Raw genomic sequence first — 72,089 nt, 5'->3', positions numbered from 1 at the left:
ATTTGTGTTTTTAATACTGTAAAAACAAGTTTATGAAAGTTTTGATTAACGTACCTAGTTTTGAAAAAAAAATATCGATGATTCTAAAAGTATAATTATCTGGCACCACTTTCATAAGATATTCAGCCAAGAAATCTTTAAAAAAATTAAAGATGTTTCCAAGTGTGGTAATGGTAAATTTAAGAGAAAAGATCAGATGTCTCTTAGAATCACCTTTTTGTACATTATTTAATGATAGGTAAGATGACAACTCTGTCTTATAATTTAAAAAATCAGGGTCAATTTATTCTGCAATTTTTGTTCATTTTATTTTCAGCTAGAAAATTGAACTATGTAACAAATCAATGCCAACATATCAAACCCGTTCTGCTATTAAATTTTAATAACACTCTGCAGCATAGGGTGTTAATTTATGGCGACACCGTCCAGCTTCATAATCGAATTTGGTTGTGCGTTCTTGTGCATTCCAAACCCGTCCAACTTCCAAGTTGCCCAAGTCCCAAGGTGGCAAAAGAAACTTAACCCTCTACTGCCCAAATTTTTTTTTCGAAAATATTTATTTTTCCCGTGTTCAGGAGGTAATTTTGAGCAACTTTTGTTCTACGAAAAACTTTACTTCTCTTGTTTTATGTTTTTCTTGTTTCATTTTTAGTATTTTAATTGGCATTTATCTTGTTTAGTTTATGTTTGTTTTTGGTAGTATTTGGCCTACTCTAGCACCTAATATAATTACATTTCGCCTATCTAATTTTTTCACGTTTTTACAGTCACTTTTTCAATTTTTTGCATGTTTTTCACATTTTCTGCTATAGAATCGCTCCATCATCATTTAAATTGCAAAAAAATGCGTAGAGGCATAGTCTGGGACACTACAAAAATTACTGCATACTTCTTTTTACTGAAAATATAGGAAATGTTAGTAAAAAACACAACCAAAGTTGACCCCTTAAAAAATGACATTTTTAAAAACATTGGCAAAGTCACATAAAACAAGTTAAACTTCCAACCCTGAAATTTTCTAAAATTTTAAGAGTTCTTCTTTCCAATGCTTTTTAAGGATCAAAAATCGGTTGGGAAATTGATTTTTGGCGATTTTTTAGATCGAAGCCCGTCTAAAGGCGGGGTTAGGTTGTAGAGGGTTAAAGAGAGTCTTCACAGTGAATTCTTTCACACGTTCACACTAACACGGTTAGTCACACTGTGTCTCTGTAATATATGATATTTTATTGCAGCAGCTGTAAATTATTCCCGATTCTTATCAGGTATCCTTAAAAATTATGTTCAATATAGCACGTACACACCAGTGTCCTTCTTGGAGCGACCAGACAGTCCCCCATGGGGAAGACGGGGGGGGCATCCCTCTTGCAGTGTTGCCAGTTTAACTGTTTGGGTGTTGTTACGAGATGTTTAGTTCTTTTTTGGGGAAATTTTTAAAACAGATTTTTACAAGATTTTTTTTGTAGATAAACTTCAATTATATTCCTCAAAAAAAGCAAATAAAAAACGAAGTTGACTTTATAGCTGTCGGCCACCATTGCTAGTACCAACCACTAGTGTCTTACTTTTAATCTACAAGGACTTCGCCGCCCTGGGCTCCTAAGTGTATGAAGTATGGCACGGAGCGACGGCGCCGAATACCCATATTTACACAAAGAATTTTAGAGCGCCCGCCGCGGGATTCGAACCGCCGACCTCTGGATTGTGAGTCCAGTGCGCGGTCCGATTGATCCACACGGGCGGGACGTAAATATCCAAACTAAAATACTAGCAACGCTGCCGGCAAACTCACCTACCGGAAGTAACTTTTATGGCTCCCGGAGACAGAGGCGAGAACGGGCAAGTTTATGGCACTTTGGCCAAACATCCACCGGACTGGCCCGCCGGCAATCTTCTCTGCGTCCGGCTGCTGGCAGTTGAAAGTTGGAAGTAAACGGCGTGTGTTGTATGTTATATTTGCGAAAGAGAAATTAATTTTCCTGCTGCCGGGGCACACGCAGTTAAGGGCAAACGCATTAGAGTGGTTCAATTATGATGTTTTAACTTAAATTTTCTATAAATGATTTTTTGGAAAAAAATCTTAATTTCAAAGAAATTTGGTAACGGAGATATCCATAACAAAAACGGATTTCAATCAAATTAAAAAAAATGTACAGCCAATAAGTATCACTCTAAGCAAGTAGTAAAAGATAAACTAAACCGATTGGTTGCTGGTCACAGGCTAGAATGCATGTCTGCAGTTAGTCCGGCAGTTAGTTAGTTTTTGGGCTCTGCTGTATGAACATGTTCTTCGGAAAATCGAATGTCCACTGCAGCAGTCTAGTGATTACTGCGGCGAACAAGTTGCTTTAGGATTTTGAGAGCATAAAGCAATTGTGTTTTAATTGAGTTTCAGATTGGAGGTCGATTGGACTATTTATAAACTTTTTGTGTAATGATATGGTAAAATGTTATATTGAAAACAATTGAGACAACGTAAGAAAATTGGGAACGCTGAGACAATTATAGTGATACACTGAGACACTAATGTTACAATGTTGAATAAAAATGTAAGACATTGAGACTCCTTCTCAACAGAGCTCACCAAGAAATTGTAAACAGTTGAGACAACTGAGACATTGTTGAAACAAGTTTTGCACAGATTTTGTTGAGACAACAAGACAACTGCAAAAATGAAGACTGTTTGACGATTGAGGCATCGTTGATTGAGACAATTGAGACGAAGTGAATCAAACTGAGACAGTTCAGACAATCTGAGACAATTGGGACAACGTCTAAAAACATTTCCACAGCTGAGACAACTATTGTTATAAATTGAGACACTATTGTTAAAATGACGAATACAAAATTTAAGACAGTTGAGACAACTGAGACATTGAGGACATTGAGACACCTTTGGTAGATTTGAGATGCATTTTAAGACAAATAAGACAATTTAGATTGTTTGACGATTGAAGCATGCGTTGATCGACGTTGATTGAGACAACACAAAAAACTCAAACAGTTGAGACATTTTTTGTAAAAATTGAGACACCTGTTAACATAGTAGAGACAACTCAAACAGATGAGACAAAGCAAAATGAGACAGTTTATCGAGACAAGTTTTGTACAGAGTTTGTTGAGACAATTGAAACAACTGAGACAGTTTAGACCGTCCGAGAGACAATGGAGACAATTTGGACAAATGAGACAACGAAAAAGGAAATTGTGGTAATTGAGACAACTGAGACAAGATGTATTCGTAAGACTGTTCGACACTAGAAGCATGTATTATAAAGCGTTGACTGAGACAATGCGACGTAGTGAGATAAACGAACAACGACAAAGGAAATTCAAACAACTGAGACATTTTTCGTTAAGATTGAGACACTTGTTGTACAGAATGAATCAAGAAGTTAAAGTCAGCTGAGACAACCAAAAACACAAATTAAGACAGTTTAATGAGACAAGTTTGTTGAGACAACGTACAAAAATTGGGACAGCTGAGACAATTATAGTGATACACTGGCACACTAATGTTACAATGTTGAATAAAAATTTAAGACAGTTGAGACAACTGATATATTATTGAGACAGTGTTGATTCAGTGTTGATTATCGATAATTGATACAGTTGAGACAAAGTGTGACAAACGGAACAACGAGGAATTTGAATAATTGAGACAATTTTCGAATACTTTTAGTGAAAAGTTGAGTAAGAAATGTGAGACAGCTGAGACAGTTGTGACACTTAATTGAGACACGTTTTGTACAGAGTTAGTTTAGACAGTTGAGACAGCTGAGACAGTTTAGGCTATTCGACAATTTAGGCATGTATTTATCCACGTTAACTGAGACAGTTGAGACAAAGTCAGATAGGTGGGACAACCACAACAAATATTTGAATACCTGAAATATTTGTTGTGATGGTTGAGACTTTTTTTGCAGATGGTTGATCAGGTTGTTTAAGACAGTTGAGACAACTCGGTCAACCGAGACAACCCAATCTGGGACAGTTTTTTGAGAAAAGTTTAGAACTGAATCTGTTGAAGCAATTAAGACAGTTCAGACAGTTCAGACTATTCGACGATTAAAGCATGCGCAGAACAGCTTTGATTGCGACAATTCAGACAACTCAGAACATAATGACAATTGAGACAACTGATATAAAATAAATTGTAACCATTGTTTGAGACAAGTTCTGAACCGAGAATGCTGAGACAACAAAGTCAACACAAAGCAAATGTGTTTGAGTTGAGTGTCAGATTGGAGGTTTATTGGTTAAAATTTTGGCATAGAAACAATTCAAAATTCTTTATTCTTTAAAAATAAAAATTAAAAAAAGCCTGTAATGTTGTAAACAAAAAGCAAATTGCTTCTACTATCACAAAAAATACACTGCTTTGTTTTACCTTTGCAAATGACCATTCACTGTTGCCATGATTTTCAATTTGCTTAGTTTTTCCAATTGCACCAGGATTTTTTTTTCTTTTTCTCTGTAACAATTCCCCCCCTTTTTCTTTCCCCTAAATGCATTATTTGTACACAACACAGTGTACAGCATGTTCTCCACCGTAATTCAAAGCAATTTTTCGCCCCGAAGCCGGGGAGCGCCACACGCGGAGACAATTGAAATTTAACGTTATTATTGCGAAATTATGATAATTTTTGCCCCAAAGGCAAGCCAGTGTGCGCAAAAAAAAAACTGCTGAAAGGACGCCGTTTGTACGGTTAGTTTTGCGAAAAATTGTTAAGGTGCCACGCTGACGACCAAACATTGGCTGCATCTGCTGCTGCTGCTACTGCCACAGGGCTGTGGGGAAGGTATAAATTTAGGGGCTCAAGTGTGGAAAAGAAAACTTGCCTTTTTATGGGTATTTTTGCAGGGTTTTTTTTTTTTGTGTTTCTTGTAGGGAAATGTACATGTACGTAAGGTCGTTTACGTTTGAAAAATGCTTTGTAGTTTGCCAAAGGGAAAGGCGATTTGCGTTTTTTTTTTGTGTTGAGCTGGAAGAAAATTGAAGTGAGGGAAATTTTAAAGCAATTTTCGGCAATTCAGTGAGAGAATTATTCAGAAAAAAAATAATCTGATGAGATTTGCTGAAATAGTTAATTCTCACAAAATTGAACGTAAACCAACGATTTGCTGAGTTTCCAGTTTGAATCTGCTCGAACCATCATTCCACGCAAATCTCGCTCGACCATTAAAACTCTCACCATTCCCGTTTGAATATTTGTAAAACAAACTCAACCTATTACCGCGCTCAAATTGGCCCAAAAGAGAATCAAGCCATTCCCGTGGACTCGTTGCTTTTTTTTATTCACTGAAAGGTAAAAACCCATTCTAATCTGCAAGAAAAAGATATTTCACAAAATAGAAAAAGAAAAATAAAAAAACTCCAATCCAGAAAGGTACCACCAGCACCGCATTCGGCGAAGCCTTCGGGGCAATTGTTCGGCGAAAGATACCAGGACCATAAAAGCCATCGGCAGCAGCCGCCTTAACCCTCTAGTGCCAAACGGTGGCGTGGGAGCCGTTTTTTTTTTTACTTGGAAAGATAGAAACGGTGGGACGAACGCGAAAAAATAAAGCTACAAAAATATCCATTCTTCGCGAATTATGCTAATGTGTTTCTTGGCTGGTGGGCAGGCTCTTTGACTGGACGGCAAAGGGGAGGGGGAGGGGGCGGTGTGGGGTAAGGTGGACATTAGAAGACAATTGTCTAATTTGAATTGAAGAAAACTGAGACAGTTGAGACATCGTGAGACATTGAGACTCCTTCTCAATAGAGCTCACCAAGAAATTGTAAACAGTTGAGACAACTGAGACATTGTTGAGACAAGTTTTGCACAGATTTTGTTGAGACAACTAAGACAACTGCAAAAATGTATACTGTGTGACGATTGAGGCATGTGTTTGCGTTGATTAAGACAATTGAGACAAAGTTTATCAAACTGAGACAGTTCAGACAATCTGAGACAATTGGGACAACGTCAAAAAACATTTCCACAGCTGAGACAACTATTGTTAGAAATTGAGACACTATTGTTACAATGACGAATAAAAAATCTAAGACAGTTGAGACAACTGAGACGTTGAGGACATTGAGACACCTTTGGTAGATTTGAGATGCATTTTAAGACAAATAAGACAATTAAGACTGTTTGACGATTGAAGCATGTGTTGATCTACGTTGATTGAGACATCACTAGAAACTCAAACAGTTGAGACATTTTTTGTAAAAATTGAGACACCTGTTAACATAGTAGAGACAACTCAAACAGCTGAGACAAAGCAAACTGAGACAGTTTATCGAGACAAGTTTTGTACAGAGTTTGTTGAGACAATTGAAACAACTGAGACAGATTAGACCGTCTGTGAGAACAATGGAGACAATTTGGACAAATGAGACAACGAAAAGGGAAATTGTGGTGATTGAGACAACTGAGACAAGATGTATTCGTAAGACTGTTCGACACTAGAAGCATGTGTTATAAAGCGTTGACTGAGACAATGCGACATAGTGAGACAATCGGAACAACGACAAAGAAAATTCAAACAACTGAGACATTTTTTGTTAAGATTGAGACACTTGTTGAACAGAATTAATCAAGAAGTTAAAGCCAGCTGAGACAACTCAAATACCTGAGACAACACAAACTAAGACAGTTTAATGAGACAAGTTTGTTGAGACAATTGAAACAACTGAGACAGTTTAGACTGTTCAACGTTTGAGGCATGTGCTGATTAACGCTGATTGAGACAATTGAGACACAGTAAGACAAGTGGGACAATGACAAAAAAAATATTATTGTGAAAATTGAGACACTTTCTATAACACCAACAGAGTTAATAAGTTCGAAACAGTTGAGACAAGTAATAAGACAAGATTTGTAAAGCGTTGATTGAGACAATGTGCCACAATAAAACAGGTGGGACAACGGCGAGGGAAATGTAAACAGCTGAGACATTGTTCATGATAATTGAGACACTTTATGTACAGAGTTTGTTAAGAAGTTTAAGACAGTTGAGACGACACAGTCAACCGAGACAACACACTCTGAGACAGTTTGTTGAGACCTGATTTGCACAAATTTGTTAAATTTTTTGAAATAACTGAGACAGTTTAGATTGGAAAATGAGACAATGATAATTGACAAATTGTGAATATATGACACTTTTAATAACGAAAACGAAGTTGACTTTATAGCTGTCGGCCACCATTGCTAGTACCAACCACTAGTGTCTTCCTTTTTATCTACAAGGACTTCGCCGCCCTGGGCTCCTAAGTGTATGAAAGTATGGCACGGAGCGACGGCGCCGAATACCAATATTTACACAAAGAATTTTTAGAGCGCCCGCCGCGGATTCGAACCAGCGACCTCTGGATTGTGAGTCCAGTGCGCGGTCCGATTGATCCACACGGGCGGGACAATAACAATAATACTAAAGTAAATAAAAAATGATAATTGAGACCACTGAGAAAAACATTAAATTTAGACTATTTGACGATTGAGGCATAAGTTATACTGCGTTTACTGAGACAATGCGACAAAATGAGACAAGTGGGACAACGACTTAGGAATTTTAAACAACTGAGACAATGTTTATGATAATTGAGACACTTTTCGTACAGAGGTGATAAAGAAATTTAGGACAGTTGAGACGACTCCGACAACCGAGACAACACAAACTGAGACAGATTATTGAGACAAATTTTGTGCAGAGTCCTCGGTTTGTGTTAGAGACATTTAGGAAAATTCGGACTGTTCGACAATTTAGGTGTGTGCAGAACAGCGTTGGTTGAGACAAATGAGACATATTTAGACATGTGGGACAGTGACAGACAACTAAGACATCTGTGACAATTTAGATTGTTCGGCGATTGAGGCATGTATTGTTCAGCAAAGCATGTACTAATTGAGACAAATTTGGACAAATGGGAAAATGAAAAAAACAGAGACTATTACACTGCCCCTGATCGCATAAATGTCCCATATGCATTTCAACGCTTTTTAGTTATTGATGCAATTTGGTTCAAAATCTTGTGCATATAACATCAAGTACTTTGTTCTAGAAATCAGGAGGATATCCAGTTTTTTCGAACTTCAAATGCGGTTTTCTCAGCTTGCTGTTTTTGCATATGGGACATATATGTGAACATGAGCAGTACAGTGGTCATTGGGACACTTTGAATACACAGTTTAATGAGAAATTTAAAACAGTTAAGACAAAGGGGACAAGTTTTGTTTATAGACTGTTCGACAACATAATTTACTGAGACAAGTTTTGTACAGAGTTATTGAGACACTTGAGACAACAGAGATATTGCAGGCATGTATAAAAATAGCGTAGATTGAGACAAGTGGGACAGTGACAGATGAAAATTAAACAACTAAGACAATTGTTGTGATAATCGGGACACTTTTTGTGAGGAGTTGCTTAAGGAATTAATAACAGTTGAGACAACTGAAATGGTTAAAAAGTTTAAGACAGTTGAGACAACTCAGTCAACCGAGACAACACAAACTTATACAGTTTATTAAGACAAGTTTTGAGACAGAGTTGGTTGAGACAATTAAGACAATTTAGACTGTTCGACGGCTTGTGTAAAACGGCGTGATTGAGACAAAATGAGACAAGTGGGACAGTAAATTTATAGAAGAGAAACAATAATTGTGATAATTGAGACACTTGTTGTAAGGAGTTGCTTAAGAACTTGTAGACAGTTGAGACAACTGAATTGATCAAGAAGTTTAAGACAGTTGAGACAACTCAATCAACCGAGACAACACAAACTGAGACAGTTTATTGAGACAACTTTTGTACAGAGTTTGTTGAGACAATTTAGACTGTTCGACAATTGAGACATGAGTTGTCCAGCTTTGTTTGAAACCATTGAGACAAGCATAAAAATGAACTCATTGAGACAAGTGAGACAGCCCAGTTAACCCAACGATCCCTCGCTCTCAACAAGCAAACAAAAAACCCCCAAAAGGATACCTTTTCTTCTATTGTGGCCAAACTATCTCCCTGGCGCTGCACTGACACACACTGGCGGTTCGTCCGTTGTTGTCTCGGGACGGGACGTCGTCGTTTCCTTCCCCGCAAGGAGGGCCCCCAGAGGCCGTTGGCGAAAATAAAAGGATACATTTGCGATTCCGGAGGCTTAAGGTAATGGCCATGATTTACCATTTCCATACCATAGGCAACGGCGAAGAAACGGGAAAAACTCTTTGCTCTCTCGACGTCGTTTGCATACGCATATCCCGGGGCCGCCGCGATGATGCGCGCTGCGAATTTAATTCATTCCATTCTTTGGGGCTTGGGAGAATCCTTGGAACTTGAAGCCAAAGCTTTATTGCTCACTAATCATATTTTTGCAATTCCATGACTACGAAGATTTCTAATGAAATTTGCCAAAAAAAATTGCGCTGCCTGAATGGAGGGAAATTATGGCCGGATAAATGACTCTACTAATCCGTGAAATATTGTTCGGTTATTTGAATATTTTGATAATTTATCTTTCAAACCAAAGAAAATAAAGAAAAACTAAATTACATTATTATGTAAGCAGTGTGGCCAGCTCACTGGAATCAATTAACCCAACACGCCAACCATGTAGGCCATTCATCAAACTTACTAATGGATTGTTTGTGGTCGCGTGAAAACATAAATTAAAACGCGATTAAAATTATGCCCTCATTTCGGCGCGTACAAAAGAACAACGAGTCTAAACAATGTCGGAGGTCCTAGGCCCGGGTTGCCAGCCAGCAGCGTTATTGGCCATAAAGCAGCAGGTCATTCGGGCGCAAAAATTTCCCGGAATGCTGGCGGCCTACCTAAATCAGGACTACATTTTTTTCTCTCTCGATGGTGTTGGACTCCTTGTTGTGTACTGGCGGCAGCGCTTCTGTGTGTTTATGGCTTATTTACGAGCTTTTAATGGCGGATAAACATGCAAACTGCACAAAGTGTGGACGGGTCATGTGCAGGTTCGTTCGTTTTTTGGGTTGATGTTTCGGCAGGGGTTCTCAAATATAATTGGTACAGCGTCGATCCGTATTGAAGCGTTTCAGCGTCAAACAAATGAGAATGTCGACAGAATTTGGACCCAAGGCGTAAATTTTTTTTTGGAAAAATTCAAATAAAACTGCTAAAATTAGACCACAAAACTGAAAGAATAAAGAACATCATAACAATGGGACAAAAATTACCATCAGACACGACGCCTGTAAACACTGATGCCAGTTTGAGAAAGAAATTATCGTTGGTCAATTTGAGCATAGCTTGGCGATTGAGAAACAAAAGCATACAACATTGGATCAACACCGGTCAAATGAAACAGAATGATAGGCTAAACACAGCCTTTTGGTGACAGTTTGAGACAAAATGAGTAATTTGAGGCAGAAATAATCGTTTTGGATGAGGATGAGGAGAGGTGTTTGACTGAGACAAAAAAAAACAGAATGGAACAATAAAAAAAAACAAATATAAAAGAATTATGAACATCATCAGCCAAATGGGACAACATGAGACATACACCCAAAGGAAAAATATATCTCAAAATCTGCAACAGTGGATTTGCTGCAAAAAAATGTCACATTTTATTACAATTTTTGCAGCAAGCCCGTAGATCATTTTTGCCCGCGTGTAAACATTTCAGCGATCTGCAGTTCTCACCAACACATATAATGCTGGCCCGTCCCCGAGCAACACTTCAAAGAGAAGCATATGTTGGTGCTCTTTCACTCACTTTTCATCAAGCGTCCATGGCGCGGTGGAAGCGTGTCGGATCAATAACCAAGAAGTTGGTGGTTCAATCCTCGTTCTGTTAAGGATTTTTTTTTTGTGAAATACAACCAAAAAGCCGTCGGTAATGTCGATAATTGTCGGTAACGGGCAAAAATTTCATACCCCTATATCGCAAAAAAATGCATGAGGACAGATTTCATGCAGATTCTGATATACGTTCATGCCGCCATGCATCACAATCATGCGACCGTCAGTTGGGTGTAACTTTTTTGGGACACAATACTAATCTGATAGCGTGTGACTTGGATAGCCGTCCCACCATCCTACAAACAAAATTGTTTAAGGGGTGTCCACAAACAACGTTATAATGGATGCTGGGCAAGATGGACGCATTGTGAAAGTGAGACAACACTACAGAAATAAGCCAAAATCACAAAATCATTTTGGAACTATAGAACAATATCGGCGACATGGGCAATGGTGAAACAATGGAGACAAAACTATTCATTGGAAAGACGGAAACTCTAAATCAAAATTTGAGGGTTCTTCAGACAACTTGGGACAAAAGTGTCCACATTGGCAGTTTGAAACAGTGCTAACCATTAGAGAGAGAAAAAAATCTATCTGAATGCCGTCAACCATTTGAGAAAGTAGTGCCCAGCTGAGACAAAGATTTACCATCAGGACAGAATCAATTAGGATAGGCAAAGCCTAATAATAGGACAGAGAATGGGACAATCATAGTCAATGGGACAAAGATATCAAATTTTGACACTAACAAGCGAAACCAAGTGGGTTTAATTCCAAAGAAAAAATCTGTCAATAAATGTGAGAAGATGCCAACTGTGAATCAAAATTTGAGGGTTTTTGCAGTGAATTTGGGACAAAAGTGTCCACATGGACAATTCAAAACAAAATAATCCATTTGAGACAAAAAAGGGAATAGTTAAACATAGAGCAATTCTCTGAGATATTTCTTATTCGTTTTTTTTTTGTAATTATTATCCGGCTGAAACTTTTTCGGTGGCTTTGGTATACCCAAAGAAGCCATTTTGCATCATTAGTTCATTCATATAATTTTCCATACAAATTTGGAAGCCATCCATACAAAAATTATTTATAAAAATTCAAAAATCTGTATCTTTTGAAGGAATTGTTTAATCGATTTGGTGTCTTCGGCAAACTTGTAGGACTACACTGATAAAAATGATACAAGGTAAAAAAAAATTGGTGATTTTTATTTCAATTTTGCCACTAAAACTTGATTTGCAAAAAAAAATATTTTTTTGTTTTCTGATATGTTTTAGGGGACATCCAATGCCAACTTTTCAGAAATTTCCAGAATGTGCAAAAAGTCTTTAACGGAGTTATGAACTTTTGAATCAATACTGATTTTTTTCAAAAAATCGAAATTTTGTCGCAAACATTTTTCAACTTAAATTTTCGATGTAAAATCGAATTTGCAAACAAAAAGTACCGTAAACTAGGGTGACTTTGATAGGATTTCAATTTGTTTTTAGAATATTTTCCAACAGGTAAGGTTTTTCTCAAGATTATGATTTTTAAAACATGTACTGGGGTAGGACACACAAAGTCCATGTACTATTTCGGAAAAAAAAATTTCAATAATGTTTAGATAACTCCGGGGTGACTTTGTACTAAATTTACTATCACTAAAATAGCTGATATAGTTTTTAAGAAAAAAATCAATGTTTATATTTTGTTAACTAAGTGTATAAGCTTTTAAGCAAAATACATATAAATTTTGGATAAACTTGTTAAAAAGTCGGAATTTTGCCTGAAATTTGTTAAAACTAGTTTTGATTATAAAATTATCGATTTATATTGCATTTTATACTGAATTCGAAGCACGAATCACAAAATTTTACATTTTACATGGAATTTATTCAACTGAAATTGCCTATAAATTTGAAGACGTTTTTTAATTGTGTTTCAAAAACACATATTATTTACAAACTTTTTTAACCTTCTCCTAGTGGAAAATTGTCCAAAGAATCCGAAATGCATTCCGTTTTCCGATTAAAAATCATGTTCATTGAGAAAATCATGACACCTTGAGAAGTTTAAAATAATGACTTTCATCAACATTTTCTTAACTATGGGTAATTCTCCGCCAACTCACACAGCAGTTGCCCCGACCCCCCTTCGATTTGCGTGAAACTTTGTCCTAAGGGGTAACTTTTGTCCCTGATCACGAATCCGAGGTCCGTTTTTTGATATCTCATGACGGAGGGGCGGTACGACCCCTTCCATTTTTGAACATGCGAAAAAAGAGGTGTTTTTCAACAATTTGCAGCCTGAAACGGTGATGAGATAGAAATTTGGTGTCAAAGGGACTTTTATGTAAAACTAGACGCCCGATTTGATGGCGTACTCAGAATTCCGAAAAAAACGTATTTTTCATCGTAACAAAGTAACTTTTTCAAAACTTTTTTTTGTAAAATCGCGATAACTCGTGATGTTTATAAGCAAACCCCTTATGTCTGTATATCAAATTGTTTGTAATTGTCTGTTCTACAACTTTGCAGAACATTGTTACACTCTAAAAAATAACCCTGCAAAGTTAGAAAAAACACGGAATTTTAAAATGAAAAAATTTGTTCTAAATGAAAAAATGACCCTTCTGGGTCAATGTAGATTCGAAAAGTACATTAAATTTCCCATAAAACGACATGTTCCAAAAATTTTTACAGTCGAGTAACGAAAAATGGGAGAATTTTTAAAACTTTTTTAGTGTTTTTTTCGATGAAAAATACGTTTTTTCGGAATTCTGAGTACGCCATCAAATCGGGCGTCTAATTTTACATAAAAGTCCCTTTGACACCAAATTTCTATCTCATCACCGTTTCAGGCTGAAAATTATTGAAAAACACCTCTTTTTTCGCATGTTCAAACATTGAAGAAGTCGTACCGCCCCTCCGTCACGAGGTTTCAAAAAACGGACCTCGGATTCGTGATCAGGGATAGAGGTGAGCAAAACCGCTCTTTTTTAGGAGCCGCTCATTTTCGTTCGCTCATTAAAAAGAGCCGCTCTTTAGAACGGCTCTTTCGCTCTTTTTCAAAATTTTGATGAAAAGGTTTTTTTTAATAAGTTATTTCACATTGGACTTTTACAAATAATTTGATAAAAAAAAATTAAACTGAAAACGAGAAGATGCCTTTTAACCCTCTACAACCCAACCCCGCCTCTAGACGGGCTTCGATTTAAAAAATCGCCAAAAATCCATTTTTCAACCAATTTTTGATCTTCAAAAAGCATTGGAAAGAAGAACTTTTAAAATTTTGGAAAATTTTAGGGTTGGAAGTTTGACTTGTTTTATGTGACTTTGCCAATGTTTTAAAAATGTAATTTTTTTAGTGGTCAACTTTGGCTGAGTCTTTTACTAACATTTCCTTTATTTTAAGTAAAAAGAAGTATGCAGTAATTTTTCCAGTGCCCCAGACTATGCCTCTACGCATTTATTTACAATTTAATTGATGATGTTTCCATTTTATAGCAGAAAATGTGAAAAACATGCAAAAAATTGAAAAAGTTACTGCAAAAACATGAAAAATTAGATAGGCAAAATGTAATGACAGGAGGTGGTAGAGTAGGCCATATGCTACCAAAAACAAACATAAACTTAACAAGATAAATGCAAATTAAAATACTAAAAATGAAACAAGAAAAACATAAAACAAGAGAAGTAAAGTTTTTCGTAGATCAAAAGTTGCTCAAAATGACCTCCTGAACACGGGAAAAATAAAAATTTTCGAAATAAAAATTTGGGCAGTAGAGGGTTAAAACCATAGGTCTTGGCGGCTCGCTTGGCGGTCTCTAGGTCAAGATTTCTACTCGAACCTATACATTCAAGTAATTGAATGGCATCCAAACTTAAATCTAGGATGTTGGAAAAATTGCTTTTAATTTTAAAATTGCGTTTATTTCTGCAAGAATTGAACTAATGCTGATATTTTATTTGGAGAAAACATTCTGCGAACTCTTTTCTACATTCTGATTTAATCAATAAAGTCTGTAATTGCTAAAAGGATTTTTTTCCAAAATCTCTAAATTATTCAGTAAATTTTTGGTAATATTTTACAAATTATGCAATTTGAAATGCTCAAATTTGTATTCCGGTAATACTTTAATGTACAATAGTTTTTTTTTCATATTGTTTAATAAATCATTTACTTTTGGAATTAATTTTCATAAGCATTGAAAAATTTGAAATTTTATTTTCAATTCTCAAAAACAATTCAATACCAATTTTTTTTAAGTTCAATAAATTATATTTATAACAAAAATCATGCCATTTCGAGCCGGATTTTTCAAAAGACGGAAGTTTAAAAAAGAACCGCGGTTCTTTTTTTGTGAGCCACGGATCTTTCGCTCTTTTTAGTGAACCGGCTCTTTGAGCGGCTCGCTCTTTTTTTGCCCACCTCTAATCAGGGACAAAAGTTAACCCTTAGGACAAAGTTTCACGCTTATCGAAGAGGAGTCGGGGCAACTGCTGTGTGAGTTGGCGGAGAATTACCCATGGATAAGAACTACACTGAAAAAAAATGATACACGGTAAAAACTGTTTTGGTGATTTTTTATTTCACTTTTTGTCACAAAAACTTGATTTGCAAAAAGAACACAATTTTTTTTATTTTCTTATTTGTTTAAGAGGACATCCAATGTCAACTATTCCGAAATTTCCAGAATGTGACAGAAATCTTTGATCTAGTTATGAATGTTTAAATCAATACCGATTTTTTTTCAAAAAAACCAAACATTGCTCGCAAAAAAAATTCATCTTCTTTTTCCGATGTAAAATCGAATTTTCAATCAAAAAGTACTTTAGTGGAATATTGATAAAAAGCACCGTTTTCAAGTTATAGCCAATTTTAGGTAACTTTTTCGAAAATAGTCGCAGTTACCTATTTTTTTCAATAAGTGCTCATGTTTGCCCACATTTGAAAAATATATGTTTGAAAAGCTGCTAAAATTTTCTATATTTTGCTTTTTTGAACTTTTTTGATACGACCTTTAATTGCAGAGATATTGCCAGGTTTAAAAGCAAGAAAATTGATGTTTTCTAAGTCTCACCCAAACAACCCACTATTTTCTAATGTCGATATCTCAGCGATTTTTAAATGTTAAAATATGAAACATTCGTGAAATTTTTCGATCTTTCCGAAAACAATATTTTCATATATTTTTTTAAATCAAGACTAATATTTAAAAAGGGCTAAATATTCAATATTACGCCATTTTGAAATTTAATTTCTTGATTTAGAAAAAATATTGTTTACGAAAAGATTGGTAAATTTCACAAATGTTTCATACTTAAACATTGAAAATCGGATCATAAGTTGCTGAGAAATCGACATTAGAAGATGGTGCGTTGTTTCGGTGAGACTTAGAAAACATAAATTTTCCTGTTTTTTAATCTTTGCATGGCAAGATCTCAGCAACTAAGGGTCGTATCAACAATGTTCATAAAGTAAAAATATTTTCTCAGCTTTTCAAAAATATATTTTTCAAAGTGGGCAAACATGGGCACTTATTTAAAAAAAATGAAAAACTTCGACTAAAAAAGTTACCTAAAACTGGCTAAAACTTGAAAACGGTGCACTTTAGCAAAATTTCACTAAGGTATTTTTTGATTGCAAATTCGATTTTACATCGAAAAGTGAAGTTGAAATTTTTTTTTAATTTTTTGAAAAAAATCAGTATTGATTCTAAAATGTATAACTCGGTCAAAGATTTTTTGCACATTCTCGAAATTTCTGAATAGTTGCAATTTGATGTCCCCTAATACATATCGGAAAACGGAAAAAAATAAAAAAAAATAAAAATAGTGTTTTTTTGCAAGTCAAGTTTTAGTGACAAAAAGCGAACTTAAATATCACCAAAAAAAATTAACCGTGAAACATTTTTTTTTCAGTGTAGTAGTCCTTATTCATACCTACAACTTCGCCGAAGACACTAAATCGATCAAAAAAGTTGCTTCAAAAGATACAGCTGCCAAATTTGTAAAGAAAATTATATGGAAAAATTAATGATGCAAAATGGCTTCTTTGGGCATACCGAAGCCACCAAAAGAGTTTCAGCCGGATTAAAAAATACAAAAATTAAAATTATTAAAAAGACCGATTTCATGGAGAATTGCTCTATAGCCATCCTATTTAGAAAATAGTATCAAATTGAGAAAAAGATTTGGATAGAATCAATTGGGACAGACTCAACGCAAGAGTGCCAATAGATTGGTACAAGCATGGTTCAATGAGACACCCTATTCAATTTGGACAAAAGACAAATCGAACCATGTTTGCTTATTGACCGATGAAGAACTACAATGTTAAATTTTAGAAAAAGGAAACTTTAAACAAAAAAGTAAGCGATAAGTTGAGACAACAGTGCCCACTTGGACAGCTTCGACACCGCTGCCATCATTACCGAATCCGGCGATTGTTCGCGAAATGGTTATTTTTTAACCCCTCTCCAAAGAACTCCGAGCGGGACGTGGCATGCGTTTTGGGTGTTAGGCTCAGTGTGTTGTCACTTGCAAGGGTTGCCACCCATTGGGTTGGGGGTCCATTTTACCCCACCACAGTAATAAGTGGCTCCCAAGTGCAAATGGTGGTGGCTGCTGCAATGGAAATTTGAATGTGCACTTTTTATTACGGCACTTTTTTTTGTTGAGACCTTTTGCCTGCAGGATTTTTGCAGGAAATTCTGGGATTTTTTTTTTCTTTGCTTTTTGAAACAGTTTTGCTTGCTTTTGCTGGGGCAGCATGCTGGGGTGCATGCTCGGGCTCGGTTTCACCGGGTTCCGCCGGAACAGCAAATGGTCGGTAATGAATGATTAAACGCCATGTTAAATATAGCGAAACTCTTGCTTGTTTTTGCCTTGGGGGGGTTCGAGAGTAATGTAGATTTATGCCATGTTGCAGGTTATTTCAGCTGGACGCCGGGTTTTGTAAGGTTCCGAGCAAATAAGACGAGAGTTGGGCACTGGAAAAACATGCCAATTTAAGATTAGTTTCCTGGAAATGAAGGATTATTATGTGTGGCTGATTGAGTCAAAAGGTAAAGTTGTGATAATCGATAAAAATTGATGAATAATCCATCAATTGGAGCTTAAGAATTTCCCAAAGGTGGCAACAAGAAAGATTGCCTAAAGGATTAGAGTTTCCACATCTCCGACAAAACAATAACTTAAACCAGCGGCAGTAATCACAGCCTGAACCGACCTTTTCATGCCGACTCATTAACACAAACATAATTGCCTCATCAATCACACCAGCAAGGGAACGCCGCAGCGAAGAAAGATGCACCACATTCCACCGGACCAAATCCGGAACCCTGGGATTTCCCGAACAAAGAAACAAACGTCATGCAGCTTCCCCAGGAAGGCCATCAATAATGGTACCTTTCTTCTTTTCCACCCTGAGTCGGCACAATAATGCACGGCCGGACTTTCATTAATTACGATTCAAAGTCATAATTCAACTACCTCCCCCACCCCCCTCAAACTCAACCCAGCAGGAAGCGCGAACCGATTCTAGTCCCATTTTGCATACCTCTCGCCCGGTCGCAAAATCCTCCGGAAACAAACCGAATTCTTCATTAATAATGCTCTTATTCCGGCAACAGTTTTTGGCCAAACCGCAATCCCGGTTGTGGCGTCTTGAAAGAGGGAAATGTCACTGTTCCGGTGCCTTAAGAGCCACTTGATGAATTGGGTTCATTCGTCTTTTTTTCCTTTTCTTCTTGTTTTTTTTTTGGGGAGGATCACGGAGGAATTGGTCCACCGAAAGCCTACCGAGCCCTTCATCATACCGTCCCAGAGCAGACCCCGTGGTCATCATTGTTATTGGTAGGTAGCCACTGTTCTTTTGATGATTGATATGAACAATAATAAGTAACAGGTTTAGCAAAAAAAAGTATGCGCAATTTCGTAAAATAAAAAGCAACCTTCTTTTAAAAATTTCTAGATTTGATGATATAATAATGTATAAAAATGATTCAATTTTTTTTTGTTTTTTTTTAATTCAAGAAAAAGGTAAAAATCGGTTGAATTGCTAAAAAAACAGTTTTGAACATGTTTTACTTAACACAAAATGCCATCTTTTGAGATAGGGCACAATTTGCTTAAAATTCATTTGGAAGTAATGCAATTTTTTTGAAAAAAGAATTCATAGTTTTTGAACAACAATGATTAATTTAAATTTGCAATCGTTATACAATTTCAGATATGTTCAAGCTTGATTTTGACGCCTACAATTAAAAAAATAACGTTATCAACCGAAAATAATAAATTTTGCGCAATTAATTTCTCTACGAAATCGGCCGATTTCAACCATTTTTATTTTTTGTAATTTTTGATTTGGATCAAACTTTGCAGTCCATACATAAATGGTATGTAAGTATTTAAGCAGCTGTAACTTTTGAGTGAATTTTCTGATCAGTTGTAAGTATTTTAGAGGACTATTAAGAAATAATAGGAACACGGAAAAAAAAATGCCGATTTTTTTTTTACTTTAAAAAAAACTTAATTTGCCAAAATACTTATTTTTTGATTTTTGATATTTTTTATATGTTTTGGGGACGAAACCCGCAACTTTTGAGCTATAGAGAAGTAAGGTCAATAAATCTGCCGCTGAGCTATGAATTTTTGAAAAAAATAGTGATTTTTGGAGAGAATCGATATTTTATGCCAAAAAAAAAATACCTAATTTTCTTTTAAATTGAACTTGCAATCGAAAAGTACTTCACAGATTGTTTCAAAGGCCCAAACATTCAAGATTACGCCCTTTTGAAATGTTAGTCTTGATTTAAAAAAAATCAAATTATTGTTTTAGAAAAGATCGAAAAATTTCACGAATGTTTCATATTTTGTACATTGAAAATCAGACCATTAGTTGCTGGGATATCGACATTAGAAAATGGTGGGTTGTTTGGGTGAGACTTAGAAAACATAAAATTTTCATGATTCTTTTTCTTTAAGCCGCTGTATCTCAGCAACTAGAGGTCCAATCTTCAATGTCTCTTAGACAATTTCTTAGCAAATTTTCTGAACTTTTCAAAAAAAATAAATATTTTTAAAAATCGAAAAACTGCAAATATTTAGTTAAAAGCAAACTTTTGGTGCCTATATCTTGAAAACGGAGCCCTTTATCAAAAAAAAACAATAAAGTACTTTTTGATTGCAAATTCAATTTTACATAAAAAACAGGTCATTAAAATTTGGCATAAAAATTCGATTTTTTCCAAAAATCACTATTTTTTTAAAAATTCATAACTCGGCGGCAGATTTTTTGACCATACTTTGAACCATACTTTGACCATAATTGAGTTTTTGTAAACAAAAAAAAGTGAAATGAAAAATCTGCAATTTTTTTCCCGTGTACCTGTTTTTTTTCTCAATAGTCCACAACAATACCTACAACTTTGCCGAAGACACCAAATTGATCAGAAAATTCACTCAAAAGTTACAGCTGTTTAAATATTGACGTACCATTTTGTATGGACAGCTGCCAAAATTTTATGAAAACTTGTATGGGTGAACCAATGACACAAAATAGCTTCTTTGGTCATAAGGAATGCCCCCACAAAGTTTGAGCCAAATCAAAAAGTACAAATAAAATCCATTTCCGGATTTGGTAGAGAGTTGCGCTTCTTTCAAACAATCACTGTTTACAAAACTTAAGCATTTAACATTTTTATTTTTACTTATCTTTACTAATGAGTAGTGCGTCCATCCCGGGAATTCCCGGGACAAGATTCCCGGGATTTTTCCAAAACCGGGAATTCCCGAATCCCGGGATTTTTTATAATTTGTCCCGGGAATTCCCGAAATTAAAAAAAAAATGTCTGGAAATACAGATTTGGTTGTGGAAATAGATGAACAGTTGAATACCTCGTAGTCGATAATAATTTTAAAGCATTATAATCTGTATTCAGCATATATCAGCATTATATTGGTTTATTAGGCAAACTGTTAAAATTTTAGTTTACCGATCTGCAAAATGCCTTTTGCTTTAAAAATTTCCTATTTGATTTTATATATTTTTAAAAGATTGGGAATCTACATATATTTATGATTTAAAATTTGGAAACAATCAAATCAAATTATTTTTCATCAAACACCGGCATGTGTGGCAAATCAGGACAAATGAAACGAATTAAGACAGCTATTTAGCTATTTTTTTGCATGATGTTTTGAATGACTTTGTTTAAAACAGGAACAGAACAAAACAATTTCACAGAACACCGATTTCCAAATTTATTGCTCTAAAATGTCCTTCTCCTTACCTATTCAGGCTGTGTGTGTGTGTGTGTGTGTGTGTGTGTGTGTGTGTGTGTGTGTGTGTGTGTGTGTGTGTGTGTGTGTGTGTGTGTGTGTGTGTGTGTGTGTGTGTGTGTGTGTGTGTGTGTTTGTGGTCTAATCCAATACCCGCTAACCGGTAGCGAAATTATGGGAAAGTATAATTTGTATCAGACTGTGTACATGCCGAATGCTGATACAGCTTATCTCAGTCCCGGGTGATAGCCCTCGCGCTGCTTCCAACGACCCATTTCAGAATGACAGAGCTCCTTGCGGTCCAATTCCGAGGTCGCTGGGCATTGTTCGGCCCCGCCTAAACATAGAAGCAAGCATCTGAAGGAAACTCGATCTATATTTAGACTTCCAATCCCCTCAGGCAAATCAGGGATCAGCGCGTATTTAATAATATGAGAAGAAGAGATAACATGTTTTCAACACTACGGATCAATTCACTGCTAGAGTGTAAACCTTCTGATGGCCGACTGCTTAGCGTTCCAGACCACCACCAATCCAAAGGTGTGAGTTCGAATCCCACCTGATTCATTTTAGTTTTTATTCATATTCAAATTCCTGATTCCAAATTTCAAAGGTACCGACCGGGATTTGATTCCTGAACCTTCTGCTTGGGAGACAGAAGCCGTAACCATTAAGCCACGGAGCCGGTTGAAAGGGACGTGGTTCTCTGTATGGCTTTTTTTGCGAGATGAGAGCAGAGGACAACAATCATCTCAACGTTTCCACTTTACCAGGGCTAACGGCCGGCAGTTCCAGTTCACGACGATTTCCCTTCATATGTTGAAAACCACTTATGATTTTGGCACATATTCCGTTTGTCAGCGTTTCCTGTCATTACTGGCGGGAAAAATCTACGTGGAATCAGCTGTGCAGACCTCATGTGTTACAGGAATGCAGGTTAAGCGACTCCCACGGGCTCCTTACCTATTCAGGCTGTATTCCTGTTTTTCCTAGTTGGCGGTAGTAACTTAAATATAATTTATAAAATATGTTTTTTTTTTGCATTTGTTTTGCATTGAGCTAATTCTATGAATTTAAGCTTGAAAAACATAACATATATAATGAAAACATAGATTTTATTAGTGTTTCAAAAATTTCCCGGGATCCCGGGAATTCCCGGGATTTCAAAAATATTTTTCCCCTTTCCTGGGAAATTCGAAACCCGGTAAAATTGGACGCCCTACTAATGAGCTAGCATCCGGAGGCTGGTTCAGCTTTAAAAAAATATAAAAAAATAAGTAAAGTAAAGTTTGTTTGATTCATTTGTCCAAGTCCAAGTGAGTCCAAGTCCCCTTAGTAACCTCGAACAATTTATTATATAACAATATTCCAAACTCTCAACTAGGTAATTATATTAAATTAACAAGAGCTTCAAATGTGTTTTGAATAAATTTTCTATTTTCTTGAATTTAAGCACCAGTTGAGGTTTCTAATCGAATAAACACCTTTTCAAATATATTTATCCCTGCATAAGACTCAAGTTTTGATTAAAATTTGAGCTTCTTCGAATTTGTATTTTTTTTTTGCTGTTTAGGCTGGTACAAATTTTAAAAATAAATACAAACTTTAAAAATATTTTTTCAAAAATAAAAAAAAATCAATGGAAATTGAAGTGCAATCGGCTGAAATCGATTTAAAATGCATTCTCCTCAGCCGTCCCCTAACATGACAGTTTCCGCGAGTTGCGCGTATCCACAGACAGATGGCGAGTGGGCCTCGTCGGAGTCCGCCCAATAAATACGCAACTCAAAATTTGCATGGGAAACTTTTTTTTCGTAACGGCGTTCGCGGCCTGCTCACTTCAACTGTTCTAGACTAATATTTGAACGTGGCGTATCTCTAAACAAGTTTAAAAAAAAATGATTCTAGACTGCATATTTTGTCATTTTAAATTGAAACAAGGCAAACACTTTATTTATTCAAACTATTCACCATTTTCAAAAGTTTGGCTAGATAATATCGAAGGCCGCCATCTTAGGCCCACTGGGCCCACAAAAAGGGGTACGCTCAGTTTGTATGGGAGCTGTCAACATGCTCCCGAGCTGATTCTCCTGCGTTTAGAATCATAGAAATCATCGATGCTAAATATCGCAAAAAGATTTTTTTCGCCTTAATTTTTGTTTTGGTCAAATCTTACATTTGTTTGAAAACTAATGATTGCACAACAACTGAGCTAGTGTAAAATTCATTTTTAAACAATTTTTCCATGCAGGTGTTGAAACTATGGCTTGTTATTTCAATTTTAATATTTTTTATTTTTTATCAAAAAACTTTTCGAGATATTTAAGTTTTAAATTTGCATCTTATTTACCTTTACATGGCTGTGACTTTTGACCCTTAAGTCCAATTCAACTTGTAAAAAAATAAAAATGTTGGTTTTTAGAGCACAAAAAGTGCCCCCAACATCACTTTTCTCTAAAACTCATCCCTGAATTGCTACGCTCAAAAACTGATTTTTGACGGTTTGCTCAGATGCTTTCTCTAAATTTGGTCGTAGAAGGTGTAGATTACGATATAAAATTTTGGTGTATTGGACAAAGTTGCTTGTATTGGCAAGCCCAATTACTATCTAGAAGTCAAACAAATTCTCAAAAATATTCCTGAAAAGTTAGATTTTGAAAATCACCCTAATCGTGAACCACCCTAATTTTCAACTAATCCAAAAGTTGCCCTTTTCCATTTGCAACAACTCTTCTAAAGACATCAAGTTTCAAAATTTCACCATTTTTCGGAAAATCCATTTTCCACTTAATTTTCTGATCTGGACCACTGTGCAACGTTCTTAAATTTTTGCGCTGATTTTGCTTTTCAGAGGACGATTTAATGTGTTTTGAAAAATGGGACATGCCTTTAAATTTGGTTTGAATTTTTTTTTAAAGCTGAGAAATTTAATAATTCTTGAGTTTAAACGCCGTCAATTATAATAGCGTGGCCCTTTTGTCAATCAAGAAAGAAGTGCTATTGTCAAATGAGATTGCAAAGAAAAATTCAAATCCCAGTTATTCTCATTCAAATAGGCAAAATAGAAGCACACACTACCATGCTTCTCAGAGGGGGGGGTTTATCATTGATATGCCTTTATTATTTATCAAAATATTTGAGCAATTGCTCAAGTCACATCAAAGCTACTATTGACATTCGACATATTTTTTCCAGAAATGCACATCCCATGCTTTGTTCTGAAACAAGGCTAAATTCCTGCCAGGTCATTCATTCCATTTGCATCGAACGAGAAAATTTGATAAAACAATTGAAATTCTTGAAAGCAGATTGTATAAAAACAATCAGATACCAAAGGGATAAGCCGACCCTCTTTCCAAAACTCAAAATGTGAAAATTGAATCGAAACTCCCCGGCTGGATGTTCATTTTTAATCCCCCAATGACATGGGAATGTTTGTTTATAATCCGACTTTGAATTTAATAAACTATGCTCAGGTGCCTCCTGCTTTGCCGGAGCGTGATAAGATTCTCCAAGATACTTTTCTAATCTAGGCAAAAATGTGTGAGGAGGTTGGTGTGATGGTGTGCTACCCAGTTTTGTACCTTATATGTAAAAGATACAACCCCGAAAATGGCGATCCTTTTCTGTTACGCAAAACTATTCCAACTACCCTACCTCTCCTCGCCCTCTCGATCCTGCCCCTTCCACGACGGGGGACTTGAATTAGAAAATCTTGAAAGCTCTCCTCGGTCCTCTTTTCATGATGGGTTCAACTTTTTCGGGGGGTGGCTTCCCCCCCTTCCCTTGTTGGAACCGTCTTGGGAGCCGTCCATTTGTCCTTTTTGCACCCACCCCTACAACTAGTGTCAGTGTCTTTTCTCTTGATGAAGGAATTTTGCTGGCGTGAGTTTTAAGACGGGCCAAAAGGTGGGTATTGTTTTGAAATTGGGAAATGCTGAAATTTGTAGAAAAAAAAACTGAACATGCTTTGTTGTCGATGTACAAACAATTTCCGGTTGTATGCAACAAAAAATCATTCATGCAAACTTGTATGCAACAATAATCTTTCATGCAAACTTGTATGCAACCTTTTTTTTACTCAAGGTTGCAAAAAATGTGAGAAAATCTTTTTCCTATCCGAAGGTGATTCAATCGGATTCAAATTTGCTAGCAAAATAGTCCAAGCGGTATGTTGTTTAATAAACTATAAGAGGTGAGTTGGAGGGGGAGGGCACATGTGCGAAAAGTACTCCGGCCTTTATGTAAGAATTTCGGCAAGCCTAATGGGCTGTTGGGGGTTATCCTCTTGATGACCTTGATCCTTGAGCTTTGGGACTCTGCTTTTTCTGGCGGCGAGAGGACCACAGGTGGCAAAAGAAAAGTTTCCACGTGGAATAATAGTTGCTCGAAACACGAGAGATGAAAGCAGGTGACAGGTTGGAATGTTTTTCAGCTTCCAGGAATTCGATCAAATCCGGCTCGGCTTGGCTGCAGGCGCGCGCCACGACCCAAATCCCCACCCTCAAAGCACCTCGTGTATGCTGGGAAATCCCTCAGCCAAATTCTAGATTTTCTCTTTACAAAGCCAACCCCTCAAAGATGTCTTACGGAGTTTCGATAACCCATCCACCCACGTGCGCCGCCTGATGGAAAACTCAATTCGGGGGCAGGGATTTGCAAAGCTGCCGAGCTGGCGGCAATCTGCAACGCATCAAAGGGAGGCTCACGTACGTACGTGGATTGTGGATGCTGCTGGAAGCTGGGGAGCGCTTCGTTTTCTAAGAAGCGATTTCATTAATTAGAATGTGGTTGGATCGAGGGCGCTTTGTGTACAATAAATGGGAAAATTTAGGTGTAGATTCAAATTATAAATGATGTATAATTTGAAAACACATCGAAATTTAAAATTTTTCTAATTATTTGGTTGGGATAAACTGTAAAACTATCGAACACAAAAAAGTTTAATTCAAAACAAAATTTGATGTAGTGTAATACCTCCTTAACGTTTTGAACACAATTACTCCTGAAGGAATGGCATGCCACATTATTTTTTTTACAACATTGCATGCAAGTTTCAGTGCAATAGCAAATACGATTTCCTTCACATAAATCGCTAAAACGCCATGCGATGAAGTTTCCAAATGAATTTCATTGTTAGTTCATCCCTGAATCAGCTGTAACTATCCAATAAGCGAACTTCAAACAAACTGCAATCTGTCCGACACTTGAAAAACCAACCTCATTACCACTATTGCTTGTTGATCAATCGCTAAAGTCCCCTATTCCTTGCCACAATCACATCATCAACCTCCTAGAAAACAACCCCCAACAGGAGTCACAGATGAAAGATAAATGAGCTCGAGACGACCCTGACTCCTGAGATGTGTCCCCGAGACTACTCAAGGGTGGCACCGGCTGTCAATCGCTGCCACCGTTCCGCGGTTGCCGTCGGAATCAATTTACAATGCTAATGCCGTGTGACTCCATTCGAGCTCAATCGTGGCACTGAAGCGGAGTTGAAAAAAAACCTCAAATTGAAATCCAAACTTTGAAAATCTAAAGCTAAAAATCATCGAAGACGATGCCTTCCAAGCTGTGATGTTAAGAAAAGTAATTGCACTCATATCTCACAATCGACGTGCCATCCTAATTTTAATGCTAGAGAGAGGATCGTTCATTCATCAATCGACGTGCCTTACAAGTTGCGATGTTACTAGAAGAAGTTCTAGCTAAAAAATCGTCGACGTACCTTGCAAGCTAGGATGACATGATAACTTGTATGCAATTGATACGTTTTTTGCCTTTAATTTTCAATCAAAATAAGAAACAACTTTTTTCGGAATCGTTATGGCTCTTCACACAGGTTTTTTTTGACAAAAATGTGATTAAAAACGACTCTTCAAATTAAAACTAAAACTTGTGCACATTGGATCAAGATACTTCTTGTTCAAACTTTGATAAGTCTTCCCCCACTAATCGATGTGCCTAACTAGCTGCAGTGCGACTAGAACGACTAAACCTACCAAACCGTCGACATGCCTCCCAAGCCACGATGTCAAGATGAGTGTTTCACCCAACTGTCGACATGCCTTCCGTGCTGCGATGCTACTAAAAATGCATTTTACACCATTTTGTCGCCGTGCCTCCCAAGCACTTATGCTAAGGAACAAGCGATTGCAAACACATTTTTTCCGTCATCACTGCCGCCGGCAATCCCGTTCCTCGCTGCGGTGATTGATGAAGCCAGCTTTTCAATATTCGCGCCGATTTTCCCGGGGATCTTCAACGGAGGGCAACTATACCGCACCTTCCGCGCACATAATGAGGTGAATTTGAATGATGTTTTACTCGTGGGGTGTCGTTTCGGTTTGATGAATGACGGCAGCGAGAAAAAAAGGGAACCAACAAGTTTAAACCCGGTAATGACAAGGGATTTTTTTTTCATTTCTGTTGTAGGTGGTGTTAAATGGAGGCATCACCTTTGGCCTTTTTATTTCGTTGCTGAAAAGCCCCGTGATCGATTCGTCGTAATGAGGAGTGTTGTTGTTTTGGAAAACCATTATTCAGACCAACAAGGGCCCCCCTTTTTCAATGAGTTCATTGTGGCTCGAGGGGGTGGTTCATTTTTCAGTCGTTTCACTTTGAACAAACTCGCAGAGCTCAATTTCTCTCTTTTTTGACATGATTTATGTTTTCGTCCAAAAGTGAATAAACTGATAGAGAAACTTCCCAATTATTTTGTCAAAAGTCGTTCAGAGTATAGACGAACATTTTTTCTCTCCCATTTTTCCCCTCTGAAAGAGATCATATCAATTTTTGACGTAACAACTCTTTTCTAGTTACATTGGTGCTTACGTGCATGAAACTGCATAATGCACATATCTCCGCAAAATGATGAAACTCTTTCTAGTGGAATTTGAGGACACAAAAGAGAGTATGGCAGCAACTTTGGGCTGTATTCAAGTTTAATGTGTTTTTATTGATAATGATTATAATAATTTTTTTTTTGAGAAATTTTATACTCCAGAATAAATCCAATTCAAGATTCAATCCCGTTTTGAGTGTAGACTTTGGGATTGGGATTGGGATTGGGATTGGGATTGGGATTGGGATTGGGATTGGGATTGGGATTGGGATTGGGATTGGGATTGGGATTGGGATTGGGATTGGGATTGGGATTGGGATTGGGATTGGGATTGGGATTGGGATTGGGATTGGGATTGGGATTGGGATTGGGATTGGGATTGGGATTGGGATTGGGATTGGGATTGGGATTGGGATTGGGATTGGGATTGGGATTGGGATTGGGATTGGGATTGGGATTGGGATTGGGATTGGGATTGGGATTGGGATTGGGATTGGGATTGGGATTGGGATTGGGATTGGGATTGGGATTGGGATTGGGATTGGGATTATTTTTATTTGCTTTATTGTGATATCACTCAAACCATTCGAACTTCACCCCTGAGCCCATCTGTGTCGTCTATTTCTCTTCGTCACAATCTCTGCCGATGATGGATAGATAATTGAATGAATTTCAAACTTTTGCATGTAGCGAGATCCAGTTTTCCAGCACAATCCAGCAAATCCCCCGACAGGGTTGAGTTCCATACAGCAGGTAGTGATGCACGAAATTGAATCGTCGGGAGTGAGTGTAACGCGAAAAAGTAAAAAAAAAACTCGACAAAGAATTTCCCTTCAACAATTTTTCCTTTCCCCCTGGGCGGGGACATTCCATCACCACGTCGGTCGGTGCCAGGCCAAGAAAAACCGCACGCATGACAAAGTGGAAAACATCTCTTCTCTGTGCAAAAATGTCGCTCGCAGATGCCAACTTTGGCGGGAAAAATATTTTACCGCAACCCCACTGCTACTGCTGCCGCTGCAGGAAGATGACGGATTGTGTGTGTGTGTGCTTTTCCAAATTGGAAAGCTTTTCCGGTATACGAATAGGATGCTTATCAAAAAATGATAAAAATTTCAGATAGCTCAAATTATTCGAAAAAAAAATGAAGAATGTGTCAGCAAACTTCGCGTCCCGAATTCAATTAAAGTCAAAAAGAAAAACTCCAAATTATGTGGCCCCCCTTTGAAAGCTTGCGGGAAAATCGCAACTTTTTCCCATCAAGCCCGATTACACTTGGAAAACACGCGTCTTTTTGTGCGACTTTTTCCCACACCACAAATACACACACACACACACACACACACACACACACACACACACACACACACACACACACACACTTCCGCTCAATCCGGCAGGAGTGCCGATCGTTATTGACATGTGGCGCAGGTGTGGGTGTTGACAAAGTCATTTGGAAAAGTTTTTTTTTTTTTCTCTCTTTCTTGGTTTTCTGTCTCTCGCCACCATTCACTGAGTTTTGTCGGCGCGAGGAGCTGCAGATGAGCATCGAGCAACCACTTTTTTCCTCTTTTGGAAGGAAAAGGATCGAGAGAAGGTGATTGTCAGTGTTGGAAATTGTTCTGTTTTAGTTTAAATTATAAAAAACCATATATTAAAACAAACCAAGAAAAATCTTGGGAAAACTTGAAAAGAACATCTCAATATTTTACGTAAAACTCAATGAATCATGTTCATATTTTACCCAGAGACACTTTGGGATGTTGTCCACATATATTAAAGACGGTTTTTTGAAAACGTCTTGGAATTCGAGAAATAAATATTTTCCAAAAAAAAAATGGATTTTCTGCCCGATAGCCTTAAGGGTTTTTTAGGGAGACATCTTAGGATTACTGAGCTGAAAAAATCTCGTTCTTTGAACAAATCATGTCGTTTTGGCAGCTGTCTAAATTTGAAGTACGTTTTTGGCCGTGGCGCAGGGGTAGCGGCTTCGGCTGCCGATCCCGATGATGCTATGAGACGCGGGTTCGATTCCCGCCTTATCCACTGAGCTTCTATCGGATGGTGAAGTAAAACGTCGGTCCCGGTTTCTCCTGTCTCGTCAGAGGCGCTGGAGCAGAAATCCCACGTTAGAGGAAGGCCATGCCCCGGGGGGCGTAGTGCCAATAGTTTCGTTTTTTTTTCGTTTTTTTTTTGGCCAAAAATCACCTGTTGAAAAATCAACCTTTAAATTTTTTTATTGGGATTGCCTTTTCGAAGTTTGAAAATCTCTAAAAGTTTGAAAATCTCTACTTCAAACATCATTTCAGTTTCATTTGACCCAATGTCACCCCCTCTAAGGGATGAGATTGAGTAAATTTTCAAAAGATTGCCATTTAAGGTAAAGTTTATCATATTTATTTTTGTTTTTAAAAGCAATTTTTTAATCTGAAAAAACGGATGATAAAAATAATAATTCTTTATTTTTAGATTCCAAATCGTTTTGAAATCAAAACGTACTCTAGCAAATAAAGTTCACCGTTTTCTAGGTAAATTTACCTAAAGTGCATTGTAGATAACAGTTCAGAAAATTTCCTATTATATTGCTTAAGAAACTAAGCTTAACAAACACTTTTTTAAAAAGCGTTTTTCGCCGAAAATCATTCATATATTTTTTAATAATTAAATTGGCCGTTATCTAAACGGTTAGTTAATAGCAAGATAAATTAGATCCGTTTGTTTTTATATTAATCAGGTAAGTTATCGTCCTTTTTCATGACAAAAAAAAACAATTCAAAACAATTTGAATTTTAAATTCAAGAAACATTAAAAAGACTTCAACCCTACAAAAATTGTTAATAAAATACTTCAAATACTTAAAATACTTAAAATACTTAAAATACTTAAAATACTTAAAATACTTAAAATACTTAAAATGCTTAAAAGACTTAAAAAACTCAAAATACCAAAAATACTTAAAATACTTAAAATACTTAAAATACTTAAGATACTTAAAATACTTAAAATACTTAAAATACTTAAAATACTTAAAATACTTAAAATGCTTAAAAAACTTAAAAAACTCAAAATACCAAATATACTTAAAATACTTAAAATACTTAAAATACTTAAAATACTTAAGATACTTAAAATACTTAAAATACTTAAAATACTTAAAATACTTAAAATACTTAAAATGCTTAAAAGACTTAAAAAACTCAAAATACCAAATATACTTAAAATACTTAAAATACTTAAAATACTTAAAATACTTAAAATACTTAAAATACTTCAAATACTTAAAATACTTAAAATACTTAAAATGACCGACTGACCGTGGTAGAGAAGTGTTCAAAATACCTAAAAAAGAACTTTTCACAAAATTTTGAAAAGTTCAAAAAGTTAGTTAACTATAAATAAGAAAATGTTGATGAAAGTCATTATTTTAAACTTCTCAAAATGTCATGATTTTCTCAATGAACATGAATTTGAATCGGAAAACGGAATGCATTTTCGGATTCTTTGGACAATTTTAAGGTTAAATAAGTTTGCAAACATTAAAAAATATGTTTTTTTTTTAAACACAATTTAAAACACCTCCAAATTTATAGGCAATTTCAGTTGAACAAATTTCATTTAAAATGTGTAAACTTGTGATTCATGCTTCGAATTCAGTATAAAATGCAATATAAATCGATAATTTTATAAACAAAACTTGTTTTAACAAATTTCAGGCAAAATTCCGACTTTTTAACAATTTTATCTAAAATATATATGTATTTTGCTAAAAAGCTTATACACTTAGTTAACAAAATATAAACATTGATTTTTTTCTTAAAACTATATTAGCCACCTTAGTGATGGTACATTTAACGTACAAATAAAATTTGAACATCTTAAATATTATTTTAACAAGAAAAACTATGACTATCAAAGTCACCCCGGAATTTAAACTAAGAATTTTTAACGTAACTATTTTTCTTAACACTATTGAAAAAAACGTTTTTTCCAAATAGTGCATGGACTTTGTGTGGCCTACCCCAGTACATGTTTTAAAAATAATAATCTTGAGAAAAACCTTACCTGTTCGAAAATATTCCAAAAACATATTGAAATCCTATCAAAGTCACCCTGGATTACGGTACTTAAAATGCTAAAATCTAGATTAAATTTTCAAAACAACCTATCCCTCATGGGTTTCCTATGCAGATAGGGCCTTTTGAAAATTTAATCGAGAAATACTTAAATACTTTGGCAAAAATGTCAAGGGTTGGTATTAGAACACAATAGAAAAAAATTATATGTTTTTTTTTAGGACCTTAAAAATACATTTTTGCAATTCCGTCGTGAAACTACTTACTTTTCCTGTCATTCTTGAACGACGAAAAAGCCTACTTTTCTGTACCAAAAATAACAGAATCGAATAGCAACACTTTTCAAAATAAATGCTGAAAAGTTCTACTTTTCAGCACTGAAATGGGTGCTGAAAAGTTGAACTTTTCAGCACTTGTTTCGAAAAGTAACACTTTTCAACATTTTTTTGATTTAAACGATTTATTGACAAAATATATGAAAATTCGACTTAAAATTTCACTCAATGGGTGTTTTTCGAAATTGCAAAAAATGTTGTATGGAACTCGTTGCAAAACTTGATTTTTTCAGCACTCGTCGTATTTATCCAACTCGGTGAACCTCGTTGGATAAATGTACGACTCGTGCTGAAAAAATCCTCTTTTTGCAACTTGTTGCATAAACTACTATTTCAGCTATTAACAAAATAAATGTTTAGACATTTGAATGTATCATTGCCGAGATAAAGCTATTTGGAGTTAGCAATTTCAAAAAACGGATGCCACGATATCCCAACACTGATTTGACAAAATCAACTCAAAATTGTAGCGATGAATTGATTGAAATTGAATTGAATTGAATAATATTTCACAAACCTGAGAAAAAAAAAACAAATTTGTGATCGAAAGAAATTGTAGTGATTTGGGCCACGTTTGCTCGCATTATTCAGCCCTAGCCGGTACCGACATGTAATCATCGGCAGTGACAATCGCTGCTGATTGGAAAATGATGAATTATTCATTCCTCTCTCTCGTCCCACCCGTAAGCACCACTCAAAAGTTCCGATTGTAATCGGCTAACCGGCTAAGTAGGTGGATTGACATTTCGAGGCGCCACCCACCACCACTTCCACGCTGGTTGTCACCTCGAGCTAGTGACAAAATTTTGACAACTTGTCAAATTATACAAAGTGGCAAATGTGAGTGAACGACGTGCGCATAATTTGAGGTTGGAAGAGGTAGATTACCTGGATGATGAGTTCAGGACTTTCGAGAGGGGGGAACAAAGTTTAGGCAAATATGTCATTCAATGTTTGATAAATTTGATTACTTTATTGAAATACGCAATACTGTAAGTTTGAAAACTGTTCAACTCTTCTTTCCTTATTGCTCAATGACCCAATAACGAATCGCCGCTACTCTGTCGAGCTCTTCAAAGTTTCCAGTGGTGGAAAAAAAATGAACGGAAAAAGACAAGTACTCTCCGGGTTTCAACAATGGCTCTGCCGCTGAATCCAGGAAATCAAGATTGCCTCTGCGCGCGGGAGTAGCAATAAAATGTAAAACGAACGAAAACAACCAACTGTAAAAGTAGGAAAAAAAAGTGTCCAAACGCACACACACCATTCAGTGCGCGAAAGCAAAAAAAAAAAAAAAGAGCGAACTTAGGTTGAATCGCTGGGAAATGAAATTCGGAAAAGCGTGGAAAACTTTCAAGTGAACAAACCAACGATCGGTGCGCGCCCGCGCCAACTTTTCAAATCAATCACAAACTTTGACTAAGATGAAGACAAAGATTAATTGAAAGAGCAGCGCGGCGCAGAACGCAGTCGACATAGCCGACATAAGGCCACTCCCCGACGACGACGGTGAAAAGCGCTCAATTTTTCATTACTCACAACTCGATCAAGGTGGCTTAGCTGGGAGGGAAATGCTCGAGGCAGCGAGCCGGTTGAAGGATGATTAAAAGGAAATGATAAGGAGACTGATTGCATACTAGGCTGGTTCAAGATTTTTGAGAGTAAAAGTTTGTAAAGAAAAATTGTTGACATTTTTAAATTAAGAACACATTACTATTAATCAACAAATGGCACTGAAAAAAAGCTTGAACCATTCTAATGCAAACAAAAAAGTGAGGAATAGAAATCAATCGATGAGGTTTGACAGAAGTTTTTTTTTTTCTTGCAGATTTGCCTGCGCACTGAGAAAATGACGAATGATTTTCGGAAGTAATCAAGACTTGTGGCAGCAGACACATTGTCGACATTTCGGAATTGAGTAATGGTGATAATTATGGATTTTTCTGCTGTAACAAAGCCCTTTTCACCTTTCCACAGAGCACCACCGGCGACGGAAAAGGCAATCTTGTTGCAACAACACACGAACCTCTGTGCAACATCGCACACCGTCATCATCATCAGCATTAGCATTTAAGCCATCCTCAACCCTCCTCCCCCATCCATCCAAACCAAGGCACGTGCGGAAAATCCCTTGAAAGTAGCAAAATGGCAAACGCGCTAAGCTTCGCGAGATTGAAAGTTTAATGAAAAACTTAATTATTCTTTCATCAAAATCTGCACCGGCTGTCAGTTATTCCGTGTAGCGTGAAATACGCTGTAAGCGTTAGCAGTTCACTGCTAAAATTAGCAACAAGGTACCGAGCTGGACCCGGACTGCAGCTAATGAACACTAGCTTTAGGTGTCTAACAGTGCAGAGGGATTAACTTTGGAGCGTGACATTTTTGGGTTGTGACGAAGTGATGCACTTTAGCTGACTTTATCGTTAAAACACGCTAGAAATTGTTTGATAATGAGAAAATTAGCTTGTCAATCACTAACCGGTCTCCAGGACACTGGACGCTGAAGTCCACCGTGAATGTGAACTTGCCTCGTAATAATTTAATAATTTTCAATACTTTTTAAAATTTCATCGACATTTCTGGGTTTTTGCAGTTTTGACCTTTAATGGAAAGTACGCTAGTGTTCAGAAAAAAATGCATTTTTTTTAATTATTCTTACAAACACATTTGTGAGTAATATCAAACTAAGGAAAATCATATCACGGTAAAAGTTTTTTTTTTATATCAGACCCAAAGAAGTCAACAATTTTTTTGTTGATTTTTTTGAATATGGGTAATTCTCCGTCAACTCACACAGCAGTTGCCCCGACCCCTCTTAGATTTGCGTGAAACTTTGTTTTAAGGGGCAGTGCGTGGCCGAATGGTTACGCTGTCCGCTTTGTAAGCGGATGATTCTGGGTTCGCAACCTTCCATCGGATGAGGAAGTAAAATGTCGGTCCCGGTCTTGGTTGTTGTTAGGCCGTTAAGTCATTCCAGGTGTAGGAGTCGTCTCCATGCCATAATAAGTACAAACAACACACCAAACCAAGCCCACTCCGGTGGAATCGCTGGCGGCGGTTGGACTCGCAATCCAAAGGTCGTCAGTTCAAACACTGGGGTGGAAGGTTCCTTGGAGTAAAAAGAGGTTTGGGTGCTCTCTCCATTCAAGCCTTCGGACTCCTAGGTTCGAGCAGAAACTTGCAATAGAGACCACAAAAGACCCGGGGGTCGTTAATGTGGATGGTTTGATTTTTTTTGATTTGTTTTAAGGGGTAACTTTTGTCCCTGATCACCCTGGTGTCAAAGGGACTTTTATGTAAAATTAGACGCCCGATTTGATGGCGTACTCAGAATTCCAAAAAAACGTATTTTGCATCGAAAAAAAACACTAAAAAAGTTTAAAAAACCCTGCCATTTTCCGTTACTCGACTGTTAAAATTTTTCAGAACATGTCATTTTAAGGGAAATTTAATGTACTTTTCGAATCTACATTGTCCCAGAAGGGTCATTTTTTTCATTTAGTACAAAAATTTTCATTTTAAAATTTCGTGTTTTTTCTAATTTTAGCATGGTTATTTTTTAGAGTGTAACAATGTTCTACAAAGTTGTAGAGGAGACAATTACAAAAATTTTGATACATATACATAAGGAGTTTTTTCATAAACATCACGAGTTATCGCGATTTTACGAAAAAAAGTTTTGAAAAAGTTGGTCGCCGTTGATCATGCCCGTTCATGTTCAACCGCGACAGACACGGACGACAAAACAAAGAGAAACGCAAAAAGTAACTTTTTCAAAACTTTTTTTCGTAAAATCGCGATAACTCGTGATGTTTATAAGCAAACCCCTTATGTCTATATATCAAAATTTTTGTAATTGTCTGCTCTACAACTTTGTACAACATTGTTACACTCTAAAAAATAACCATGCTAAGTTAGAAAAAACACGAAATTTTAAAATGAAAATTTTTGTTCTAAATGAAAAAATTACCTTTCTGGGACAATGTAGATTCGAAAAGTACATTAAATTTCACATAAAATGACATGATCTAAAAAAATGTACAGTCGAGTAACGGAAAATGGCAGAGTTTTTAAAACTTTTTTAGTGTTTTTATCGATGAAAAATACGTTTTTTCGGAATTCTGAGTACGCCATCAAATCGGACGTCTAATTTTACATAAAAGCCCCTTTGACACCAAATTTCTATCTCCTCACCGTTTCACCGTTTTTTTGACACCAAATTTCTATCTCCTCACCGTTACAGGCTGCAAATTATTGAAAAACACCAAATTTTTCGCATGATCATAAATGGAAGGGGTCGTACTGCACCTCCGTCACGAGACATCGAAAAACGAACCTCAGATTCGTGATCAGGGACAAAAGTTACCTCATAAGACAAAGTTTCACGCAAATCGAAGAGGGGTCTGGGCAACTTTTCCCGATTTCGTGTGAGTTGGTAGAGAATTACCCATATAAAAGATAAAAAATAAATTTTGATATAATTTTAACAAAACAATTTTAAAGTTTTAATCCCCTTATCTAGTTTTTAAGGGTTACGGGACTAATTTTTTTTTTTTCAACAGAAATCCTTTCCTGTTTTTTTTCATCTGCCATTTTCGTCTAGGGGAAGGTGGGGCAAGACGACCATATGGGGCAAGAGGAACAATCGCTCGTACGGCCGTAATTTTTACAATTTTGATTATTTCCAGTATGAGGAATTGTTGCTAGCAATGCAATTAGCTGATTCTACTACCACATAACCGCCAAAACGACGTAAACGCCACGAGGAATAGGATTTAATGAAGTTTTTTTCAAAACCTTTGTTTTCTTATAATATTTGGAAAGTACAAAATAAGGCTTAGGGTTCGTTTTAAGGCTAATTTTATCAAAATGCCATTTTTCCTAGATCAGTAGTGTCCCTACTGTAGTATCCGTCAGTTACTATAATAAGTAGTGCCAGCTGCGAGAACCTAATTGTCAGTAGGTACTCGAAATGTATAATGTCGTCGTACATTTTTATAGCATTGAGCCTAGAGATCAAGTGATAGTCCAGAGTCGATCTTTTTCCCTGCCGACCGTCGTCGTGTCAAGTCGCAGAGTGTAACATCTTGCAATGACTTGCAGCTATTATAAAGTATGATTTAACTTTTGGTTATTTTTGTTGAGAGCTTTTAAAAATTCTTGTTCATCTTGTTCTTGTGGATTTTTAGTATCGAAAAAATCACGAATTGCTGCAACAACATATTTTATTGAGAAATAAATACATAAAAGTACTTAAAAACGTTTTTAATGGATTATAACGAGCATTTCCTTAGCTTGTTACACTTGCCCCACTTTCCCCTACCTCACTTATCACTTTTTTTATTTCTATCTGCATTTGAAAACTTGATTCCTTTTTTTTTGTCCATATTGGTGTTTCCCTTTTTTCCTAATTGTTTTGTGGTTCTTTGTTTTGTTTTATTTTTTCTATTTGTCAATTGTGTTATCCTTTGTTTAGTGCAACAGTTTTAGAAAAATGCATATATTTTCCTTTTCTTTGAAATAATGGTTTAAATCTTTTTGTATTGTCCATCTTTTTTTCTAATAATCTCATGCCTTTGGTTATCTTAAATCTTTATTTGCTTTATGATGCTTAAATGGATTGTTTTATTATCGCTAATTTTTTTTTTGCGCTTTACTCCACTTAAAACGTATTTAGATTAAATTTGTCTTTTATTTTTGTTTTGATTATACTTTCACTCTTTCTAAGGAAATTTTTCACATCTTTGGTCCGCCTAATAAAGTTTATCCTTCCCATTTTTTTTAAAGGTTGCAAGATGAAGTTTCCCATTTTCTTTTTTTTACATTTATGGATGCTGAAATTATTTTTGTTAAGTATGTAAATTATTATTGGCAAACCATTTTTTTAAATTCGCTTCTATTGTCAAATGAAAGCCCCCTGAAATGCTTTTTTTTTTATCCAAAAAAAAATGTTTCGAAATCCACTGATTTGTAGACTTTTTAAAGAACGCAAATGATGATGCAAAGTATATCTCCCTTGTTAATTTTTATTCTTACTGTTGGAATATTGTTTTTTATTTCTCCTTTTTAGATCACCTTTATTTTATGCATATTATTTTACTCATTTTGCAACTTTATGTTAAAATGTTCTTCATTGTTCTTGTAGCAATCTTTCCGATTAAATTATTTTCTTATTTAACATAATATCATCTCTGTTGCCTATTTTGTTTATGTTTTCAAGCTTTCCAACCTTTCTAACATTTTTTTTTATTTTAGGTCTCTGTCACAAAAGCTTAAAAACTAAACCACAAATTGAAAACAAGTATGACATTTGACCAAATTCAAATCAAGGGTCCTGATTTTCAGTACTGAGATCAGAAATCTCTCATTCGTCGCCGATGAATTTTGAAAATAATATCGTTGGCATTTTAATTCAATGTTGTGTTACTTCAAGCCGGAATGAAGAAAAAGTAATTAAAACTAATTTTGAAGCTCAATTTAAAAATCATTTTTAGGCTTAGTGATTTTTCACGCTCGAAAATTGTGAATTTCACGGGGCCCTAATTTCAAAACGCCAAATTTCACGGAAATTTCGCGGAAAGTGATTTTTTTTAAATAACCGTGAAAATCTGATGTAAAAATAACAGAAACTGATTTTTTGCTTCATTATTTATTATTTTTCATAAGCTAATAAAAATTCTTCACAAAATTTGAACGTGACACAATTTTTTAATTCTGAATTTCCAAAAATAGTTTCCACGTGGTTTATGGATGGGCTCCATTTTTATTTATAAATGTATGTAGGGCAAACGTATTCTCACTTTTCAAAAACAAAAATTAAAATTAAGATGCAAAAATAATATAATCTGTAATCGTTGAAATTAAACAGAACTTAGCTAATGTCTGAAATGTTCTTTAAAGGTGATTTTATAGATCAAAAATATTAGTCATTTTCTCTATTTTCTCAAAATGGAATTCATTTTTTTTTTCATTATATTCTTATTGCTTGCTCCTCCGGTCAATGGTACATTGACTTGAGGAAAGATGACTGTTTCTATTGAATGTTACTTTTATTTGAATGTTTGCTTTTAATACTTGTTTAGTCAATTTTAATAAGCTTTGGAATAAAAGCCAAAATTTGTATCAAAAAACTTGTTGGTAACTACAGTCAAATGATTGATGATATTTTCCTTGTGACTTGATGATTCCGAGAAAATATTTTTTACTTTGACTGATCTATGTTAACATTATTTAAGTATTCGTAGCATTCACTTCTCATCTCAGCAAAAGAAGTAACAATTTTATGTGTATGTATTGCTAGCAATTCTTTAAATGGGTTTTCATTCAATTAAAGTCTAATCTAATTTACTTAAAAAGTCTTCATTAACGAAATATTTATTATGTTGTTATTTCTAAGCAATGATTTGAGAAAATTTAAAAATTTCACGGATATCTTCAAAGTTCACGAATTTCGCGCTCTCCGCTAACCCTAATCATTTTATAACACGGTTGATCTTCTGAATTGTTTTTGTCATTGCCATACATTATTGTAAAAGAGATTTGGTGAAACTGTTAAAAACACATTTTCGAAGACTTCATTTTTTTTAAGTGAATTGTTTTTATTTTTTTTCTGTTCCATGATTTTTATTTCTGCAAAAAAAAAGTTGAAAATATTTGAAATTTCCAAAAATTATCAACAAAAAATGTTGATTTGAAAATTATGAAAATCTATATATATAAAAAATGTCGACGGTTTTGTTCGAACGCGAATCAGTTCAATACGGAGCGTCGGATCGAGGCGCTCTTTGTTGCGTTGGGTTCGTATAAGCCCAAGGAAGGTTCTTACGCCAAGAAATTTTCACTTTGGCCACTCTGGAACCGATTCCGGAAAATCTGCAGATTGTATGGAAAAAGTTGCGTAAAATCTAATTTTGATCATAGGAGGCTGAACAAGGAAAAAGCTAAAAACGTCAACAAACGAAAAAAGGAAAAGACGAAGTTTTTCGGGTGAGGCTTGTATTTTATATAAAAATATGAGAAAATTTAAACACACTTTTGTTCGTGTGACATTGAAAAAAAAAATCATGATAATCAAGATTTAAACATTTAAACAATGAGGATTAGTTTGGCAAATTTTATATTCAATTAGATCCTAACGAAAAAAAAAAAAACATGATAGAAAAAAAAGTTTAAAAAGTCTTGCTTTTTGCCTTCCTCACCTTACTGAGGAAAGGCTATAAAATCACTCGGAAAATGAACTTTTTAATTAGACCTCCTAGACCTACCTTCATTTGTACATATCGACTCAGAATCACCAGCTGTGCAAATGTCTGTGTGTTTGGCTGTATGTAGACATGTGTACCAAATCAATGTCACTGGAATATCTCGTCACAGGTTCAACCGATTTTGTCCGGAATGGTTTTAATCGATCCGTCTTAACGTCCCCTAAGTTGCTATTTAAATTCATGCAGTTTTATCATGTTTTTAAAAAGTTATGTTAAAAAAACTGTTTCACATTAAATTAAAATTATGGTAAAAAGGGTGGTTTTTTCATGAAACCCTCACATGTTATATATTTTTAAAAAGCATATGAGAAGACCTTTTAGGTGGAGTAAGAATTTTCAAGATCTGACTTACCTATCTTAAATTACAAGCAGTTTAAAAAAAGGTCTGAATTCACATAACCTCAACTGGTCGGGTCTGATCGCCAAAAAAAAGCCGTGTAGAGGGATGCCATTTTCCTCAAAGGCCGTGTCTGTATAATCTTGACAAAAAGACTGTAGGTAGTCTGTTTTGTTACTCATCACTTATTTTTATTAGGACCTCTTAGGTGCTGCGAACGTTAGGGGAGATCCATAAGCCCACAGTAATTTGGAACCCCACGTGGAACTTGAAATCTTGTACGATCGGGGTTCCAAATGAATTTGGTCATAAACATGTGGACACTTTAAAGGGGTTGGAATCACTATAAATGAGAGGAAGGCACCAACCACCTAAAGGTGGATTAAGTAACGTTTTTATTTAATTTTCAAGAAAACCTTAATTTTAATTAACCACTGATCCATACAATGTTATCCTTAAAAATCATTAAAAAGTTCAACGCATGTTATAAAACCTTTGTTTTTTAAGTTATTAAAGCACTAAGAAATTTTATGAAATGATTGGCTATGTTATTATCAAAAATAAGCAGATTTCCAAATAGTAAAATTATGCACTAATTTGTCTTTCCCCAAAAGCTCAGCTTTGCCATAATGAAATCACAACAACAGCTTTGATCACCTCACTATTCTTGCAAGCAACTTCCAACTTGCAGGGCTGCGGAGTCGGGTCATATTTCAAACGACTCCGACTCCGACTCCGACTCCGGCTTTCTCAGACTAGCCGACTCCGACTCCGACTCCGGCTCCGGCTTTCAACAAATGGTTGGCTCCGACTCCGACTCCGACTCCGGCCTACCAACTCTAGCCGACTCCGACTCCGACTCCGACTCCAGCTTTCAACAAATGGTTGGCTCCGACTCCGACTCCGACTCCACATATTTTTAAATGTTTCAAAAGTTAGCCAACTATTATTAGCTAATTGTTTTTAAAACATTGATAAATAGGATTATTTAAATACTCTCTAAGCGTCATGTTTTTCTAAAAAAAAAATAAGTTCGAATCTCAAAACGAAAAAAAAGTTTCTAAGTTACAAGTTTTATACGTTATGGAAACAGAAATCAAAAAATATCATCAGTTTTAGAGGCATTTTGAGAAGAACAGTTTTGTAAGTAAATTTTGATTTATTTGCTTAACCTCAAATTTGCAAATAATGTATTCAAAGCTAATAAATTTAAATATTAAATTGTTATTTTGAATAATGAATAATCAAAAGAAACCTGGCCTTAATGATCTATTGAACATTAAAATTCAATTTGCTCCTTTTCAGGCTGACATTTATAAGAAGCACAGTGACAGGCACCTTGTTTTTTAAATGACAATTTTAAACGAAACAATTTTGTGTTTTTTTAAGACGTACATGGACATCACGCCATGGCTGAAGGAGATTATTATTGCAAATCAATGTATCTGAACAATTTCTTCGTGGAAAGGACGCTTAAGAGGTCCTTTTCAAATATCTGTGACAAGAAAAATATGTTATTTGGAATTTTTTAATTTATTTTAATTTTAAAAACTAATATACATTAAAAAGGAAGCACGCGATACTTCGTGAATCTTCACCGAAAACGAAGCTTTATGAATGATCTTGCGCCTCCATCAAAATATATGAAATAACTTAAAATATAATAAAAAACAAATATCCACAAGTAAAATATTTTCTACGTCACAAGTATTTCATTTTTTTAAGGTACATTGATTTGCAATGATAATCACCTTCCGTCATATTGGCGTGGGACATACAGTATGAGAAAATTCTTACGGGTTGATAAAATTTTGATTTCGTTTTTTTAATAATATTTGAAAAATACATTAAAATCCTACATTTTCTTCTATACATTTTTTTATAAGTTTATTTTTGTACTGAAGTCTTGAGATTTGTTCAACGATAATTTGCAACGATATCAAAATAGTTTACCTAAAATCAACATCAACATTCAATGATTATTTCAAAATTAGTTGCAACTTCTTTTGATATTTTTTGTTAGTTTCAATTATTTTAAATGCAACACTTTGATTTTCTTGTACTCAGTTATAAACAAAATGCGCATGTTGAGTTCCAAGTAAGAGATTGTTATTATCGTTGATTATTTGTTACAAAAGTTAAACTGTCAGTGACTCTTTTTCGATTTCCAAAAACAGTAATTACTATTTGTAATCTTTTTATGTACCTCGTAATTTTTTTCCTAAAAAATGATTTAACTTAAAACCTCCAAGACATTCGCTATCGGGGTAAAAGATGACTGTGTGTGTTCTTTTTTCAAAAAGAACTGGATGAAATTTGGTCAAATTTGAATTGGAAGGGCACATCAATATAGGCAAAAGGAAGCAGTCAAGAATCAATTAGATATGTCTGACTACATAACCAATATTTTTTATATGTTTTTTAATTATGATACTACATATTTGGGTTAGAGGTTATAGTGTTTAGTTTAGTGATTATAGTGAAATAACACAATTAGAGCTTTCCAATAACAATAAAAAGCTTCAAAATCATAATGGCGAATTGAAAAAATGGCGACGCATTGCATGCGACGTAAAAAACTATTAAAAACAAAAGAAGTTTTGTTAATTAAGCTGTTATATAGTAAATGCTGAACACTAAAAAAAACATATTTTCTTTTTAAATTAAAATAACTCCGACTCCGACTCCGGGTTATCAGAAATCTCCGGCTCCGACTCCGACTCCGACTCCAACTCTTAAAATTTAACCGACTCCGGCTCCGACTCCGACTCCAGCTGTTCGAGTTTTGACGACTCCGACTCCGACTCCGACTCCAGGTCCCCAAAAAGACCCGACTCCACCGACTCCGGCTCCGACTCCGACTCCGACTCCACAGCCCTGCTTCCAACAACCCAAGTAGCAGGAATGTAAATTTGATTCGTTTTGCAAGGAATTTCCATTTCGCTTCTGTCGAAAAGTTTTCCATCTATTCTAAATGAAAACATTCCCTTCACAATACATTGTGCAGTAGTTTGGCCTCCCCCACATGTTGCAAACTGACGGCAGCAGCAGCTCCTCCTTTCATATGTATATTCATGCGCAGATCTGCAAACTATTTACTCATCTCGGACGGTGAAACGGGCGCAATGATTAAACTTGATGATCTAAACGAGGTCGGTTTGAGTTTCTTGAAGATTTTGCTAGGAGTGTAACGAAGCATCGTCCAGATGTTTCGGAGAAAAAGACACCTCAACTTGGACAAGAATTTTTCTTTGCAGAAAGAATGCCTTTGTAGCTGCAGAAGCAGCAGGGTTTGTACGTACTTCAAGGAGATTGGTTTGCATGGAAAAAATCTTTTCATGCGACTTTCTTAACCAATTTTTTTGAACTACAGAACATCAATCGAAACTAAGAATATGTTATATCATTAGTAAGTATAACATTCATGACTAATCTACCCTAGGCTTCTCTCAACATTTCAAAGAACTTTTTGTCTTTTTTTTTTAGTTCTCAAAACTTTAAACCAAAAAACGACAACTTGTTAACGAACGAGTTTGTGCGTTGCACCATTCATAACATGTTGTATGTGTGCCCTGCTCGCATTTGCCTGCTTGATGAGGCATTCTTATTCTTCGGCGGCGTCTTGCTAGTTTTTGAAAGACGCCATCCATCCGAGTGTCTCCTGCTGCAGTGACACAGTGTTGCCAGCTAATCATGATCCAAAAAGCTTCCTCCTCCTTGTTGGCATCACATGTATATATCAGAGAGAGAGACATGAATGATGGATATTGACAAAGTTGGTGTTGTGGTAAACATGCTGTGTGTGTGACAGAGTTTTGCTTGGCAATATCATATGCGTTGCGGTGAACGAGCTGAAAATAAGTGGAATGTTGCTGCTCTCAACGAACCAAAGATGGATTTGCGAACGACTGAACGAGCAAATGGAACGATCACTCTGTGTGTGTGTGTGTGGGGGTTTATATTTTGCAAGAGTTGCTTATTAGAGAACTTTTGATCACAAAACATGCAAACATTCACACACACAAGCACACAATGAAGTTGTTTACATCTCTGTGGTTGTTTGGTTGATGTTGTGTGACAGAAATTGCAATCTCTTAAAGGTACAGAACCAAGGAATAATTTAAAATTGCCAACAATAATGTGAATAATGAAGTGTCGAATTTGAATTGTGAGTGTGAGTGTGAGTGTGAGTGTGAGTGTGAGTGTGAGTGTGAGTGTGAGTGTGAGTGTGAGTGTGAGTGTGAGTGTGAGTGTGAGTGTGAGTGTGAGTGTGAGTGTGAGTGTGAGTGTGAGTGTGAGTGTGAGTGTGAGTGTGAGTGTGAGTGTGAGTGTGAGTGTGAGTGAAATTTTGCGTGTTAAATGATATCTTTTTATTCATTTTCAGAATCGGCATTTTCTTTTCTGCTCAGTGCCGTAAACGTTGTCAATTGCCAAATTTTCCATCGTTGATCCCCTGCCGGTTCGGAAATGCACTTTCAGTGCAATGCAATCAACGATTTTCGACTCTTCAAAACCACCCCGTCATACAATACATAATCTACACCCAGTTTACAGTGCAACGCCGGCGAGTGACACCAACCTTCCGGTTTCAACCCGATTCCATTTCCGGGCCCGTAACCATTGCACGCTGACACAAAGTCCCCGGACCCGTGCGACATGCACAAACAATTTTTCGGAGCTTTCACTCAGTCAGGGTGGCAGCTTACAGCAGCTCGGGGACCATAACCGGGTGAAAAGCGCCAGACGATAAAGTCGTAAACCCTAAATCTCATTTTTCCATTGCTGCATTTTTTATCCCCTTGAGAGAGCTCCTTGATAGGAAAAAGAGGGGATGGGATTGTCTCAAGATGGGTGTAAAAGCTATAGTTTTTTCCAAACAATTGGGAGGGAGAGGGTCGGAGGACCGATAGTTTTCGTCTTTTTCGACGAAAAGTTGCAAAAGCACTTAACTCACTTGTGAATAATGCATTTTAGTTTCGTGTATGTGTAAAGTGAGAGTAAGTGTGTGTGTTTGTGTGAGGAGATTGCAAGAGGACCTCTTGCACTTTTGATTCTTTTTGGAACCTACAACCCATCCCACTACGCACCCCCATAATACCGTAAAATGACGCGAAGCTGAGAACTCAACTCGACTGAAAACATAAAATTTAGTTCAAATCTAATTCACCCGATTCACAGTCGGTTGCATGATGTTTCCCTTTGTTTGGGTTTTATTTTTCTTGGCAGCTTTACCCACAACAGACTGCTCTCTCCGGACTGTTGATGTTTCTGGGAGTTCTTCGGGGAACAAACAGGAAATTCTGGGATGGGTTGATCCGATGCACGAATTGTGACTTACCTCCCCGAGAGCAGCCACTTTGCGATGTGCATTTTGTAGCTTAACCTGGTATACTGAGTCGGATTTCTTTTTTGGGAAGACCACCATCTTTACTGTTTAGATTTTCTGGCAAGTCGTAGAATTTAAAATAAAAATATTTTCTGAAATAGGTTTCCAGAAAAAAATTATTACATTAATTATTTCAAAACATGAAAAATAAAAAAAAACATTAAAATTACTTGAAGAAAAAACAGAACTTAACCCTAATGACTGATTTCAACTCAAATTTATCCACCACAAACTGTTTTTTTTCCAAAACCAACCAGTTCAAAACTTATCCCTGCATTATGACGTGCTTGGAGCGGTTTGCGTGCAAGGAACAAACACTCACAACAATGGGCAGGAAAAAGTAGCACTAGGGTTGGTGTTTGGCAGCTGCCAAACGGGCCACCACCTTTTGGTAACACTCTGAAAGCTTTGGAAATGGATACACTTTGGTGTGTAAACAAAAGCGCTCGTTTGGTTTAGTAAACAAAATATTGTTACTGTGATCAGATTCGAAGAAAAAAAGGATTGTGTGAAAATTGTTTGCCCTCATTATTGGAGTTTTTCAAAAACATTTTGAGAATATTGTCTTTGGATCGTTTTTGTCGTTTTTGTCGTTTTTGTCGTTTTTGTCGTTTTTGTCGTTTTTGTCGTTTTAGTCATTTTTGTCGGTTTTGTCGTTTTTGTCGTTTTTGTCGTTTTAGTCATTTTTGTCGTTTTTGTCGTTTCTGTCGTTTCTGTCGTTTCTGTCGTTTCTGTCGTTTCTGTCGTTTCTGTCGTTTTTGTCGTTTTTGTCGTTTTTGTCGTTTTTGTCGTTTTTGTCGTTTTTGTCGTTTTTGTCGTTTTTGTCGTTTTTGTCGTTTTTGTCGTTTTTGTCGTTTTTGTCGTTTTTGTCTTTTTTGTGGTTTTTGTCATTTTTGTCGTTTCTGTCGTTTCTGTCGTTTTTGTCGTTTTTGTCGTTTTTGTCGTTTTTGTCGTTTTTGTCGTTTCTGTCGTTTCTGTCGTTTTTGTCGTTTTTGTCGTTTTTGTCGTTTTTGTCGTTTTTGTCGTTTTTGTCGTTTTTGTCGTTTTTGTCGTTTTTGTCGTTTTTGTCGTTTTTATCGTTTTTGTGGTTTTTGTCATTTTTGTCGTTTCTGTCGTTTCTGTCGTTTTTGTCGTTTTTGTCGTTTTTTTCGTTTCTGTCGTTTCTGTCGTTTCTGTCGTTTTTGTCGTTTTTGTCGTTTTTGTCGTTTTTGTCGTTTTTGTCGTTTTTGTCGTTTTTGTCGTTTTTGTCGTTTTTGTCGTTTTTGTCGTTTTTGTCGTTTTTGTCGTTTTTGTCGTTTTTGTCGTTTTTGTCGTTTTTGTCGTTTTGCCTTCCTCACTTTACTGAGGAAAGGCTATAAAATCACTCGGAAAATGAACTTTTTAAATAGACCTCCTAGACCTACCTTCATTTGTACATATCGACTCAGAATCACCAGCTGAGCAAATGTCTGTGTGTTTGGCTGTATGTAGACATGTGTACCAAATCAATGTCACTGGAATATCTCGTCACAGGCTCAACCGATTTTGGCCGGAAAGGTTTTAATCGAGCCGTCTTAACGTCCCCTACCTTGCTATTTAAATTCATACAGTGTTATCATGTATTTAAAAAGTTATGTTAAAAAAACTGTTTCATACTAAATTAAAATTATGGTAAAAAGGGTGGTTTTTTCATGAAACCCTCACATGTTATATATTTTTAGAAAGCATATGAGAAGACCTTTCAGGTGGATTAAAAAAAAAAGTGATCGGACTTACCTATCCAAAGTTATGAACATTTAAATTAACTGAGAAGAATAACGTAACCTCACTTTTTTTTCAATTTTTTTTTTCTAGTTTTGTTTTGGTTTTTAAATTTGGATGCACAGGGTGATCCAACTGAAAAATTGTCGATGACAGTCGATGATCGACAAATACAGCTACCCCAAAAAAGACTACTTTTTAATCAAACTCAAATGGGGAATAGTAAGGGAGCATTTTTCTATTACGTAACGCACTCGACGATTTATTTGTCAAATCCTTCTCCTTGCGATTGCGATTGTGGCGATATAGGCGTTCTAGTTAGAAATTTTTGGGTAGGTAGAACTATTCCTTTAAAATGCAACATTATATCAAGAAAACTGTTATTATGATCCTAACGAGGTCCCGGTAAATGGACCCAATAAAAAACTTTTATCAAAAAATCATAGAGTTATCTACGTGCGCATGTATTGCGTGTACGTACACGAAAAAGATTGAGGTTAAATTTTGTACCGGCCAGCAAAACAAATGGCGTGCTAGTGTGCGTGAGAGCGGGCTTAGATAACTCTATTACAGTTTATTCCAGAACGATTGGAATTGGGGAAAGTTCTTTTATTGCGTAACGCAGTAAGGGGGGAGGAGGGGGTGTCGGTGTCTGTTACGAAATGTTACAAAAATTGGGGGACGTTTTGAAAAACAAGCCAGAGACAAGCTGGTCGGAGGAGGTATAATCAGCCACTATAGCAGCCATTTCCATCACGATTATCGTCTCCACCAGGAGACGGCCGTTGCGGAAGACTGTCTGGTGGTGAACCAATCCGTCGAGATCCGTACCGGACCCGGAATTCGAACGAGTAGCATGATGCGTTGGACACGATTCCGACCGAGCTGGACAAGCGTTACTGAATTTACTTCAAGGCATCAAGCGTGTCGAAGGTGGTTTCGATCCGGAAGGTAAAGGCGGAGAGCATCGGCAAGTTGGTCACGGTTCGAGGAATTGTTTCCCGTTGCACCGAGATGAAGCCCATGATGACGGTGGACACGTGTCGAGTGGTTTCTTCGATAGATTGGTTCACTACGAGACGATCTTTCACAACGGCAGTATTTTTGTGGGACCGATAGTGGCTGGTTATACCTTCTCCACCCAGCTTGACTCTGGATTGTATTTTAAAACGGCTTTTCCATCAGCAAGGGCTTGGTTCCGGGACTGCTGAGTGAGACTTTTCTGGAAGCACACCAGATCGTCTGTCTGAACAAGTCCGAAGATGGCGAGACGACTTACAAGCTGACTATCACGAGCTACCACGAAAAGCAGCCGCTATCACGAATCAAAACACTGGACATGTAGCTGATCCGCCGGCACATCTCACTGTGCAAGCGCAAAATTCCGGTCATCAGGCCGGATTGGTCTAAATACATCGTCAACGCGTACGTTGTACGCACCGCGAGACACGCGAATCGGCTCGAAACTTGCTGGGAATTTTGCGCCTTTCGACCGCCCTTGTCCGGCTCCGTCTTGCCGATGAGCTCTACACGGTTGTCATGCAGGGAGCCCTCCGTCTGCTAGAAATGTTCAAGGGCTTGCTGAACCAAACCAAGTAGAGTAAATTAGCAATTCTCTACAAAATCGTTATTTTTTTTAAATTTAAATTTTTGAATTTTTTTTTATTTGGCTGAAATTTTTTGGTGCTTTTGGTAATGCCCAAAGTAGCCAGTTATTTTAGGTAATTTAGAGTTTCATTGATTGGCCTCGTGGCGCGGTGGTTAGCGGCTTCGGCTGCCGATCCCTAAGTTGCTATAGGGCGCGGGTTCGATTTCCGCCTTATCCTTCTTGCCTTCTATCGGATGGAGAAGTAAAACGTCGGTCCATTTGCGTAAAAGAGGTTTGGGTGACTCACCACACATAACCTTCGGACGCCTAGAAATGAGCAGAAACTTGCAACAGAGATCACAAAAGACCCGGGGGTAGTTAAAGTGGATTGTTCGCTTTTTTTGATTTTCACAACACATGATCCAGGTTGTGTAAGTAATTGGTAGTTTGGAATCGGAAGAATTATTAGTTAGAAAATAAAAGAATAATTCGATCGTTAGCTCAGTCCAGGTGTAGGAGTCGTCTCCCTGGGTCATGTCTCGGTGGTGTCGCTTGTAGGCAGTTGGGCCAACAATCCAAAGGTTGTCAGTTCGAATCCCGGGGTGAATGGAAGCTAAGGTGTAAAAAGAGGTTTGCAATTGCCTCAACAATCAAGCCTTCGGACACCTAGTTTCGAGTAGGAATCTCGCAATCGAAAACGCCAAGGCAATGCTGTAGAGCGAAAAATTTGATTTGATTTTGATTTGTTTTAAATTTGTTTATTGCTTGGCATTATTTCTTTTTAAAATTATGCTAAAAAGGGTATTTTTTTTCATAGAACCCTTACGTATTACATATTTTTGGAAAGCTCATGAGAAGGCCTACTATGTGGATTGAAAAAAAAAGTTATCAGACCAAAGTTATGAGCACTTAAAAAAATATTAGAGAAAAGTAACATAACCTCACTTGCTTTTTGTTTCGGTTTTCAAATTCGGATGCACAGGGTGATCCAAGGGAGCGTTCTTTTATTAGGGGGAGGATTCTATGACATTTTCCGGAATTCCATTTCCCGGAAAGGACGTTTTCCGGAATGGACATTATCCGGAATGGACGTTTTCCGGAATGGACGTTATCCGGAATGGACAGTATCCGGAATGGACGTTATCCGGAATGAAATTTCCCGGAATGGACGTTTCCCGGAATGGACATTTCCCGGAATTATTTTTATATTACCTGATATGAGAATGAATGGAATCTTGCCTACTCACCTACTTGTGGTTAAGAATTATTTAGTTTGTACTCCGTTGGTTTTGACAACAATATGAATATAAATACATGAATGGTAATCATAGCATAGGTGCCCACCCGCAGTTGCTACTCCGTTATTGACCAGGACCTCCAGAAGTTACATCCACGAGCCGTGGAATATAAATACATGAATGATAAAAAGAAAGTGAAATGTTCGGACATGAACAATAGAAGCAAGTGTTGACTATTGAAACAATACTTTATCAACCACCACGAGATGTAACAATGTAGATCGATAGATATTAGATGTTTTTTACATTCTTTCAATGTGTTGTTATGTAAGAATTTTTCCTTCTTTTGTTAATCATTTGACTTATGTGACTAAATTCTACCATATTTAACTATAAAGCAGAATGATTATTTTCAAAGAAGGGAAAACCTGAAGAAAATAAAAAGCTTTTCAGAAAATCAATGTGTAATAAGTTCTGTCAAGAAAATAAATATCTTGAGTGTATTTTTAAAGAATGAAAAACCTCAAGGAAAAATACATTATACATTGATTTTCTGAAAAGCATTTTTTTAACTTGAGATTTTCCCTTCTTTAAAAATACACTTTCTTTCATCAAAGTAATGGGATTTTATGTAAGAATTTTCCCTTCTTTTGTTAATTCTACTAAATTTCAACTAGTTTTTGTTAAGGAACTCTGCACTATAAAGAAGAATGTGTTTTTTTTAAAGAAGGGAAATCTTCTAGAAAAAAAAGCTTTCAGAAAATCAATGCATAATGTATATTTTCTTGAGGTTTTCCCTTCTTTAAAAATACACGATCTTTAATCGATGTGATGGAATTTCGTTTAAGGGATTTCCCTTCTTGTGTTAATCTGTTGACTTTTGTGACTAAATTCTACCATTTTTTTATAAAGCAGAATGTTTATTTTCAAAGAAGGGAAAACCTCTAGTAAATGAACAGCTTTTCAGAAAATCTATTTATAATGTGTACTTCCTTGAGGTTTTTCATTCTTTAAAAATACACTCAAGCTATAAATTTTCTTGGGGTTTTCCCTTCTTTGAAAATAATCACCCTGCTTTATAGTAAAATTTGGTAGAATTTAGTCACAATAGTGACCTGATTAACACAAGAAGGGAAATCTCTTACACGAAATTCCATCACATCGATTAAAGATCGTGTATTTTTAAAGAAGGGAAAACCTCAAGAAAATATACATTATACATTGATTTTCTGAAAAGCTTTTCATGTCTGCCTGTGTGGATCAATCGGACCGCACACTGGACTCACAATCGAGAGGTCGCCGGTTCGAATCCCGAGGCAGACGCAAAATGTTGAAAAATAGGTTTTGGGCACCTATGCTTATGATTTTCTGAAAAGCTTTTCATTTTGCTAGAGGTTTCTCTTCTTTGAAAATAAACATTCTGCTTTATAATAAAATTTGGTAGAATTTAGTCACAAAAGTCAACCGATTAACACAAGAAGGGAAATTCCTTACACGAAATTCCATCACATCGATTAAAGATCGTGTATTTTTAAAGAAGGGAAAACCTCAAGAAAATATACATTATGCATTGATTTTCTGAAAGTTTTTTTTTTTTAGAGGATTTCCCTTCTTTAAAAAAAAACACACACATTCTTCTTTATAGTGCAATGTTCCTTAACAAAAACTAGTTGAAATTTAGTAGAATTAACAAAAGAAGGGATAATTCTTACATTTTTTTTTGTGGGACTTAAGACTACTTCGACCATATAGTTGATCTATTGTAGTGTACCCCTAATTACTGTCGCATATATTCTTACATAAAATCCCATTACTTTGATGAAAAAACGTGTATTTTTAAAGAAGGGAAAATCTCAAGATAAAAAAAAGCTTTTCAGAAAATCAATGTATAATGTATTTTTCCTTGAGGTTTTTCATTCTTTAAAAATACACTCAAGATATTTATTTTCTTGACAGAACTTATTACACATTGATTTTCTGAAAAGCTTTTTATTTTCTTCAGGTTTTCCCTTCTTTGAAAATAATCATTCTGCTTTATAGTTAAATATGGTAGAATTTAGTCACATAAGTCAAATGATTAACAAAAGAAGGAAAAATTCTTACATAACAACACATTGAAAGAATGTAAAAAACATCTAATATCTATCGATCTACATTGTTACATCTCGTGGTGGTTGATAAAGTATTGTTTCAATAGTCAACACTTGCTTCTATTGTTCATGTCCGAACATTTCACTTTCTTTTTATCATTCATGTATTTATATTAATATTGTTGTCAAAACCAACGGAGTACAAACTAAATAATTCTTAACCACAAGTAAGTGAGTAGGCAAGATTCCATTCATTCTCATATCAGGTAATATAAAAAAAATCCGGGAAATGTCCATTCCGGGAAACGTCCATTCCGGGAAATTTCATTCCGGATAACGTCCATTCCGGATAATGTCCATTCCGAATAACGTCCATTCCGGAAAACGTCCATTCCGGATAATGTCCATTCCGGAAAACGACCATTCCGGGAAATGGAATTCCGGAAATTGTCATAGAATCTAGGGGGAGAGGGGGTGTCAGCGTCTGTTACGAAATGTTACGGAAATTGGGGGAGGGGGGGTGTGATGAAAAATTATGTTACGTAACGCAAAATTTTCATATAAGCACTCATAAAAGCAAAAAAGACCTTGTGGAGGGGGAGGGGGGGTCAAAAATCTCGAATTTAGCGTTACGTAATAAAAGAACGCTCCCCAACTAAACAATTGTGAAATGACAGTCGATGATCGACGAATAGAGCTATTCTAATTTATGTTAAGCGTGTAACTGTCAAATTGTTTTCAGTAAATAAACCGCCATGTTTGTCAACATCAGCGACGCGAGATTCTGTTCCTTCAAAAAATTAGAGTTGCCCGGTATCCTCCCGGAATTTGATTGCGGGTGTTGGGAAGTGGCTTCTGTCGGGACCTGGGGCAGCTGTTTTTAGAAGCCCGTCGGATTGCGAATGATTTGTTTTGTCGCTAAAGTTGGGCGATGATTACCGGAGACTGCATCGGTCTAGTTTTCTCCTCGCGAAAAAAGGACTGGCCGGAGCCCTAAGAATATTTTCAGTTTAGTTTCAAGTAACGCGCGAAACCGGGCACAAAACGAGAACTGCAGTGGATGCCGGCGCTCCTGGAACGTCAGATGGTCCCACTGCAGTGGAAGTGCATCCGTTCGCCAGAGGAGGTGGCCTGCGGGATGATCTCCTCGCGGCCGCGATTTTCCGCTATCAGCTTTATCATTCAGTTTTGCGCTTGCAGGCGCTCGATGGCGTTTTCATCGACCTGGACTGGTCACCCAGGACCCTGTTCCGTAGGAGGAGGACGATGTAGTTGGCTGCTGCGGTGGTGGGGGGAGGGGGGTTGAGTGTGATTTGATTGATTATAGCTTCACGAAAGAATTTATCTTGTGCAAATTATCACAACCGGCCACTCCATAGCCTCAACAATTCGGTTCTGTTAGGCCTGCTGCTGATTCCCCTGCGTCTCCATCGGTTCTGTATCTGCGGGATCGGATAGGCTTGCAGACTCTGACTGGCGGCTTTTGCTGTTGCCGTTTGGCCCTCTCCCTTCTTGGCCAGTTTTTCTTCCTCCATCAGCTGATCCACCGTTGTAGTACAATTACTTCGTCGCACCACGCCGTTATCCTCTTCCTCGATGCCACGGGTTCCTCCTCCTATTCCGGTTTCGACAACCTGAACTGGTCATACCGGGAAGTGTCCTTGCGTAGAATCAGCATATTATGGCCGGTGGCGCAAGTATCGTTTGTGTCGCACTCGTCGGTGCTGTCGGTGCCCCGGACGGGCATTGCTCACACCAAGACATGCCGCGATTGGCATTCGCAGCAGCATCGGAATCAGCACCGAGTTTTTCAGGACGACCGGCGCCGGTGTGGCGAAAACCGGCGGCGATTCCCCGTCGGGCACCGAAGACAGGTGCTCCTGGGAGCAGTCCCTCGATTTCCGTTTCTTGAATGCCACGAACGGTACTGGCTGGTCGCTGCGGCGGGTCGGCTTGCTGCGTGGGTTCAAACGTGCTTCCGGAGATCTGCTTGGGTTGTTTCGGTACCCGCGACTTCCCAGTCAACTCAATCGGTATTCTGAAACGGAATTCAATTAGAACCGTTTAAGAATTCCATTTCAAATGCAGCAACTGGTTCCGTGTACGTGCCGGTTGTTGCGTTTGAAACGGAATTTGTAAACGATTCGAATTGAATTCCGTTTTAGAACTCCGATTGAGTTGACTGGCGCTTGTGGTTTGGCAATTTGTTGTTTTATTGGGTACACTTACTTGGTACTTACTAAAAGTGTTGATTAGCTTTTTTAAATTCAAAAATCGACCAGAAATGCTACATGACCACATCATGGGTAGTAACAGTAAGTAAATTGTTTGTGAATTTGAAAGATTCAAAGTTTTTTGTACAAATTAATTGCAGGAAACCGAAGAAGAAGTGGCCTTCATACTGCTCTATACGACCAGCTGAACCTGATAAAAAAGGAGGCCATGCTGCATCAACTCCTAGTGAATATCTGCACCGTCATCCGACCGCTCATGTTCCCTACAGCACCTGTGGGCGAGGTCAATTTCAACCTGGAACGCTCTATTTGTGTCCTCCCCTGCCATTCTTCATCGCCCTTTTTGAGAAGAATATAAAGCTGCCCTGCCGGAAGTGGAACCATCAGAAGCAGCCGCTGAAGGACCCAAGGCGAAGTAAAAATATGCGATACGGAACCACCCCAAAAGAACCTTCAACCCGCTCATCCTCCTGACCTGTAAGGCGAAAAAAAAAGAACAAAACCAAGTTCATCAACCTGGGAGTCAAAACTGTCGCTCGATGTGATAACTGCAAAATGGTGTGTGACTTCCGCCTGGCTCAGTAGGGTCTCGAGAGCCTCAACGGATTTACCGGCGTGGGGTTTGCACTCCTTCATATTCCTATGCGTGTCCTCGTCCAGCCCTTCGATTTTCGATGGCTTCTTCGAATCGTTGTTGGGCAGCAGCTTGATCAGGTCATTCTTGATGATGTGCGCCCATAGCTCCACGCCGGTAAATCCGTTGCCAGGCAGATGTCGCACCGAACGAAAGTTATGACGCTCAGGTTGATGAACTTGATTTTGTTCTTCTTTTTGCCTCACAGCACCGGGTCAAGAGGAAACGCAAACAATAATTTGAGGAAGGCTCCATTCACCTTATAGGTGGATTAAGTAACGTTTTTGTCGTTTTTGTCGTTTTGTCGTTTTTGTCGTTTTTGTCGTTTTTGTCATTTTTGTCGTTTCTGTCGTTTTTGTCGTTTCTGTCGTTTCTGTCGTTTTTGTCGTTTTTGTCGTTTTTGTCGTTTTTGTCGTTTTTGTCGTTTTTGTCGTTTTTGTCGTTTTAGTCATTTTTGTCGGTTTTGTCGTTTTTGTCGTTTTTGTCGTTTTTGTCGTTTTTGTCTTTTTGTTTTTTTTGTCCTTTATTCTTTTTGTCTTTTTATCTTTTTGTCTTTTTGTCTTTTTGTCTTTTTATCTTTTTGTCTTTTTGTCTTTTTGTCTTTTTGTCTTTTTGTCTTTTTGTCTTTTTGTCTTTTTGTCTTTTTGTCTTTTCGTCTTTTTGTCTTTTTGTCTTTTTGTCTTTTTGTCTTTTTGTCTTTTTGTCTTTTTGTCTTTTTGTCTTTTTGTCTTTTTGTCTTTTTGTCTTTTTGTCTTTTTGTCGTTTTGTTGTTTTTGTCGTTTTTGTCTTTTTGTCTTTTTGTCTTTTTGTCTTTTTGTCTTTTTGTCTTTTTGTCTTTTTGTCTTTTTGTCTTTTTGTCTTTTTGTCTTTTTGTCTTTTTGTCTTTTTGTCTTTTTGTCTTTTTGTCTTTTTGTCTTTTTGTCTTTTTGTCTTTTTGTCTTTTTGTCTTTTTGTCTTTTTGTCTTTTTGTCTTTTTGTCTTTTTGTCTTTTTGTCTTTTTGTCTTTTTGTCTTTTTGTCTTTTTGTCTTTTTGTCTTTTTGTCTTTTTGTCTTTTTGTCTTTTTGTCTTTTTGTCTTTTTGTCTTTTTGTCTTTTTGTCTTTTTGTCTTTTTGTCTTTTTGTCTTTTTGTCTTTTTGTCTTTTTGTCTTTTTGTCTTTTTGTCTTTTTGTCTTTTTGTCTTTTTGTCTTTTTGTCTTTTTGTCTTTTTGTCTTTTTGTCTTTTTGTCTTTTTGTCTTTTTGTCTTTTTGTCTTTTTGTCTTTTTGTCTTTTTGTCTTTTTGTCTTTTTGTCTTTTTGTCTTTTTGTCTTTTTGTCTTTTTGTCTTTTTGTCTTTTTGTCTTTTTGTCTTTTTGTCTTTTTGTCTTTTTGTCGTTTTGTCTTTTTGTCTTTTTGTCTTTTTGTATTTTTGTCTTTTTGTCTTTTTGTCTTTTTGTCTTTTTGTCTTTTTGTCTTTTTGTCTTTTTGTCTTTTTGTCTTTTTGTCTTTTTGTCTTTTTGTCTTTTTGTCTTTTTGTCTTTTTGTCTTTTTGTCTTTTTGTCTTTTTGTCTTTTTGTCTTTTTGTCTTTTTGTCTTTTTGTCTTTTTGTCTTTTTGTCTTTTTGTCTTTTTGTCTTTTTGTCTTTTTGTCTTTTTGTCTTTTTGTCTTTTTGTCTTTTTGTCTTTTTGTCTTTTTGTCTTTTTGTCTTTTTGTCTTTTTGTCTTTTTGTCTTTTTGTCTTTTTGTCTTTTTGTCTTTTTGTCTTTTTGTCTTTTTGTCTTTTTGTCTTTTTGTCTTTTTGTCTTTTTGTCTTTTTGTCTTTTTGTCTTTTTGTCTTTTTGTCTTTTTGTCTTTTTGTCTTTTTGTCTTTTTGTCTTTTTGTCTTTTTGTCTTTTTGTCTTTTTGTCTTTTTGTCTTTTTGTCTTTTTGTCTATTTGTCTTTTTGTCTTTTTGTCTTTTTGTCTTTTTGTCTTTTTGTCTTTTTGTCTTTTTGTCTTTTTGTCTTTTTGTCTTTTTGTCTTTTTGTCTTTTTGTCTTTTTGTCTTTTTGTCTTTTTGTCTTTTTGTCTTTTTGTCTTTTTGTCTTTTTGTCTTTTTGTCTTTTTGTCTTTTTGTCTTTTTGTCTTTTTGTCTTTTTGTCTTTTTGTCTTTTTGTCTTTTTGTCTTTTTGTCTTTTTGTCTTTTTGTCTTTTTGTCTTTTTGTCTTTTTGTCTTTTTGTCTTTTTGTCTTTTTGTCTTTTTGTCTTTTTGTCTTTTTGTCTTTTTGTCTTTTGTCTTTTTGTCTTTTTGTCTTTTTGTCTTTTTGTCTTTTTGTCTTTTTGTCTTTTTGTCTTTTTGTCTTTTTGTCTTTTTGTCTTTTTTTCTTTTTGTCTTTTCTTTTGTCTTTTGTCTTTTTGTCTTTTTGTCTTTTTGTCTTTTTGTCTTTTTGTCTTTTTGTCTTTTTGTCTTTTTGTCTTTTTGTCTTTTTGTCTTTTTGTCTTTTTGTCTTTTTGTCTTTTTGTCTTTTTGTCTTTTTGTCTTTTTGTCTTTTTCGTCCGATATTTCTTTTTGAAATTGAAGAGCCAAATTCTCTTTTATAATATTCATGCAAACTTTTAAGATTTACAAATATCGAATTGATATCCAGTCAAATGAACAAATATCTCTCCAAACCATGCATCAATCTGATGCAGCTTCCTTGGCTTACTTCACATTGGGAGGAAGGTTTGGATTTCATTCCCAAATGCAGCAAATCTATGTTGATGCATGTTTTGCATTTGACTAATAAAATATGTTTATCTTTGAAAGCTAAAATTCTTGGAACAAAAATGCATCCCTTTCGTTCGAAATGGTTGGGCACATAAATTGGCAGATGATATCAGAATTTCCATCAATATTTATTCAGGTTTGTTGTTGATTCGTTTGTCATGCTTCAATAGTTCAATTTGCTCTGGCTCTTATTAAGAATTATTTTTGTGGGAATCCTAAAAATCAATATTTTTGGTTTGTTTCCAAAAATGTTTGTGTTGGCTCTTCCAACTCATCTGGCGTAAATTTTCAGAAACTGTTTGAGCTCCTTGTAACGTCGAACCACCCTGGACTCTTTCCTTGAAAATAAAAGAAAATAAAAAACGAGCATCACAAGACCAAGTGCATTGTGTGCTGCAAGGGAGTGCAGTTGATTGCAATGGATTTCTCATCTTTCAATGAGATTTAACCTATTTTCCTTCCTCCGGAAATCATCGGGACAACAGCAGCAGCAGCTGCAGCTGTGGTGCAAGGCCACACTGCTTTCCCAATGGGAAAAGGGAGGGGTGAATTATTTACTAGAAACATTTTTGATTTTTTTTTTATAAATCCTTTTATTATATAATAATTTTGCCTGATAACTGATGTATAATTTTACTTGGGACGCCCATGGAAGTTGTTACCAACTGTTACGAAAAAAAAACACCCAACAAAAGCCAAGCTAAGTGAGCAAACATGTAAAAGGAATTTTCAGTTCCTTAATCTAATATCTGTTCCCGGTTTCCCACACTCTTTCTCAATTTGGAACGCCACCCCCTACTCCCTTTTCCGAAACCCTCTCACCAAAGGTTGTGTCTCAATTGTGTATTTTGTTGCGGTGTTTTGGGAAAACCTTTTGTCAGGCAGCAGCACATTTTTCCCCTTGGCGCTGCGCAGGTAAGATTGTTTCGAACACAAACAAATGATTTTCCACACACACACACACACACAAGATGGAGCCGGTGCCGCATGAATAATTTCAACTTAAACACAGTTGCAGCACTCAAATAAGGCATGCTGGCAGTTGGAGCGGGCATGGGTTTTGCAATATTTAATCAGGCTTTGGACTTTTCACAAATGATGTGAGGGTTGAATTGAGGGCCATGATGGTAGTGTGCTGGGTGATTCGAAACTTAAACACAACAAACAATTGCGAAAAACGAGACATACACACACTATAGGCAGCTTTTTATTGTGTGTTAAGGGTTAAGGGAGAATACAATAACAACAAAGGTACATGAGAGGCTTGGTGGGGGTGAAATTACGTGAAAGTTAATGTAGTTTCTGAGTTTTGACGTTGGTTTTGCGTTTGTTTTGCTTGCGAACAAAATTGAATTAATTCTTGGTTTTCTTGGCAAATATGTAGAAACGACTAAAATTGTGACCAAAATAATTGCTATCGGCAAGTTGAAAGTTTTAAAACGAAAAATTGAACGGTATTGGATGATTTATCGGTAACTTTATTGAAAACTTATGATTGATCAGACAAAACACCTGGTCTGATGTAATATGCATTTAAGAAGATTTTGTTCAGTCAAATTTAAAAATCATGTCTGAGAAAAGAATGCATTTCATATTATTAAAATTGTATGTAATTAAATATTCAATAATCAGTATCCTGACAAGGAACAATATGGTCAATATGGTGCCTTCTGAAAAGTTTTAAAATGTTGCGACGATGACAATTTAAAAAAAATTACCTCGTTTTAAATTAACGTGTTATGCACAAGCTGTGATTATGCTTTTTTTCGCATGTTTTAAAATGATTCAAATGGTATTGACCATATTGTTATTGGAGAACTGTGGAAAAAAATGTTTAAAACAAAATTAAAGTTCTTGTATCCTCAAAAATATTGGAACTGAATTTGGAATTAAAAAGTGTGCGTGTGTGTTTTTTTTTCAATTACGAGGACGGTTTAAAACAGGACAGCAACGATCTGACCGTCGATGTCTTAAAAATAATAAAAAATTAGAGAAATGTTTCAGGTATCTGAACAAAAATAAAAAACGGACCTACATTCAAGCGTAACCCGCGGGCTAAACATGGCCTGCGAGGTGATTTTTTGTGGCCCTTTGACTCATCTGTAAAGTGATTTTGTATTTTTTTTTACAAATTTAGGTTTAGTTTAAGCTTTTTGTGAACCTATTTATTTTTTGTTAATATAAAAGAAAAATAATATCCATAATTTGATACTGATTAAATGAACCGTCATCAGGGGTGACATTGGGTCTGGGAGTTGAGATTGGGTCATACAAATTTCAGAATTTTTGTATGACCCAATCTCACCCCCCAGACCCAATGTCACCCCTTATGACGGAAACAAACATTTTGTTTAAAGAATCTACCTTTAATGAAAATTGAAATGTGAGTGACTAACATCTGATTCTGGCATACCAAAATTTATTCAATTTTAATTGAAATTGAAAGAATAATTGTTGAAAAATACTTTTGCATTATTTATCATCAAAGTTACACTTTATTCAAAAATAAAATTATGCAATTCCTGAAAAATGAGTCACTCCTTTAGTAAAAAATTATAAATATAAATAAATATTAAAAAAAACATATTCCAAAGAAAAAAGTGCATTCAATTGAATAAAAAAATTAGTTTTCATTATATTTGTGATATGACGTTTGTTTTCAGCATTCAGCCACAAAATGATCGTACCCCTCGACCTTGACAAAACCGTGAAATATAGACTTCAAGCAAAATTATTATCAACGGCCTAACCTGATTTGAATGCTTGTTGAGGCATGACAATTGCAGTCTTGATTTTTTTTGACGTATCTGTTAAAAAAGTATTCTGTTTTGCTCCCAAAAAAACTAAAAAAAATCAAATTGGGCTACCCCTCCTCCCCCCCCCCCCCCCTTTGTACTATCGAGCTGTCAAATCGCAACATGGAGTTAAACTTTGTGTGCAGTTGCTGTGAAGCTTGCCAAGGCTATTCAAAAAGTTTAAGTCCATGTTGCACGCACACACTCTCACTTTTAATTTCTCGATACTTTTAACATGCAATTAGTGCGTCTATCCCGGGAATTCCCGGGACAAAAATCCTGGGATTTTTCCAAAACCGGGAATTCCCGAATTCCGGGATTTTTTTTATAATTTGTCCCGGGAATTCCCGAAATTGAAGAAAAATCAAATTTTATTCTGGAAATTCAGATTTGGTTGTGGAAATACATAATAAGTTGAATACTTAGTAATCGAAAAGAATTTCGAAGCATGAAGAATTTTATTCAGCTTATATATTTAACATCTAATTTTATATATTTTAAAAAGACTGGGTATATAATGCGTTTATTTATGATATTATGAATTTGAAAATAAAACTCATAGAAAATTATTTTCCATCTAATTACGACAGCTGTTGAAGCAATTTTTTGCACAATGTTTTGATTGACTTCGTTAAAAAAGAAACAGAAAAAATCAATTAGTTCACCGATTTCCAAATCTATTGCTCTAAAATCTCTTGTCATTATTCAGACTGTATTGTCGAGTTTCCCCAGTTGGCGGTAGTATCTCAAAGATAATTTTTAAAATATCTTTTATGTAAAACATGAAGTTCAAAACTTATCTAAAATTTTACATTGACCGGTATTATTTTATTTGTTTCCGATTCTTGTTTTTAATTACATTTTCAAAGAAATTAATCAGGCTTTTGTAGTAATATCATATAAAAAAAAATGAATAAAAGAAAAAAAAAATAAAAGCCATATTCAATTTGAATCACAATATATTGAAAATTTAAAATCCAAAGCACAAAACATATAAAAAAATCAATTTTTTATTTCTTTTCAGCTATCTGAAAAAATGATGGCCTTGTTTCGATTGAACTGTAGATTATCACCGATTAATGTTTTAAAGCTAATTCTATGATTTTAAGCTTGAAAACATAACCGATATAATGAAAACATAGATTTTATGACTGTTTCAAAAATTTCCCGGGATTCCAAAAATATTTTTCCCGTTTCCCGGGAAATTCAAAACCCGGGAAAATTGGACGCCCTGTCTGCAATGTCACACTTGTTTTCAGGCTGCAAATTATTGAAAACACGTCTTTTTTAATGTTTAGACATGGAAGGGGTCGTACCGCCCCATCATCACAAGATATCGAAAAATGGAGCTCGGACTTTCGGACTTTACATCGCTTGAAAGAAATAAAGAGTGGATTTAGTCAATTCATAGTTTAATATTCATGTGTTTTTCAACGTTTTAAATTGTGCATTTTGCATTTTGCTTCAGTTGGAGTCGGAGTCGTTTTTTTTTTTTCAAAGGTGTGGTAAGCTATTTTTGAAATCACGCTTCAACATCTTGTAGACTTCGCAACCTACATGAACACATTGCACAGTGGTCCAGATCGCAAAATTAAGTGGAAAATTTATTTTCCAAGCAATGGTGAATTTTTGGAGCTTTATTGCTTGCAGTATTGCAAATGGAAAAAGGCAACTTTTGGTTTGGTTCAAAATAAGGGTGGTCCACGATTAGGGTGATTTTGAAAATCTAACTTTTCAGGATTATTTTTGGGAATTTTGTTGTCTTGTAGAAAGTTGTTGGGCTTGCCAATCCAAGCAACTTTGGGCAAGACACCAAAATTTTATCTCGCAATCTACGCCTTCTACGATCAAATCTAAAAAAAAGCATCAGCGCAAACCTTCAAAAATCAGTTTTTTAAACGTTGCAATTCAGGGTTAAATTTAAGAGAAAAGTGATGTTCGTGGCCACCATATCCATTTTCCACTTATTTTGAGATCTGGATCTGTATTTAAGTCTATTTGTGCTTGAAACAACATTAACGTCGGCCGTTTTGTCCTTTTATAGCACCTACTTTTTCGACACGTTAGTTCTGCAAAGCACACGTTTGTTTACTATTTGACCGGTGAACTGTAACCGTAAAACTTTTCCATATTTTTGCCGCCACCACCTCAGACAAGTTCTCTTGTTTACAGTGCACCCCCGTTGGTTTGACAGTACCTGGAATATTTTCAATATATTGTTTTGGGAATGTGCTCAAAAGTTATGGAATTTTGATTTATTTAATATAATGAAATCTCATGTGTCAAACTATCAGCGTTTAGCTTTTGTGGAATTGTTTGAATCCGTAACTTTGTGCATTTTTCCCGTCGAGTTACCGCTTTCACCTACTTGCAGCGAGTGGCTCATCTGGCACAACTGTCAAGTTGTTGACGACGCAAAAGGGTGGAGCCACCATACATACCCCTTGACGAAATAGGTGGTAATTGGGTACTAAAGCCCTATGTCAATTTTTATGTACAACGGTAAAAAACATGGTTAAAAACCATTTCTGATCACTTTTTTTTTTCATTTTAATGCAGAAAAAATATTGACAAGACTACATTTTTTCGATGAATCAACTATGGTCTCCTTGGAACGAGCTGTCAAGTAGGACCTTTTCTGTCAAGAAGGACCGTGAAGTTAATTTTATAAAATTCAATTAAAAATCCATTTTAAATCCTTTGCGGTCGTTCAAAGGGTCATTGTACTCAGAAAAATAAGCTTTATCGTTATGAGTAATAATATCACAAATTTAAACTTCATTTTAGGACCCAATTGTGCCAAACGAAAACACAATCGCTGTTTTCACTAACTTTCTTGCACCCTTTTTTTTGTGCTGAATACTTTTCTTGAACTTGCGCGCGCGATCACATGCTTTCAGTGCACTTTTTTGGCGCACTTGTGAGTGTGTGTGTGTACGATTAAATTTATGAAACAAAATTTTCCACCCGATGAAAAACATCGAGTTGTTTTACGCGACTTCGTGCACACTGAAAGTGTGTTTGAACACACTTGCTAAAGCACACACACAAACATACATTTGCGCAGGTGGGCCACTCTTTTGGCTGTTGGCTGGGGGCACTGACATGTTTCAGTTTTCATCACATGGTGCCCATGAGGTGGTGGGGAGAAGAGGTTGCTTTTAGGGGGAATAGAACATATTTGACACGGGAGTGAAATATTTCCGGAACGGCGTTGGTGTGCTGAGCACAGCAAAACTTTAGTGTTATTCTAGTGGGTTTGGGTTAGTTTTTTAAGTACTTTTATGTATTTTTTCCCAATAAAATATCTTGTTGCTGCAATTTGTATTTTTTTTCCATATTTAAAATCCATACAGTACACTTGCCTCATCTGAACAAGATTTTTTAAAAGCTCTCATCAAAAATAACCAAATTATAAATCATACTTTATAACAGGTGCAAATAATTGGTAGGGACACTACTGAAAAACGAACCTTAAGTCTTTTTTTGGGCTTTCCTAATGTTATTAGAAAACAAAGGATATGAAAAAACACCATTCAATCTTGTGTCCCGTGGCGTTTACGTCGTTTTGGCGGTTATGTGGTGGTAGAATCGACTAATTGCATTGCTAGTAAAAAAAAAAAAACGAAGTTGACTTTATAGCTGTCGGCCACCATTGCTAGTACCAACCACTAGTGTCTTCCTTTTTATCTACAAGGACTTCGCCGCCCTGGGCTTCTAAGTGTATGAAAGTATGGCACGGAGCGACGGCGCCGAATACCCATATTTACACAAAGAATTTTAGAGCGCCCGCCGCGGGATTCGAACCAGCGACCTCTGGATTGTGAGTCCAGTGCGCGGTCCGATTGATCCACACGGGCGGGACTGCATTGCTAGTAACAATTCCTAATATTGGAAATATTGTAAATTGTAGGAATAACGATCGTACGAGCGATTGTTCCTCTTGCCCCGTACGGTCGTCTTGCCCCACTTCCCCCTAATCATTTTTGCCTTCCTCACCTCAATAAGGAAAGGCTAGAAAATCACTCGAAAGATGCAATTCAAATGTTGACTTCCTAGACCCATCTTCACGTATACATCGACTATCGATATCGACTCAGAATCAAATTTTGCAAGGGTTCTGATTGCTCCAACAAGGCTCAGTCACTCGCGAGCACAAATCTAGAGCGACGAAAAACTGCTCTTCCTACCGTTTGTCACTTCCACACCAATCGCTACTGAACACTCTCTCTTTGCTCTCGCTCTCACTTCAATCGAAGCCGATTGCAAACTATTCTCAGTCAACTTTGAGCGACTTAACGAAATCGGTCTCTCTGAACCATTCGCTGTACTACCCGTTTGTAATGAGAGGGAGAGCAAAGAGAGAGTATTCGATTGGTTTTGAAGTGACAAACGGTAGGAGTACATCAGAGCAGTTTTTCGTCGCTCTAGATTTGTGCTCGCGAGTGACTGAGTCTTTTTGGAGCTATCAGAACCCTTGGTTGAAAATAATATTTTGCAATTTTGTTGTTTACACAACATCAAAGGCACATTTGACAGCAATTTCCACTATGCCGAATTCTAATTGACGGCAAACTGTGGTAGTGCAGGCCAAATGAGCACAGCGCTAGTATTTTTTGGCTCTCTCCTCTCTGAGCATATTCGTGTATGACTCGCGAATGGTTGCGCGCTCCAGTCGGCAAAGATTCGTTCGGTGATGAGTGAGTGATTTCTGATCTTTGAACTGAAAATCAGGACCCTTGAATGCCTGTGTGTGTGATGGGATGTGGATCAAAAAACTTGCACTGAGTTATCTCGGCACTGGCTCAACCGACTTTGTATGTTTGGGTCTCATTCGATCCGTCTTGGGGTCACATAAGACACTGTTGAAAATTATAAAGTTTAGTTAAGTACTTCAAAAGTTATGCTAAAAAAAATGATTTTAACAAAAGTCCGACAGATTGTAAAAAAGGGTGGTTTTTGTAAGAGTTCATGTTATACATTTTAAAAAAAGATATTAAAGAGACATTTCCAACGAGATCAAAAGATTGGAGATCTGACAACCCTTTCAAAAGTTGTAAGCACATAAGTGCTCTGAATTACGAGATCTTACAACCCAATCTAATGGTATGAATAATGAGTCCAATTCGACGTCGTCGTGCTATCTTGTCGCACCCGCCATTTCGACGTTCCGAGAAAAACACGTTTTAATGTTTGACGCAATGTAAACAATAACAAACACGTTTTGTTTGGCTGACCATTCTGTGCATTGTCACGAAGTTCGGTTAAAATTGGTTGCTGGAGTCCCGAGTTATAATTAGAAATGTTTACGGTAGTCTAACTTGTACGTGCGTCAAACGCGTTCTGACCTGAAATCCCTTTGGCCAATTGTCGCACTTACATCAATTTTCATGGAGTGACAACCCGCATAAAAAAGTACCATATAAAAACTTTTTTTCATATGGTAATTGAACTTTAAACTATATTGTTACTACCATTTCCAAAAATGTTTGACTACTATTTTAAAAATGGTATTTATATGGTTGGCATGAATTTTTACTATCTCACAAATGGTTTAACCATCTGGCATAAGGGTGGTTAGCAATGGTAACCTTAAAAAACTCAGTACTATTTTCGTCAAAAAACTGTTTGTTGAATGGTAAATAAATGGTTTAAGTACTATTTGGCAAAAAGTGACCTTAAATCAAACAGTTCACAAATAGTTTAATATAGTTAAATTTTAATTTTGGGAAATTGAAAAAACGATTTCACAAATAGTTACCATTTCTCAAAGTGTCATTGTATGATCCAATATGGTAATCAAATGGTAATTTTTTATCCGGGAAGATAGCACGACAAGATTGAAACTACTTTCATATGTAAAGTGACAAAAATGCACGGAGTTTTTTCGGTTTTTGTTGAATATCTCAGGATTGAAATCGAATTTTGGGGATCTGTGAAGGTCAAAAGGTGAGACATTGTGAGCCGCACAAAATGGCGTTCTTAACTCAATTTGGCCCAAAATGCACGTACGACAAGTTAGAACGATGGTGACGAATTGATAGAACACTGGAAAATCCGCCCTTTTGTGTCTATTTTGGATAACATTTCCCTTTAAATATGAGGAATTTTGTTTTGGCACATTTTGTTTTACATTTTATTTCTAAACTTATTTTTTAATTTTATTATTTTTTTTTTTGCACACGTTTTTTTATTATTTGGAAAAAACTGTTTGCTTTGAGATGTTACCTGAAAAAAAAAAATAATTTTATTGTTCTCTTCATTTCTATGATCAATCACATTCGCCGCTTTAAAAGTTTACCCGGGCAGACGTTAATAACAAAATTCATGCCATTTCAATATCAAATACTGTTAAAATAACAGAAAGTGTAATGGAAACTGTTTATGTTATCATAACAAAAATTGTTATTGGTCTGATTATGGTTGCAAGCCAAAACAACTTTGGAATAACATTTTTTGTTATTGAAGAATACCTCCAACTGTTATAGGGATGATCGGATTAGTTGTTAAAATAAAAAAAATAATAACAAAGAAAATGTTTTTAGTCTGTTATTACAATAACAATACAATAACAAAAAAATCATGACGACGATTAACAAATCTTGTTATAAATAACATAAAATTTTATTGGGCTAGTATTTTCAAATAACAAAAAATGTTATTCCCAAGTTATTTCCGTCTGCTCGGGTAGTGTGAGTATGTCACGTTTTGACAAGAAAAACAAATTTACATCAATTTTAGCATCGAACTATATTGCAAAACAAAACAAAAATGTCATTTTTAGAACTTCTAAGTAAATTAAGTGAAATTTTGCGTGTGTATTCACGCTATAAAAATAAAATTGAAAGTTAAAAATATGATGCAAATCTATCACTTCAAACGTCTATTACAAATTGAAATTAAAAACCCCTGTACCCTGTACCCCAGTATAATAGATTTTTTCCGCAATTCACAATGGATATCAAAGCTAATCTGCTCTAAACCTGCTAATGCAGCGAATAGTAGGTGGAAATTAACTACAACATTTTTTTTTGTTGCAAATCCACCAACAGTACCAGAATTCGAAAAAAACGTATTCCAGCTTGAGCTCGTGAAAGTGGCACATTCCAGGTTTAACTGCCATCGGTTGGCCACCCAGTGACAGACATTAGAGTCCTCCGTTACTTGGGAATTCAGGAGGAGGAAGGGTGCTTCAGGGAAAAGTTTTGTTCTGCTTTTTGAAAAGTAGAGGAAAAAAGTGGAGCAAAATCGCTGTTCTGCCAAAGGCTACGCCACGGTTAATATCGGGTTTTGTTCCGACCGTTTTTTTTTTTTGTATTTAACTTTGACTTGGTTGAAGTACAAGAGGAATATCCTTTGATTAATCCACAGTTTTTCTGTTGAGCATGAGCATGAGCATGAGCATGGTTGACTGCCAATGAGCTGCTACTCCGTTATTGACAGATCAGCTGAAGTTAAACAATGAATCAAAAATGATCAGTGGGAGCCAACCATCCGTTCACTGTTTAACCTCTGAAGATCCCTACTTTATTAGTCAATACCGGCGCCCTCCCAAGAAGCCTGCAGTTCAACGAAAGGGAGGAATGTTAGTCCGATAGTTGAAGTTGCAGACTCATCAAGCACATAGTTATTCGCTATATACTTGTTGATACCGCTTGAGACCGTTGAATCCACAGCATCTCCTTCAAGCATCACGTGATTAATATTTTTTTGGGTTAGCAGGATAAGGTATTGGCTTTTCGATGCCTCCCGAGCTACGACGCTATGGGGAGGACTTTCATAACAGACCCGTCGGCGAGCCTTCCGAGCAACGATGCTATGGGAAGGTCTTTCTGGTTAACACAAAAACTCACTCACACACAGTTATTTTGCTCCACTATTAACTCAACGATCCAAATTGTCAGTGCGATTTCATTCATTATAAAGAAATGGCAAAAAATAAAACCTTATTCGAAAAATTTAAACACAATCCACCCGACGCCGTGCCTTCCGATCAACGATGATATAGGAAGGGCTTTGAAAGAAGGGCACAAAAGAAATCACTTTTCACTCCGAATATTTTTTACGACCACGCGCTCCCTTTGCCAATTATGCACTGATGACGCTGCATTTTCAGAGGGCAATCTTCTCCTCGCAGCACACAATACACGACAAAAATGCGAAACAAAAGGCACACACAAAAAAAAATCACTTTTCACTCCGAATATTTTTACGACCACGCGCTCCCTTTGCCAATTATGCACTGATGACGCTGCATTTTCAGAGGGCAATCTTCTCCTCGCAGCACACAATACACGACAAAAATGCGAAACAAAAGGCAAACACCAAAAAAAAAATCACTTTTCACTCCGAATATTTTTACGACCACGCGCTCCCTTTGCCAATTATGCACTGATGACGCTGCATTTTCAGAGGGCAATCTTCTCCTCGCAGCACACAATACACGACAAAAATGCGAAACAAAAGGCACACACAAAAAAAATCACTTTTCACTCCGAATATTTTTACGACCACGCGCTCCCTTTGCCAATTATGCACTGATCAATCCACAGTTTTTCTGTTGGGTGGAAAAAGTAGAAAATATATGGAAAGTTTTAAAAATTTTGTCAATACTAATTAGCAGATTTTTTTTCCTTTCCAGAAATAAACATCATTAAAATTAATTTCTGAATAAGAAACATCTACAAATCTTGCGTTGGTCACTGGTTGAGTAACCTAACTTTCAAGAACGAAATAGCCAAAGTTGCCATACTATATTTCAAACGGAAAGCCAGTCCCATTGTCGAAGACTCGCCCGAACTAGCCCCAAAGCTACATCAAACGACCGAGTCCTCCAACGTGTTCCAAACGGAACTGGTGTAACTTTGTTGTACATTCCAGTTGTCGTCGTCGGCGTCGTCGTCGTCATTTCCCAGAACGGTCACGTGTGCTGTGAAATCTTTCTGGAGGGGCAGACTTTCCCAGATGCAGATTCCAAAATGGCATGCATATTTATGAGCAGTTGTCCCCCTCCCAAGATGCGGAACGAAATCCATGGAGCGATTATGTAACGAGGTTAATTTGTACTCGATGTGTGCTGTGGACTTGCTTTGAAATTGTACAGAATTGTTTTAGGAAATTTAAGCTTGAACTTGATGGTTAAAGCATCAACTCCCAAAAACGTCCGTCAACACCATTAAATCGAAAGTTGATCGATTTAATTTGCTGACTTAAGCTCCCCGGGAGACCCCTTTGCCCAACTCAAACAAAAACACACCCCTTAAAACATCTTCGCCGCTAAAAGCAACCCTCGTTACACGGCAGTTCAGAGAGAGCCGGTAGGCAAAGCAGCTTTCAAGTGATGTCAAAACAACAACAACAACAACCCAAGGAGCACGAGAACGCTCTGCGCTGTCACCGCGTGGCCAGGTGTGCCAACTTTGGAGCCTCCTTCGATTTACGATGAAAAACGGGAGCGAGGTGGCGTCGCGACGCCGTGAGAAAGGAACAAGAAGGGTGATGACGTGGGAGTTGATAATCTGTTTTTACAAGTGAAAGTCAACATTTTGGTGGAAAATGTATCGTCCGGGGTTGAGGAAGTCAGGTGGAGACTTAGGGGGTTACGTGTTTTCACGGACTCACAACAAAAAAAAAATTCTTATGCCTCACATTTTTTTTTTTTTTACTGTGTTCAGGAGGCCTTTTGAGCAACCTTTGTTCTACAAGAAACATTACTTCTCTTATGTTTTTTGTTTCATTTTTAAGTACTTTTATTTACATTTATCATGTTTAGTTTATTCTCTCATGCTCATGCTCATGCTCATTTATCATGTTTAGTTTATGTTCTTTTTTATTTATTTTTTTGATAGTATTTGGCTTATTCTACCACCTTCTTCAATCTGTTGCCTTTTTAGTTTTTCATGTTTCTACAGCCCTTTTCGCATATTCTGCTATACGATTGCCTTTTAAACAGAAGAAAAATGTGCAGAAGCAAGTTCTGGGGCATTATAAAAATTACTGCCTGATTATTTTTACATAACATATATGAAATGTTAATAAAAAACACAAGAAAATTTGACACCAGAAAAAATACATTTCTAAAAGCATTGGCAAAAACACATAAAACAAGTTAACTCCAACCTTGAAGGTTTCTTCAATTTTATGAGTTGTTTTTTCCAGTGCTGTTTAAAAATCGAAATTGATTTAAAAAAATATTGAAAAATATTGAGCAATTCTTCCAAAACTCTGGAAATGGATTTTATTTGAATTTATTTAATTAGCTGAAACTTTGGGGGTTCGCCCATACAAGGCTCCATACAATTTTGGAAGCTGTCCATACAAAAATTTGAGGTTAATGTTCAGAAATCTGTATATTTTGAAGGAAATGTCTGATCGATTTGGTGGCTTCGGTAAAATTGTCTGTATTGATGAGGATTGTTTCAAAAACAAAAAAAAGGTACATGGAAAATAGATTTTGAGTTTTTTTTTTTGCAAAAATCAAAATCCATCGGTTGGCCCCCTTAAAAAAAATTCCGAAATAGGAGGCAAACAAATTTATCAAAAAACTTCATAATTTTAGTGGAAAGCGAAGTCCAATCAACTGAAAACCATCTAAAATGCATTTTTCAGCATTGATAATCATATTTAGCATGTTTTGACTGGTTTAAAAATAATTTGAATTTTGTTATGAAATTCTGATTTACAGCTCCGCAAAAACCTTTTTGCTCGATAAAACAAAATCGTTAATAATTAGATACCGTAAAACGGTATGGGGTGACTTTGAAAGCCGGAGTGACT

This window comes from Culex pipiens, chromosome 1 (assembly GCF_016801865.2).
Source record: "Culex pipiens pallens isolate TS chromosome 1, TS_CPP_V2, whole genome shotgun sequence".
Taxonomy (NCBI): Eukaryota; Metazoa; Arthropoda; class Insecta; order Diptera; family Culicidae; genus Culex; species Culex pipiens.
Note: the sequence above shows the minus strand (reverse complement) of the source record.